We start from the raw sequence: 69,946 nt of genomic DNA, 5'->3' as shown, positions 1-69,946 counted from the left end.
TGTCAAAAGCCTCAGGTCTCAAATCAATTACTTCCTTTCATTTGAAAGATCCAAGAAATTCAACTGCTGACTGTTTTCAAGCGATCCTTTAGGCCTTGTAGCAGCTGCAGTAAAACTCAGGGCCCACGATATATCGTTTGATGGAGTTGCCATCTCGTGGCCATTGCCTTCGAGTTCGTAGGTGTCTCCAAAGCCAAAGCCATGACTGTCATAGTACGGGCTCCACCTCAGGTTACCTGGAATTATGCTTTGCATGATGTTGACCGCATCTGATTGAGATAAGAAGTTCCCGGAGGAGACGGAAGATCAGGTTTCCGTGATCTTGGTTCTTGTCTTGATCTACGGGGTTTTCCTCAACGCCACGTCGCAGGTCTGTGCCACGTTTGGCTTTTGCACATGCGCTTGTTTTCGTTCAGAATTTGGTAAAGCACTAATGTTCAAGCACTTGTCCTCTTGGTATTGCGCATACTCCTAGGCCATTTCCCCCCTTGGGGCGTTTGGGACCGCTGGTTCCCGCGCTAAAAGTCAGTGCTTTGAGACGAGCTCACCAGTGACTGTAGAGGTTTCTCTAGCCCAGACCATCCTGGCCCTCGAACATTTCCCCGTGAGAGTCATACGGCAGTCAGCAAGGTGCGCCTCCAGGCGGCAAACTGCGAAGAAGAAAACTTAGAAGGGAAGAAAGATTGCCACTATCTCGTCGAGAATAGCACCACTCTTGGTCTGTTGGATGAACTCAATTGACCTGGAAGTCTCAATCGTCGGTCCTACTTCCGAGGACGACGATAGTCTGCTTGGTGTATGAGGCTCGACAGGTGACCGTCTATGAACGAGACGATACCATTCATCTAGAACCAGCGACGTCTATAGTGGGCGTATATCATTTAAGGCTTGATCTTGCTCAGCAAGCAGGGCTCCGCCGTGTCGCAGCCAAAAGGATCCGAGACCCAAGACTATGACCGTGGAGCCAATCATTTACAAAGGTCTTATACTTTCTACAGAGGCGTGATGAGCCAAGTTCTAGCCGGCGAATTTTGCATCTGAGATGTGACCACGTCTTGGCCCCAACTCGTTCATCCATTACTGCCGCGAATTGTGGATACTTCTGAAGGGGGGTAGGTGACGCGCAAACCCGGTATATGATCACCCATCCGTCTGTCCTGAAGGCCATGTTTACAGAACGTCAAGGCTAACTTCGGCAGGACGTGAAGCGAATGAGATTCAGACACAAATTTACCATTATACTGGGGCACTGATCTGGAGTCAAATCCCCTACGCTGCAGTCGAGAATCGAGATATTTCCTATCTGTCTATCAGCGTGTGTCCAACCCTTTTCGCCTGAGCTCAAGAGCTGCTGACTTACGTGTTCGTGGCAAAGATCTCTTTTTGCGTCGACCGCTGCTTTTTCTTTTCATGGGAATACTTTTTCTTGAGGCCGTTCATTCATTTATTCTTTTGGCCAGCGAGTCAGTCAGCAGGTCAATCTTGACTTCATCATGTCACGTACGCACTCCTACCTGGGTGGAATCATCGCTCGCAGCAGACATTGTACTTCTGTTCATGAATATCGGCGGCTTAGCCATCTCTGCGAGCCTGTACTTGTTCCGTTTGACCAATGCCGTAACAGATCATCTCAATTAAAGGTACTATTTGTATGTGGACTGGACGTGTGAAACGCTTGAGCCTAGCCTAGCCTCTTGAATATCACAGTGGACCCAGAGACAACGCAGATAGATACGTCACCTTCTCAAGACTGAGAAGTTCAGGCCTGCTCTATTCCCCTCGGGAGCCCCTGGGAAGTGGCTCAATTGACAATATGAATTCTACGTCTCCGCGACCAAAGCGCTTTGCTTAAAGGAAAACGTCATGTCGCGATTTAACAATCAAGGCTCTTCAAAGATACTTGGACACAGTGGACAAGTGCAGATTGGCGGTCATCTTTCCACAGGTCCGCAATTCCAACGCTAGTACTTGTGTCAGCTTGGCGGTAGACGAACAGGGGATTATCGGCAGCCTCACGGGTAGCAAGAACGTTGTTTAAGAGGCTCTGTCTCATTGAAAAGAATCAAAAGCCCCAGTAACACATCCCACTGCGCATTGAATGACTGTGAAGGCTCTGGTCTATGAAGAATTCATCCCCCACAAGCCAACTCAATGGACGATCTCAGAAATCCAAAGGCTGTCTCCGGAAACCGAAATTTTGACGCCATTTGTTGCGGGGCCTACTGCTGCGATGAAATAGCCATATTCGGCGACAAGCGTTGCAGAGTCAGTGCCCCATAGAAAGCTTTAGCCAAGTGGCACGTAGAACTCCTGTAGCCTACCCAAGCGCGACCGGCATTTCAGTCAACCCGAAGGTGGCTTTTCAGCTCATGCTCAGCACATTCTACATGTACATACTTCCTCATATCTCTGCCCGCTCGCTATCATTATAGTTTGGCTAAAGCCTGAGGCCATTAGACCGTTTGGGATTACCACTCTATGGTCATCGATGAAAGATTCGGATGCTGGAACTATGCGGACATGAAAAGTCTCATAATCAGCATCATTGACGACTTCAAATAGAGCATGCGAGACTTCTCCGTTCTTACTAAGTTCCAGCGACAGTTCGGTTTGGAGGCGAGACTTTCATGTCGAAACCCATCTCCGACACCCCCTGTTGTACCAAGAATCCAGACGGTGATTTTTGAGGCTGCAAGAACCTCGTGAACATAGCCACTTGCCTCTCAACGTCTGCTGTAATGTCTGGAATCAAATGCGGAATGGGCAGCAGCTTCTGCGTCTTGGCCCTCGAACATGGGCGCATTTAGCGTGTCACAGCACGAAAAGAACAACTGCATCCCCAGCCTTAGCACGGAGATCATCAATATAGGGCCAGCTTCTACGATATTTTCTCTTGAAATGTTATCATGAACATCAGGAACGTCGGCACCAAGCAGCAAAATCATGTTCACATCAGTGTCCCAAATCTCCCGCCAATTCACTTCAAAATGGACGTAGGCAAGCTCCAGACGCAGCTCGTCCTATTAAAGAAACCAACTGGTATCGAATACATGCCCTCTCCGCTGGCGACAACGGTGTCAAGCCCTCTATGACGTCGTCCTGGCGACTAACCAAGCCATCTTGGCAGCAAATAGAAATCAGTTGGGCAGTAATAACGGGCTCGACGACATCAAATTGAACTTGATTTATGCTGACGCTTATGACTGCAGAACAATCCAATCGCCAATCCCAAAAAGGGCGAAATTTCTCTGGAATTCCAAAAGAACATCAAACGGACACTGAACAACGAGGAGGGCCAGATCACAATACCGGCCTCCTCTAATTGCGTCAGAGGTTACGCCATCAAAAATATGTGCGGTGGATAATCATCTCATCTGCATATCGCACCATCTCGCGGAACAGTGTGATCACGGTCGTGGTCAAAGAGAGATGCTCGTCAAATCACTAGCCACATATGACAACATAGACAATATGTACATCAGAATTTCGCAGTCTGCGCATCGCAAAGAACTCAGTTCAGTAGACCACAACAAAGTTCACCAGTCCCCACAGCGAGACGTACTGAGAATGGCTCAACTTCGGTATCATGGCGGAAGGTGGCTACACTGACGAACTGGCCAGGCCCCTGTTCCCAAATAGATGCCCACCTCGCCATCGCGGGCAAAGAAAGCACCAAGCTCAAGCTGTGGGACCCGGTCGGATACCGCGAAGTTGTTGGCTAGAACACGGGCGTTCTCCAGGGATGATTCAAAATCGGGATTTTCAATGACAGCATAGGTCAGAACAAGATCACTAAAGATTGCACGTTAGACTAAAAGTAGTTGACTGTAATCCTGGGCCTTGTTGCTTGTCCTATCGAACACGGATATCTGTACCTTAAGTTCAATCTTTACTTACTTGAACCGAACAGCATTGTCAAGCAAACTAACAGGGTAGCCTCACTGAGATGCGTGCTGTGGCATTTTGGCACATAGTCCCGGACTTCTGGGACGCCAGCAACGGCCATATGCCCCAGGCGCTTTCATTACCAATGTTCCTGCTGACGAAACCGATCAGGTCTGTGAAGTAGGCCAGAACGAAAACTGCAAGATCTAGCGCCGGAAAAGCCTTGGTTCTTGATATCGCCTTGGCGGTTTAGTTGATCATCCTGTTCGTCGAAGAGCTCGTCGTCATGCCTGCGGATTCATCCACTGTCGCCCGCTTAGACAACTTCAGAGGAAGAATCTGCAGTACGGCTCCCAGAGTCACCGAAATCACCGCCGACCCATGCAGCAAAGACATGGCCATCACGGTGTTATTGAGTGCTGAGTGCAGTAGAAGTCCAACGGGCCTCGTCGACTTGGTTTTCAGCAAAGAGGCGTAGATCACTCATCCATGGATATAAAAGTACGGCATACCAATGTAACCAATGGCGTCTCCGATATCCACCGTGCTGAGCTACTAAGCAAGCCCAAAATATGGACAAGAAAACCTGTCCGACCGTAGGGCCCACTACCAATGTAAAGATCATATTGCCTACGCCAGCAGTCCACTGCCAGAACTGTCAACAGTACAGCTGCTCAACGCGATTGGACGTCAAGTGGACAATGCGCATCCGATGAATTGATACATGGACGGGGAAGTTTGTCGCAGGCCTGTTGATTGGCAATATGCCAATAGATTCTGTGAGCTTGCCCGCAGACAACAGAGCTCCAAAGTGACAGATGCTCTCAAGCGAGTATTTTATGAAGTGAAGCTAAATCTGTTTTGACGACAGATGGGGAGTGAATGCAAAGTTTCTACACGCCTCAATATGGTCGCATAGACGGACGGTCTGGTTTGGGGAGCATGGTGTGCCGGGTTAACCACAAACCCTAATGTTGTATTTGATTCCGAAAGGCCAATAACTATCTTCGGGTGGGTCGAGAAATTAAACGTTGCGGTCGTCATCAACTACCGCAGTGAGGACATGCACAAAAAAGGCCCACGAGAGCTACGTCGGAGGACTCGCCGGTGCCTGGCTCGTACGTTAGTATCGCTATGTGCGGAACCAAAACCGTTACGAGATCATCATGGACACCGTTATTGTGTCTGACATGACTCATACTTTCAATTGGCTTTGGAGCCTAGGGAATTTCAAACCAATTTAGAAAGGTATCCTTCTTAGTAATGTCACCTGTCTAAGCCCACCAAAGTCACAGCAGAATATTCGCGCCGCGTTGGACCCCAACCCCATCACCCCTCAACCTTTTGACCATGCATTTCGCAAAGGTCCTAGGCCGTTGAGACACGGATGCAAGAGTGGGTGTTTGCACAGAGCTTCGTGTAGTAGCCGCCGATGGACGGGTTCCAAACGATCAACTACTAAACCGCGACGCCGTGGCGCTTGGCAAGTATCTATGGATCTTACATGTGACAGACTTCTTCCAGAAGATCTGCCCGCGGTACTAGGGACTAGGTCTTGACCTAGACCTTAGTAACAACCCCCTCCTCGTAGAGGACCGGAAGACCACAACGGAACTAGGGAACCAGCGGGAACTAGGGACGAATAGAACACATAGTAGCCCACGGGCAAGATTTGGAGGACGTTAGGAAGAGGCGTGTACTGTAGAGTATATAGCTTGAGCCGGCGGCCCTCCACGCCATATACCCCTCGGGAGGTCGGCCGTAAGGGCGGCCGCGCCCTTGCCGCCACGGCGTTAAATATAACAACAACAACAACTTACATGTGTCGCCGGAACCGACAAGCTGGAACTATTTGCAGCCAACAACTGCACTGTACTGTGTGGGATGAGACGTTTCAAAAGCGCCAGAATTGCCAACGAAGTAGAACTTGTCGCAGTTGGCAACGATCCCATGACACGTTGACTGCGGCATTTGGGTGGCCATCTTGGCCTTGTTAGTTGCCGTGGTCCGCAGGACAGTCGAGCAACTGCCAACAAGAACAATGTCAAGATAAAAATGGTAGAATCCAGGGTTAGTGCAACCGCAATATTGTTCCATGTATCATGGCACAATATTGGAGATACGAACACTTTTACTCTCCGTGACAGAGGCGCAGGTGTCGTTATTCTTATTCATGTAAGACATTTTGCCGCCACTGATAGTACCGCTATGAACGGATGGTTTTGGGGTACGAATGAGTTATCTGAGGCAAGTTGACGTGGATTTTCGTCAATACATGTTCAGGATATCAGACGCCTTTCATCTATCACGACGCAAGGGCAGAGAGTCAAGTTGATACCATTTTCTCAACAACTCAGAAGGAGATAAACCATCGCATGCAAAGACTGCTGAAATGACCATCTCATGGTGGTAGCGTTAGTTTGAAGACGTGATCCTTTCACATCACCCACCTGGACACTCGTTTCCGGACAAAGAGATTGAGAAATTGCAGGCTGCCAAGTGAGGGTATAATCTCAAGGAAGTCGGTGGTCATAGAAGAGTCTCACCACTGATCAGATTTCGGGATAACCCTAACCCTAACCCTAAGCCGTACAAAACGGGGCGAAATCCACACAGACCGAAAACTCAGAGGTTCTTTATCATTACAAAGGGGAAATTTTAGCAAGCTTCATACTACGCTTTCTATTTTCCATAGTCATCCCAAGTTACCAACAATCTAACAGACGATTAAAGATGTTCTAACTTCTATCTATTCGCCTTCAGCACTCAGCACTCAGCAGTAAGTTGCTTTTGATGCCTGCGTCGCTAAATGTTTCTTGTTTGACCGACTGACGGATACGCCGTCAAATCATTAAGTGCACTGCATACAAGCATGGATCTTGAACAGGGAGTGGGTGAACGCGGGATTGATTCAGAGCCCAACGTGAGCGATTCAAACGTGAGAGAGGGCTGAAAGATGACACCTTCTTGCCCCAAGGGCAACCTATCTCTCAAGATCCTTGCAGCGCACAAGTCCGCAGTGCTGGGACTTCCGGTGAGGTCCCTTTTGAGATTGACTTGCGAGGGGCGTGCGAACAGATCTATCACCTGTTAGTCCGTAAGAGCAGACGGCTTTGGGGAAATGTCTGCGGGATGCATCACGCCACAGCATAGCCGGACACTATCTTGGCAGTAATCAGCCAAACATGGAACAGCGATGGATAACGACAAACATGCGGATGGGCGAATCCCTGTCACTCACTGCGTTGTGTTGGCTAACCGGACGGGTACCGTGGGTAGGTCAGGTCTGCGCTGGGTCTGGGTAACAGTGGATCTACCTCATGATTTTGACCAACACCAAACATCCTGGTCCTCCGTGGCCCAGACACAGCTTTCATCAAGCCCACCCCGAACCAGCCTACGGCTTTCTGTTTAATCAGGTTCCTGCCAGATTCTCAGTGCCAAATCAGCATGCAACAAGTTTGTCGTCCCGGTTTTGGGGATCGGTGCCTGGAGATGCTGTCCGGTGTTGGCTCGCCGCCGATCTGACAGCACAGATTGAGGTGTGAATGTGATTGGCGGTGGATGCTGTGCGGATCCCGCCGTATGGTGGTTGATTCCAGAAGGGTACCTCTTTACCCCAACGGTGCATTCTTCGGCTTCTATCCGTACAGGTGTAAGCAAACCGTATGCCTCATCGCGGAGAGACACCGACGAATTGGCCAAGCCATCAAGCTGCTTGGGGTAAGGTGAGAGTGGTGCACACACCATGTGACATGTTCACAGCCCCGGCACAAGTACAACCAACCACTGCATCGCTGGGCCTTGAAGCCCTGCCCTCCATGAATATTCTCTGGTAGAACAAAAGTGAAAAGGCTCAAGGGCGTCATTTGCGGGCTGATCCTCTGTACCTTGATGGCAATGAGTCTGATTGCAGGAGTTAACAGAAGTGGGCCATCGTACCAACCGGTTGGTACAATCCACATCTGTCCGGGTGGCACCGCATGCTGAAGTGAATCGACCCACGGCCATGGCTGGGGCCTGCGATGTCGGGCTCACCAACCAAACGGACCAGACCAGACCCCCAAAACCATCAACAGTCCCTGCCTTGATCACCTACCTTGTTGTACCTTACTTGTTGAAGAATGGGCGACGAAACATTCATTGGAAGTTCTTCCACCCTGATCATTGCTGCCCCCCGTTTGCATCGCCCCGACATTCTTCGACTTCAAGATTCCACAACTGGCTTGATCTGCCGACCTTTTTAGTCCAACGGCATTGTTTCCAAGCATCTGCCTCCTCATCCGGCAGCCGATTTTCAACCAGCTCAAACCCATCAACGTCATCGGTACTTCCTTTCCGCCTTGCTAATCTTTTTCATGACCCAGATAAACCCCATTTGACTTGGTGCGCGCAGTGGAGTGGGGAGCTACCTTGGTACCACTGCTGCCTCATTCAGTAACGTCGCGTGAGATGATTTGCTCAGTCATCTGCGCCATCCGATTCTGGCTGCAGCCCCCTGCTGTGGCGTCCGCGCCAAATCCAGCCCTCCCCCAGCATCTGTACCTCGCGTTGCAGCTTGGAGTCAGGTCTCTGAAGGGGTGATGAAGAGGACGCTGGAGCGTTGTAAGAAACAATTGCAATGAGCCTCGGGAGGAGCTTGGAACGAAAGCGCATCTCATCACTGTGCCGTCAGGCGTCGTGCTGAGCGTACCTTGGGCAAGGCAGGTTTAGCCGAGCCAGGGTAATGCATAAATAATGCATAAGTCTGGGTGGCTTTTCTATGCAGTGGATAAAGTGGTGCATAAGATGATGACTGACAAGCCGATCGGAGTCTGTTTGCCGGATAGTCTTCTTCAACTCGGTCGGGACCTCACTCTCGGCCGGATCCATTTGAAAAGCCAGAACCAGGCCTGTATCCTTGCCGTGCCCGTCTGCATTTCCATACTTGCGGTAAGCGAGGCTTCTGCATAGGCACTCACACAAGCGGTCTTGTCATGCTTGTTGGTAGGCATATGTGAAGGGCGAATAATTCGACTTCTAGTCGGTCGTTGTCGTTGCTTTGTCGCTGGAAGGGAAGCCGAAGGGACGTGCATTGCTGGCGGTGTCTACGAGGGCGAGTGCTCGAGGATTATCGTCACCTGCGTTCGGGGCGTTGAAGGACAGGTTAGACATAATATACTTGGGCAATCATGTGGCCCGATTGGTGTAGATTGAGAGGCGACTGATCTCGAGTGCCTCAAACAGGAATGGACGCTACGAGGAAAAAAATTGCGGCAAGTGAACGGAGGAGTTGGGGACCCGTTGAGGGTGTGACGGCAGGCAGTAAAATGCGACTGAGCCACTTGTATTTGAGTGGACTTTGGACAGGCAGCAAATGAGACGCAACATATGCAGGGGCGCATTTTGTCAAAGAGGTCAGTTGGTTCGCACGGAGAAGCGGATGGGAAGACTCGTTCAAACCGCATTCTGAGCCTTAATCTCGGCTCGCTATCATCCGCGTGTGCAACTCACCACCAGTCGATTTAGTGAGTAGCCGTACATCAAAATCTACACTATGCTCTTTGGCATCCTCCGCGATCTCTTCGGAATATGGGACATGCGCGAGCGTCCTACGTTCTTCGCGATCCGCACCCAGCCGTCGTCGTTCGCAGTCGGAATGCAGGATCACACAAGAGCTCCATGCCCATGAACTTGCCAAGGGCCCAGCGCTCCCTTAATGCAATCAAGTGAACGATGAGGGTCAAACCTGGCTTGATTGCCACATCGCGATACCATACATGATTGTTCGCAATTAGTTGCAAGTAACTATCAAATATCCCCACATAGAAGGGGGCCCGGGAGGGGGGCTGACGGGATGGCAGGTTTTCGGGGCGTTTGGGGTCGGCCTTGGGGGCCGGGCTAGACTAACGATCTTCTGGGGTTTCCGGGGCCCTCGGCCCCACTTAGGCCCTAAGGCAACCCTGCTAAAAGATTCAAGGCAATCGATCAAGTTTGAGCCTGAAACTTGACTTGGGTGACTGGCGATGGCTTTATAATTGATTGATTAATTGAACTTGGCAAGTTTACTTGCCTTGCCGGGAGCGCTGCAAGGGTCACTGTTTTGTCCATGATGGCGGAGGCTTCGTACAGGTGAACGGCCGAAATGCGAACAGCGTGGAGGCGGATCGTAGACGAGTCGAGCTGAGCTCGGGCGACGGGGTCGCGTTGTCGGGTAACTTTTAGTCAACGGCGACAGAATTAATCCCAGTCGTGAAAGAAGCCCAACAAACGGTCGAGCGAGAGTGGGGGTATCTTGGACATGGGTGAACTAGTTGATCTGCTGTCGGCGGAGTGTGTGTGCAGGCGCTAAAGAAGCTGCAGTCTACTCCAGGTGAAGATCCCAGCAAAGCCGCCCATGTAGGTATCGAGCACTCACGCGCCGGAAGCCTTCCGCCGGAAGGGAACCCGCCTACGCGCAGCCTCCAGAACTGGTCAGCCGAAGGGAGTAGAAGGTCGCTGCATCAGCATGGTGCTTTCGGGTTGGAGCTTTGCTGGCATCTCCAGACAAAATGGGGGAATGTTGGACCGAAAGATGGCGGTCGAACACGCGTGTATCGCCGAGAGGAACGTTCCTGCTGAGGCCAGCGAGGAGAGCAGCGGGAGTGTGAGAAAAAGAAGCGGCGAATGGCGCTGCATGTTGCTTAAATCGAAACTGGGGCCAGCAAAGCAGAGACCCAGAGAATCGTGCGGGCGGGCGTGGAAGCAATCATGGGAGCAAACGTTATTCCTTTCACGTGAAAGCAGCGAGGTCGGTTGAGGATGAGTGAGAAGAAGTCCAGGATTAATGGATTGCATCAGCAGTGTGTTGGGGCCGGTCGGAGGTGGAGCATGTTCTCGGAGCAGTCGTGAGGATGCGGCAACGGCGAAGATGCTGTCACTCTCATCATCGGGTGGGGGCGGTCTCTTCTGGCGAGGTACGTTCCTGCTGTGGCGGTGGCAAGTACGTATCTCTCAAAAGTCCCCAATCCTTTGGGGACTGTTCACCTAAGGTACCCCACAGTCGGCGACGCCACAACAGGTAGCTGATTACCTCAGATGTCCCCATCGCATTGGGGACTTTCTCGGATTACATAACATTTCCCCAGTCACAACTGGGTGGTACCCCAGGTACCAAGTCGATTGATCCATCACTCACTTATTTAACCAAAGCAAGCAATGCACGCGCTCGTCATTTAAGAGATTTGCGCGTGGGACCTGCTGGCTGAGAGGCAAAAGACTGAAGCTGCTGGTCAAGCTGGTGGAGGAACGGGGCTTGCCTGACGGCGGTTCGCGCAGGGAGCCTGTGGAGCTGTGGCGTGGCTGGCCTTGGACACGTCGCGGAGCGGAGATTATTTCCCGCCGTGTTATTATCTCCTCTTGCGGCCAGTCCATGGCTTTCATCCATGCATCGTCATGGTAGTTGCGTTGCCTCAGCTGAGACCGGAGACTGGACTCCGTTGGAGGCGACTCGTTGAGGAGGATAGCTCCACTCTGAATCCGTAGAAGCCTGCGCAAGTGGGCTAAGCAGTAAAAAAAATGCCTCTGATCAAATAAGCTCCTACTGAGAAAAAAAGAGCTCCTCAGCTCTTATGAGCAGAGCTCTCCTAAGCATTTTTCACCTACTGCTTCATGAGACAACATGTGCTTTGGGAATCAATAAGTAAGGAACGCCACTTTCGAGTGCTGCGTGACCCACCCTAGCCGAGGGGTATGGGCTATGGTGCTGACACATCGCAGGACAAACTGGAAAAACCTAGGTAGAGACTGGAGTTTGGGAGTAGGTTATCTTCAACTTTGTTGCGCTGATTGAGCACATACGACCATACCCATTGGAAAACTCGGGATCCCGTCCGCTCTCCCATAGATAAGCTAATGAGGGCTGGAGTAGTAGTCGGGTCGGTGACGACCGGCGAATGCCTGGTGTTGTATGTGACTTTGGTTTCTTTTTAGCATTTTCGAGGAATCATCTGTGTAGTAGATATCTTGCATGATACAGCGCAGGAACAAAGTCCGTTGAGCTCATTTGCACTTGGTTATGCGATTCCAGGTGCGACGGCTCTGGTATGGTATGTAAGGTCTGAGAGCGACAAGCGATCTTGCTTGTCCTACGCACTTCTCACACACACATCCCGAAACCAAGCCGGAACCATTCCCACCGTCTCCTCCGCAACGAAACACTGGCCCAATTTCTTTAACCGCCACTGACCTGCATTCGACCTCACATCTCCCTAATGGCTAAACGAACCACCACCCAGCAATGAAACTTTGGCAGTTCGACTTGACTTGCGGCCGTGCGCATCTTGTCTAACCTTCTCAACAAGTACGGCGCCATCAGAAGAATCTCCGTACCCTGCAGAGCTGTCGCGGTTCAAGCGCCATGGACTTCTGAAGGTCGGAAACACTGGCTAGCCATCATGTTCGAAGTGCTCCTTCGCGAGCTGGAACCGAGGAAAGGACGCCTAGCCCAGCGCCTTACTCATAGGCGGAGTGTGATCGCTGAGCCTCAGACTGCTGGGCCCGTCGGATGCTTCGAACGACTCGATGAACGTACTGGACAAGTAGACTGACGCCTTGGTTCCTTGTTTATCATGCCGATTTAGGGCGGCTGCAAGAATGCTGTACTGTCTGGGGCAGTGCTACAAGGCAGTGGTTGACGGTTTGATAGATATGTGGGCAAGCAGCTATTCGCCTTACCTGTGCCCTTGCACACAATTGTATCGAGGCGAGCTCACGTATGATGGGGCTGGAGGAGCAGCGATAGAAATGCCGCGTTTCGGGTATCTTCTATTAAGTTGTGCCTGTTGACACGGTGTGTGCGATTGCCGCGTGAGGGTTGGTACCATCTTCTGAGGATGGTACAGATCTCTGGTTGGCCGGTACCATCTTCTGAGGATGGTACAGCTCTCTGGTTGGTCGGCACCATCTTCTGAGGATGGTACAGCTTTCTGGTAGGCCGCAGCACCCCAGGCAGGTCGGCCAAACACGGCGAGACATACAGGTCGTGACCGTCTCAATCCCATGGTCGGTGCCAGGTCGTATCCCAGGCCAACTTACGGATGCCTGTTAAGAACGCCATTACGAACTTCGTGTCATGTCCCCCAGTCCCACACAAGTGTCCAAGACCTTGCCCAACCTGCCTTTCATATACCTAACATGGAACTCTATCGCGGGGCCAAGACACTGAGGACGACACAACTGTCGCCTCTCAAGTTACGTCAGCAAGGCCATCAAAGGCCCATCATCGTTACTGCTGTCCTGGAATGGACCGCAGAAAACACCATCTAAATCCAGCCATTAACCCAACTTCTCTCGACGAACTTTTCTTATTGCTGCCGCGCTCACAACGACCAGCCCTGGCGCGACATGCGCTGCGATATCAAGATTGTTTCCTGCTCCTGGAGTGTCATCGTTTCGTCGGTTGTGGTCGCTTATTAGCCTGGGTACTGGATCCGGCACTCGCAATACCGTCTCAAGGAACCGTATGTAACAGACGTGGGAAGGGGAACCAAAGGGGAAGGGTCAAGCAGTCCAAAATAGGCTGGCGATTGCAGGAGGCAGCAATTTCCAACTTGCTTCTTTCCCGTTCTAAGCCCCTGTCATTTCCATGTGAGGAACGTGCCTTGGGCATTCTTTTGGCTTACTGACCCCATCAACCTCGTTGCAACGTCGCTCGGTGCCGAGATGTATCTCTTTCTTGGATAGAATACGACAAGACCTGCATGTTCTCATCGATTGCTTCCCACGCTGCTGGACTCCATCCGCTAACGTTTCCAACTTCACCCCTCCATCCCGTGCCGCCAACCTTTCACTCCCCGAGCCGACCATCGTTCTGCTGAGTGCGAACACAACCACGCCATAATTAATAACAATCCAATCACGTCACAAAATGCAATAATACCCAGTCTACTTCCGTTGCCGTGAAGAATCTCAAGCAATAAGACCAAGGTCACAGCCACATCCAACATCGGTCATGCTCGGGAACGCTCGCTGGGCACAATCAGTACGAACCACGGGATCAGGAGTCATGGCGGTGGCAAGGGTATCGTAGAGGCCCATTAATTCAAGTGAGTCGGAATAGGATACCATCAAGGTTGACAGTTGCCGACAGGTACTCGGTGACCCAATACGATATAGTAATTTCACCCGCCCAGGCCAGCCCGTTCGAGCCCACCTGTCGGTAAAATCGAGTACGGCAACAAGACCACAGGTACTCGCGGAAAGAGAGCCGATAAGGGTTTTGGTGCTTGATGGCTCAGTCGCGCCGTGGATGCTTCACACAGCCCTTCATGCTAGAAGCCGAAACAGCTTCAGCAGATAAGAAACACCATGCCAAATGACGACGCATATCAACCAACTTGGTGATGGTTCCACGACCCAAAGCCGATGGCTCCGTGCCGCAATACCCCAATGCTTACCATGTTCTTGTGCGAAAGCGCGAGGCGTCAAAGTCCAGTCTGAACTCGGGTGTGAAGTTGGGTGGACGCGAGGCTGCCGTGGAAGAGCCGACTGAACGGCTCATCGAAGGCTCCAAGCAATCGTCCTGCCTCAAGCAACCCGACTTTGATCTCACACCACACTGTCACCCGTACGCTGCTGTCCACGGTGGTCCATGTCGATTTCTCATGACATCGCGGTTGACAGTCTCCCGCTTTCGGGTCTCGAAAGACATGCGTTCGCGCTGTTTGCCTGTATGCCCCTTCTTGCAGCGCTCATTATCGTCATCTGCCCTGAGAATTATGTGGAATGGTGTGACTTAACGAACCCTTTAGGGGCCCATACAATGTCTCCGCGAGAGCAAAGGTGCTGGGACTCCCGTGTGGTTGTCCGACACGTTTGAAACGGCAGAAGCTCAAACCTCGAGAGCTGAAATATCAACATCTACGAACGGAAGACCAGGTGTCTGAAAACGGTCCAGTACTCTACCATCCGCCCGAAAGATGTCAATATGTTCTCGAACGACATGAACAGCACAACGGGTAGTATTTAGAGGTTTCATGGCACTGTCCAGCTGACCCTACCTTATGTAGGGCCATACTCTTGGACGACAGCAACCCGTATCAAGTCAACCACTACAAACCTCATGCCCTTTAAGCCCCCAGCCGCCGCCATCATAGCGCTCGGAGCCCTATTGTCCCCACAAAGAGTGACAGCGGCCGCATCCTGAAATCTAAAGTCCTACTGGTGAGTGGGATGCGCATCGCAGATCATCATCACTAACAAGTTACTGCTGCTGTTTGTCGTCACCTACACGAGAGGGACGTCGCAAGCTGCCCTCGAAAGCCCCCAACTATTGAGCTTCACACTCATTCCCCAAAAGACCTGCCGAAGCGGAGGGGCGACTGAGATGATTAAGCGAAATTCCAATGACTTAAACACAACTATCTTTATCGACTTTCCTATCCGCACGAGTGTTGTAGAACTACGAGTTTCAGAAGGCTTCAAGCCCTAACATTGGTGCAACGTCAGAGACTATAGAACCATCGACAACATTTAACGACTACTTTAAGTTGTCGGGCTCATTTTGTCGTCAATGGCTCCGGCTGCATAGACACGAAGGATGCGTCTTTTGAAACAAGCAGCCCGAACGGAGGTATTGGATTCCGGGTAAACAAAGGACAAGCTTTTATATATAGCTGACGGCTTTGGGTCAGATGTTGTACACCCAGCCATCTGGGAAACATTTGAGATAATGCTGCAGACGCGGCCGTCCCATTATAATCAAGGGCGCATTTCGGTTACCTCCTATTCGCTGGCATATTTGCTGAACCCGCAAAATTCCGCAAATGGAACTGAAGCTTTCCAAAGAACCCACCATGCAGACGACATCTCCGGTCTTCTTCTGACCATAGTTGCAAAATCCAAAGCCCGTGTTGTCCCTATGAATGACGTCGAACTTGCAAACGATCAGTTTATCGTCGAGGTGCCACAAATTCAACAAAAGAAGCGAAAATAAGAATATTTGGGAGACGCATGCTTCCTCCCATGCTCTCTAACCAAGCATCATCGAGAAAATCTCCTCTCTTCTCCTGCGTGCGGAACATACCGCAGAAATCGTTCGAAGCACACTCAGCATGAAGAAGACCACCATTCAACCCAAGCTTTTGCTAGCTCCAACGACCTGAACAGCCAGCAGTCTTCATTCTTGCGGTCTTATTGTCTATAATCAAATCAAAATACTTTGTACACGCGTTCATAACAGCCATATGTGTGGATGTATTTAGTTCCTGAATGTTACATTTACTCATCCTTGCCTTGAAATCCGTCTCCATGCGACAGCTATAATTACTACCCCTGATTCAGGGAGTGATCTCAGTCTAGCAAGTCTTTAAATCTGCAAGTTTCCAAACCCCTCCGCTGGAGATGACTACAAATGCAGGCCCACGCTCGGGTGGTCTTTGCGGCGAATACCTTTTGAGCCAACGAAGGCAACCCGCCGCATCTCTACTTCTTTCTTCACAGATTGAAACCATACAATGTGTGGTATCGAGACACAAATTAGGGTCAGAACAGCCTCTCATTTTCTTCGCCGGCACCGAAAATGAACAAACAGTTTGGTACGTCTATCTTTCGGGCAATGAGCACCCGCGAGTGCACATTTTATTTCCCCTGGAGCACTCCAGACAGCTTTCTCTGCGCAAGACCACAGAATCTAAACAGAAATACGCTGACCAGAAAAGATGGAACCAGTTTCAAACATATTCTTGACTCAGGGTCATATTGAACCTCTCTGCACATGTCACGCCTGCTTTCCTCAACAGCCGACTTCATTCCAGATCTCTCATCTTGACGAGAGCCAAGTCCATCCTAAGCCCTCGCGTACCCCACGTTCAGCTCACCTTTGCTTGGGACCAATGACTGACAATGGCTCCGCGGGTCTACCACCACCAAATCATTTAAGTCGAGTCTCAGCTAATCGGCGTTGTTTGGAAGATATGACAAGTGCCAATCAACACCTATTGATTGCTGAATACCTCGGCAACGCACGATCTTGGATGAGCACGTCTATGAATTGTCCAAATGAATTCTGCGACTTTTTGCTGGTGCTCATGAAGAAGGCTGGCACAGGACCTTTCATACGCCAGCTACTGAGATGTACAAAGCAAGGTCCCTCATAAAACAACTTGCACCAAGATAAGCGTAGAAATCTCCCTCATCATGATCCTCAGCTTCTTCGTACACCACATCTATCTTCATTAATACTTTGTCAACAAGCTAAGAAACCAAAACAGAATCCGCATCTTCAAGCCTGCTCTCCGGAAAGGGCCTTTAGGAGCAAATGTCACCATCTTGTCACACCATGAACTTTTACTACGAAGGAAAGCATCATGGTATCATACTCTGATTCCATGCAAAACCGCCCTCCCTCTTTCTGAGAGATCAGTTGACGCACCTATGTAGTCAAGCATCGAGGGTGGCTGGAAACGAGACTGAATGGCTTGCTCGTCATTTCACCCCACCACAAGAAGGCTGAAACCATCTGCTGATGTGTCACGGAGCAAGTGATTTTGCGAATGCGGAATCATTCTGATCCAGCGCCATGGCTCTGCATAGCCCAAGGGATTGACATGCACAAATGGCACTTCATGATGTTTGACTACGACTCCCACAGTATCCCATGATTGTCGGCATGATCGGAGGCGTGATCTTTCAGAACAGTGAACTGCTTCAGGTCGATTGCTAGACGGTCAGGGGCTCACGAAAACTGGGAGGTTCTTAAACACTATGGAAACTAAGCAATGACTCGTAGACAAGTCAAAACCTTGTCTGCGCGAATGTAACGCATAATCATCAGCAAAAGAAAAATGGCGGCCTCGCATGTGATGACGAGCGCACAATATCTCTCGTCGGTATCATCACAGAGGCCGTGGTGCTTGTCAATCACTCATATGCCGCCGTTGAGAACCGTTCTTGGCCTCGCACGACGGCGTGGTATTCATTTTGCTAATCTTGGAACAGCGCTGACTGGAGAATCAGCAGAAACCGCCATTCTAGAGGCAGTCATCGACCTTCTATCTTGTATTCAAGGAGATGGCAAGCCCACGCATCTCAATCGTCGCAAAAGCTGTTTGGTGTCTTCGCATTTGACATCGTGGACGTTTCGGTGGGCTCTGTGGGTGAGTTAACGCCGATCCCCTGTAGCTGTCTCCGTTGTGCTGAATCCTGTCTGTGAGACAGCAGTTGTATCAGAGGCGATTCCTGGTAATAATGCTCATCATCAGTCGCAGCATGTGTGTACCCAGCCAGCTTCCCTCTCTAGACCATATTTGACACTAACATCCTCTACATTGGCCACATATGCCTCCAATTGGAGCCTAATATGTTTGCGGGATGTGTATGAAAAGGACTTGGGAGCTGGGCTTATCAGACTCAGACCGCCTTTAATGCGGGAAAGGCAGTGTCTGTGTCCGTACGAAGGCTCCTAGGCTTGGAAAAGGGGCGATCGAGCACGGCTTTCAATTGAAAGAGTTGGAATTTGCATTGATTTCCTAGCATGTTCCATATTCACACGTCCCAATCTTTACAACTTTACTTCTATCTTCATCAGCCTCGGTTCATGTCACCTTGTTTCATAGATCCTTTGACTGCCCACACCAGGTTCTGATCCCACTCCCTCGCTTATATGGTCAAGACCCAAATGTCAGCTCTTCATAGACTCTCTTCACTCCACAATCCCGCCGATCCCATCCCCGAGTCCGGCTCCATGTCCAGGTCCAGGGTCAGGTCCGGTTGAGAGCCGTAGCCAAGTTCCAGGAGAAGAGGGGCCGGGGAAACGCAAACGTGCTGCTCAATGGATCCAAGTCTCAGAGATATGGAGTCCCATTGCGGTGCATCATTCCAGTTCCAGTGATTTGACGTAGGGCAGGAAGCGAAGGGTTTGTCTGGAGCAGGTTGTCAGTCGGGCGAGGTTGTAGAAGTCAGTCAATCTAAGCAGCAAAAGTCAAGCATCTCTGAAAAGGTCTGCTATCCAACCACGTCATGATCCATCTCAGTCCGAAGCCGATGCCCCAACGATTCTCCCGTAGTACGCTGGGGCGTGGCAGAACCACCCGTCCCTTCTTTTGAAAAGATGAGCGTGCATGGGCGTGTCAGTATGCAAGACAACAACCACAAATGGTTTTTGGCGAGGAAGTCAAAAAGTACCGACAGTAAGAAACAGCAGACCGGAGTGACCTTTGTTGTGAAATACGACAGTCGTCTGGCGAGAGTGAGCGTATAATACTAATAGCATACAAGCGGTGTCCGGAAATTGTCATGAAGAATGAGTCTGTGGTTGAACAGCGAAGCCTCAATCATTTGTAGAAGTTGAGAGTGCCTGATGAGCTGCTCAACATGATGAAGGAATTGGGACGCAGTCAATCAACAATGATTCGAGCAAAGGGAGTTGTCTGACGACTGACCGACAGTTGACTGATTGCTGCAAAGGTCAGAAGATCCTGTCCAAGCCAAACGATGGCGAAGGAGAAGATTGAGGACAGTCCCTCACGAGCAGACCAACAACCATATCGCAGGAGGCACCAGGACACCGTAAGCAACATGGGACTTGTAGACAAAAACAGACGAGCCTTTCCACAAGCTATGCGTGAACTTGCCAAGAACGGTGTTCTCTCGACGCAGGCTCATGTAAGGAGCAAGGAGGGAGTGTCAAGAGTATCAGTTCGGGTTGTCGATGGTATTCGCGAGGAGACATAGGTTCTCAACCCGTTCTTGTGTGTGAGGGAGTGTCGTGTGTATTTGGGTATCTATTCGGGTCGTCGGCGCTCGATAAGGGGACGTCAGGTCTCGGCCCATTCTCGTGCAGGGGAGCAATGGGAGGGAGCTAATGTCGAAACCTTTCATCGAACTGTCGAGAATATTGCAACGGACCGTAGAGTCGTTCGATGGGGAGACATCAGGTCTCAACGCAGCTCGGTTCGGGGGGAAGGAAGGATTTTTGAAAGTATTGAGTCGGGTCATTGAGGGTATGGCATCGGGCTGTCCACTCTCTCGATGAGGAGCATCGGCCTTGAACCTGTACTCGAATGGGGAGGGATTGTCGGAAGTATTGAATCGGGTTGTCGAAAGTATTGCATCGGGTTGTCGAAGGTATTGAATCGGGTTGTCGGTGTTCTTGGTGGGGCAACGTCGGTATCGGCCAGTGCTCGGCTGGAACGAGGGAGGAGGATTCTCGAAGGTATTGAATCGGGTTGTCGGTGTACTTGATGGCCGGTTGGAGGAGGAGGAGCTGTCGAGGGTATTGAATCGGGTTGTCGATGTATTGAATCGGGTTGGAGGAGGAGGACGGGAGCTGTCGAGGGTATCAAATCGCGGTGTCGAACTGCCTGTCTGTGAAATGACTGCTCACAGTAGCAGGGTCAGCAGAGGGACAAAACCCAAGAGTGAGCAGAAGAAAAGTACGTTGGAGCATGGCCATGCTATCGGCAGCGCGGTCTTGGTAGCGGGGACGTGGTGGGTTTTGTCGTGTATTGAATGAAGAGAAGAAGAGTAGACGTTGGAATTGGGAGAAAGACGACGGGCTGCGAGGGCCACCGATTGATACCTCCCGTCCCCAGCTATCGGAATATGACGGGAAGTCAGGTAGGCCCATGGGCGGGGCACCTATCCTGCAGCCTCCGATCGTCATCCCAGGAAGGAGAAATAGCATGTGTGGCGAAGCAAAATGCGCCCCAGAAATGATTTGGGAAGGCATGAACGGAAACGAAGGCAAGTGCTGGCGGAATGATACCTGTGCGGAAGGAGGGGGGAGAACATTGGCAGTCGCGATAGCGACCCCGCGTTGCAGCTGACTGAAACTATTCTTGGTTATTTCGCGACAAAAAGGCAGCAATGGGACAGCTACAGCAGCCTTCAGTGGCAGTAAGTCGATCGAGGCAAGTCACTTCGGCTGGCAAAGTGCGGCGAAGGCGCTGGTGAAAGCCATCTTTACTTATTATAGTTATAATACTTAAGGCTTTAAAGTCTTTTATTATTAAACTTAGTTATTATACTAAGATCTATAGGTTTACTATATTATCTATAAATAATATTTTAATAAGTATTATTTTAGTTATTATTCTATTAATAATTAAACTTATTTTATAGCTATTATTAATATTTATATTGAGTATTAACTAAGTCTTTATTTTTTTTATTTTTCTCTTTATATTATTTAAATAGTTAGCTATTAATTTTAATAATAAAGTTAATGTATTATAAAAAGTTATTAAGATAGTTAATTTTAATAATTTTATTTTTAATTTTATTTTTAAGTTTTCAGTAAAATATTAAGAATTTAGCTTTTTTAATAAAATTAAGTTAGATATTAAGTTATTAGAATACAATAGTAAAGGTTTTAATAAACTTAATTTATTTAAGTTATAATAGTTTATACTTAGTTTATTACGTTTTATTAAAGTCTTAAAAAAAGAAATAAAAAGTATTTTTAAATCCTTAGAAACTACTATAGATATTATAAGTTTCTATAGAGTATTTATTTAATATTTTATATTTAAGGAATTCTTTTTAAATAAGTTTAAACTACTTAAGAGCTTTTTTTTAGAAATAAGTAGCTATATAAACTATTTTCTCTATTTAGTTAATAAAGTTATTATAATAGAAGTTTTAATAGTTCTTAATTTAGATTAGAAATCTTTTAAAGTATTTAAAAGTATTATTATACATTATTAAGAAATTAAACTTAAACTTCTATTAACTTCTTATAGGAGTTAAGATAATATTAATAGTAATTTAAAAAGTATTAAATTAACTATTCTTAAAATCTTTAAACTTTTTTAAAATTAATATCTCTTTTAATATCTTTTTTTAGTTTTTTATAAGTTTATTTAGCGTTTTAAAGTTATTTATTAAAGCTATTTACAGTTTATTTATTTTTATTAATAAAGGTTCATATCTCTTTAGATTTATTCTCTTATTTTTAAATAATATATTAAAGTTTCTTATACTTTTCTTTAGTTAAAAATCCCTCTATATTAAAGTTATATTTAAAATCTAATATATTATAGTTTTTAATACTAATAAGTTTTTATATTAAACCTTAAAATTAAGTATATAAAGAAAATAATAATCTTAAAGTAAAAGATTTAGCTAAAATATAAGAAGATATATGTTACGAGCGGGTCAGGGCAACCAACTTGTTACGGTCAGCTATCCGACAGTAGGGTCTGCTAACAGAAGCTGGAGATTGAGACGTAATAACAGTACACTTGGTCGTGGTCTGGGTCATAGGTCGTAGGCTAACAGTAGATCAGATCTTCAGAGGCTAAGGTGATCAGTCTTAGACTCAACAAGTAATTCGCAGTGAAGGTAAGCTGAGAGTATCCTGAGGATGAATACTAAGTTGATTGCTGAAGAGCTATGGAGGTCTGACCATGAGCCAGGCTCAGGGTCATACTATATACAGGTTCCGAACAGTTCCTTACGATGCTGGATAGCTGGGATAGCTCATATCCAACATATCCATCCTTGTCTTGTGTCCGTACTGTTCCCGAAGTCACGTGACCTGTACCATAGTTCTTCCTTTTCCGATGGTTTCTGGTTACACCTGTGTCACTGCTTACATATGTTCCGCGTTAGCCGCCGAGATCCCAGGCGGGGTTGTTCCAACGTGTTTGTTTGTTTGTTTGATATTTAACGCCGTGGCGGCAAGGGCGCAGCCGCCCTTGCGGCAGACCTCCCGAAGGGTATGTGGCGTGGAGGGCCGCAGGCTCTAGCTATATACTCTGTAGTACACGTCTCTTCCTAGCGTCCTCCAGATCTTGCCCGAGGGCCAATATGTGTTCTATCCATCCCTAGTTCCCACTGGTGCCCTAGTTCCGTTATAGCAATCTGCTGTCCTGGTGACTATAGGTAGTCTGTTGTTTTTGAGAGGATAGGTTAAGTCCTATCTCTTAGTAACGCGGGCAGATCTTCTGGAAGAAGTCTGTCACGTCAAGGAAGGCCTGGAAGCCTTCAGAGTCGATAAGTAGACCCTTAAAGTAGCGCTCTAGGGAGCCTATAGGTCCTAGAGGCTCCCTTCGGCTATAAGGGTAGAGGATAGGCCACCGTTGCCTCCTCACTAGGGTCTTACGGCAGTAGACCAGGTGGTCTGCCTCTTTAGCCTCCCCACAGGAGCAGGTGAGCAATGCCTCTGTGTGATTAAAGCGTTGATGATACTGTTCAAAGTCTCCGTGGCCTGATCGTGCTGCCAGGAGATAGTGAAGGGTAGCTCTTGGTAGAGCTAGTTCAGGAGGGCAGCCAAGGGTGGCCTTAAGCCCCAGCTGGGTATAACGGGGGGGTGCTTCTTGCTTCCACCATTTCCTATGCTGGTGTTGTTTGCGTTCTTTGGCCAGTCGCTTAATCCCTGATAGGGTAGCTAGGAGGCCTCTTGGGGCTGGCAGTGTTGTGCCCTCCTTAGCTAGGCTGTCAGCCTCTTCGTTTCCTTTTATCCCTTGGTGCCCTGGGCACCAATGGGTCTGTATGTTCTGTATCCTTGCTATCTCCTGGATCTCCAGGAAGGCCGCTTGTGAGGAGTCTGGAGCTATGCCTCGGATCCCCTGAATGACGCTGGTGTTATCAATGCAGATATGTATAGGCTGGCCTTGGGAAGTAAGGAGGGCCCTTTGGAGCCCTGCCCTCGCCCCCTCTGCCTCGCCGTCAAACACTTCTGCAATGTTAAGGCGGCCGCACCCTTGGGCTATCCGTTTGTTGCTGCGGTAGATAACGAAGCCGAAACCTGTAGCCCCATTAGGGGCTTTAGAGCCGTCTGAGTAGATAATTGTATGGTTGTCTGGCACAGTCTTAATCCAGTCCTGAAACGCTTTAGCTGCTTTCTCTTTATCCTGGCCAGCTGTAGGGTCTTGTGATCCTGAGAGGTGCTGTGGCTGTAGGAGCAACGGCCTTGGGCACTTAGGTAGGAGGGCTGCTGTTCTTTGAAGCCTTGTTTGCCGCCGCCCTAGCTGGGAAAGCCTTGGGACTAGGGGGTGCTGTTGGTCAACCTTCTGTAGGCGTGTAGCGAAGCGTAGGCGTACTGCTTCGAGAGCTACTTTTGCGGTAGGCAGGCCAGAGTCTCGGAGGAGGCTGCTGGTTGGCGTGGTCCTCCAGACAGGTAGGATAGCCCTTGCTGCTACTGTTATAACCTTCTCTACCCTCTTAACCAGGCCCTTTTGCCTTGTGCTGACTGTAGCTATCTGGTTATCAGCGCTACTGCTAGTAGTAGTAGTGCTGCTGTTCCTAGCTGGTCTCTTTAACCCTGCATACCAGGTCTCAGCTCCATATAGGGCTATTGGGAGGACACAGGCAATGACAGCTTGGCGAGCAGCAGCGGCAGGGAGCCCCCCTTTGGTGTTGGATAAGTGCCGCAGGAACTGGGCCACTTTCTTTGCTGCTGCCACCTTTATATCGACGTGGTGCCGGAAGGTGAGTTTCTTATCAAACCAGACCCCTAGCCATCGTATAGGTCTAGTTGAGGCCTTTATAGTCAGGTCCTTTGCCTGTATATCTAGTAGGTCCTTCCTCTGCTTATGTTTCCTACTAAAATGGACCGCCTCGCACTTAGCAGGGTCAAATGCTACCTTATTATCTGTACCCCAGTTGAGGATCTGAGTGACCTCCTGGCTGAGGGCTGTAGCATTTTCCTCTAGAGAGGGGCTAGTCGCTAGGAGGCCGATATCATCTGCATAGCCAAACCGTAGCTTCTGGTTATCCGCCAGGATATCAGCTATATAGAGCAGAAAAAGAATAGGGGATAGCGGAGAGCCCTGAGGGAGCCCACAGGACAGAGGGAAGTCCTCTGTAGTAGTTTCCTCTAGCCTGACTCGGGCGGTCCGGCTGGAGGCGAAGGTAAATATCAGCCTAATCAGACTACTAGGCCAGCCCTGCTGTCGTAGCCTGAGGATAAGCCGGTTTCGTAGCACGGAGTCAAATGCCCCCTTAACGTCCATTGTCGCCAGGGTAGCAGTAAGCCCTAGATCCAGAGCCCTTTCGATCTCGTGGGTTAGGCAGGTTGTCAGATCGACTGCAGCCCTCCCTGGTAATGCCCCAACCTGCTGTGGGCTGGCTATCCCTTCTAGAATAGTAAGATATGCCATCCTCTTTGCTATCAGCCGCTCTAAACCCTTGCCTAAGCAGGATAGGAGGGCTATTGGACGCCAGGATCCAGTCTTTGAGAGGTCTGTTTTCCCTGGCTTCTGGATCATAACCACCTCTGCTTTACGGAAGGTCCTAGGGAAGTAGCCTGTTTGGACACAGGTCTGGAAGAGCTGCTGTATAGGAACACCTATCAGGCCCCAAATGGATTGTAGCAACTTTGTAGTAATCCCGTCAATCCCAGGGGTTGTAGCCTTTGTTTGTTCCAACGTGTTGTGCCTAACGGGTCGTAACACAACTGTGGCACAAAGCAAAAGCTTCGATAATGACAAATCCGTTGTCATTGTCCCCTGTTCTGCACTATATAGTTACGAGCCTACAGTGACCAACTGTAGCGGTCGTAACAATATATTTATTGTTTTACTATTAATTACTATTGATAGTTAACTTACTAGATAGAAGTAATTAAAATATCATAATTAACTATTTAATAATAAGGTCTACTAATAGAAGCTAGATGTAACAGGCTAGGCCTGTCACATGGGATGCTCTCGGCTATGTTCGGCACTGGAGTAAGACATCAAGGGATAGGATATCAAGGGATAGGATATCAAGGGATAGGATATCAAGGGATAGGATATCAAGGGATAGGATATCAAGGGATAGGATATCAAGGGATAGGATATCAGGGTCGAAGATAAAAGGACATGTAGATGCAGCTGAGATGAACAAGAAACCTTCCTTCCTCATCTGAGGATTCTCATTTGAGAAAGGAAGTACGAGTTGCAACATTGCTCCTACTAACCCTTTGCATAATCCTCAGATCCCCTTTTCCAACGTCAAGGTTGTGGTCGAGGGTACAACGTCACAAGGATACAACAAACAACGATATACAAAGCAATGGACACACAAGGAACTCAATGGGGCGCGACGCCTAATGAACGAGAAGCACGACTAGTCAACATGATCGAATCTCTTCAGCAGCAAATTGATGCCTTGAAGGCTGAACGGACCGCTCGACCACGACAAGTACTTCCAACATGTGCGAAGTTCAACGGCCGAAGTAGCGACTGGGACACATGGATATTGGCAATGAAGGCAAAGCTCAAGGTGGACGGCCTAGCAATTGGGAACGACGACTCGCAGCTGTACTACGTTTACAGCTCGCTCGACTCGAACGTCCAGGCTATGGTACTGCCGTTCGTACGCAATGCAGAGAGAAACAATGTGTGGGATGTGGCTGGATTGATACAGCATCTTGAAAGAATTTTCGACGATCCCAACAAGGCAAAGAAGGCTGGGCAACGGCTTAGAGACCTCGAGCAGCGACAGTCGAGTCTGTCAAGATACCTCGCAACGTTCGAACGAACACTCTATGAAGCCAACGCTGATTCTTGGCCTGATGATGCTAAGATCACAGCTCTGACGGGAGGGCTAAACAAGGAGGTAAAACAGAAGCTGAATACGCAGCTTACCCTGCCGACAAAGTATGACGACTTTATCAGGGTTCTCTTAGCCCTAGAAGGTCAGTATGATACAAGGAATGGATATCACCAAGAACAAGGACAACGAATGGAATGGGAACAGACTATGAAAGTTACAAAGGTTGCACCATCAGTTAACCCAGAACAACGACGCAAATGGAGACAACAAGGAAAATGTGTACGATGCGGCTCCTCAAGGCACTGGGTACAGCAATGCAGATTTCAACCAACGCAAAGCCGGTCGCCTTCCCCAGTACAGGTCAAAGCCGCTAGAAGGTTGACAGCAGGACCAACTGGACCATCTGAGTTTGACTGGGATGACTCTGACGATGGTTCTAGCGGCTGAGAAAGGGGGGAAGTGATGTAACAGGCTAGGCCTGTCACATGGGATGCTCTCGGCTATGTTCGGCACTGGAGTAAGACATCAAGGGATAGGATATCAAGGGATAGGATATCAAGGGATAGGATATCAAGGGATAGGATATCAAGGGATAGGATATCAAGGGATAGGATATCAAGGGATAGGATATCAAGGGATAGGATATCAGGGTCGAAGATAAAAGGACATGTAGATGCAGCTGAGATGAACAAGAAACCTTCCTTCCTCATCTGAGGATTCTCATTTGAGAAAGGAAGTACGAGTTGCAACATTGCTCCTACTAACCCTTTGCACTAGAGATTAATATAATATAACAATATATTAAGTTTATAGTTTTAGTTATAAATTATAAACTATAGTAAATTAAGTCTTTAGAAACTAAAACAATTAGTCTTAAACTTAATAAGTAATTTATAGTACAAATAAGCTATAAATATCTTAGAAAATAAATACTAAATTAATTACTAAAAAGCTATAAAAGTTTAACTATAAATTAAGCTTAAGTAATACTCTATATAAGTCCTAAATAATCTCTTTATTTAATTATTAATTCTTAACTAAATATTAGTAAATACTTAGTAATTATTAATAAGTACTTAACGTATATGCATAGCGAGTCGCCCATCATAGCGAGCCGCCCACCTTTCACTACCCTCCAGCCATTTGTGTAAGTCAATTAAGCCACATCGTACGAAATCAATTGAAACTACTCATCAGCCTCTTCTTCAGAGGTCTCCCAAACTACCTGACATGTTCGTACATTATGTCCAGTCTTTCCGCAGTTACCACATCGCCGCCCGCGCGATTCACCCCCCTCCGTACGAGCACCCTCTTGACGCATGTTTTCGCCTCCAGCATCAACAACCCCCTTTTCTACCCGTATTGCCTCAGCTTCAGCTGTATTAAGTGACCCTCCAAGACGTAGTTGGGTTTTCTTAGCTCTCCGGCGCTTACTTAGTATCTCATTTGCCGTACGAAGCCCGCGGCACTCGGCTTCAACAAGAGCTAGTTTGTGTGCTAACTTGCTAATACCTTTAGCTTGCAAATCAACAACCTCGTACAAATGAGTTGGTGAGCTATCTTGATGACTAGTGATTCTTTTCTTAAGTGAAGCAGAGCTTCGTACGGCGTCATGTGCTGTGGTTGGTGTCTTTGGGTCCCAGGAGCCCTGGCTGCTTGGGCATGAGTTGGATGGTGTTGGCGTCTTTGGCTTGAAATCCAGGCGGGAAAGAACTGCTTCTGGGTCGAATGGTACAAGGCCAGCCTGTCTAAAACCAGCTTGTACGTTTTCTTTGCTTATTGAAGTAAAAAAGGCTGCCTTGAAGGCAGGAAAGAAATCATCCTTAGTAATGTGCGTAATCTGCATCCGCATCATCTTCTCGATTTCCTTGCCATATGAAGCCTTCAGCGGACTAAAACAGCCAACATCAAGAGGCTGAAGCTCGTGCGATGAATGCGGAGGCATGCAAAGAGCAATAATGCCATGTTCCTTGCAGTAATCGTCAAACTTGGTGGATTTGTGGCTGTTGTGGCCATCAAGGATTAGGAGCCGTTTAACACCCTTCGTGCGAGACTTTGTGCACTTTTCAAAATGTTTTAGCCAATCTAGGCCAATCTCATTTGTAGTCCATCCATTTTCGCTAGGGTGGACGCGCCATTCGGGTGGGAATTGGCCATTGGTATACCATGAGAGTAGGTGATATTTGCCCTTAACAATGACGTATGGAGGCAGCGCCCAGCCATCTGCACATACGCCCTGAATGACAGAAACCCATTCGCGATTGCCAGGCTGCTTCGTACGAGGCCTTCCACGGCGGTCAGAGGTTGTAATAACCTTTGCGTGCGACAGCATTCCCATCAAGAAGCCCGTCTCATCAAAATTGTAGACATCGTCATCGTGTATTCCGTACTTCGCGATTGTGTTTCGTACGAGGGCAAACCAGGCCTGCACAATTGCAGGATCTTCAGCCAATGCCCTCTGATAGTCGATTCTACGTCGAAAACGCGTCTTTAGTTGTGGTTGGCGTCGTACGAAGTTCTCTGCCCATCGCGGTCCGACACGCGTCGCGTCACGTTCGTCAAGGAGACAATCGGCCATATCTCGTACGTCGTCAAGTCGCGGTGGAAATCCTCGATCGATCAGGTCAATAACTCGTTCAAGAATCACAGTTTCTTCCACCTGAGTCATCTTCATTGAATTCGTACGAGTTTCGCGTCGTGGTAGAAGTCCAGCGCGTCGGTCGCGAAGTGTAGTTCTCGGGACCTTATAGATAGAAGCTGCTTTTCGAACGGATAGTTTTGGGTCCTTTTTAATAGCTTCAATTGCAAGGATAATGCGACTTTCATTTGAAGAAGAACTCATGGTCGTACGTAGAGGAAGGTTGTTGTGAAGGTGAAGAGTGTAGAATTAAGGAAAAGTGGGCGGCTCGCTATGATGGGCGACTCGCTATGCATATACGTTAATAACTCTTATTAAGTACTTAGTAGTCTATACTATTTACTTAGTTTTATTTTATTATTATGTAACTTATACTATAGTTTTTCTATTCTAAGTAAGTTCCTATCATTCTTATCATCTTATAGTATAAATATCCTATTCTAGCCGCCTAACGCCTAAGTAGGTTAGTTAACTATTATCCTTATGTATAGGTTATAACATATTTATTACCTCGTTTATTACTATTATTATCACTCTTTATCGTTATTTGCACTTATCATCACTCTCATCGCTATTCTCATCATCACATTCATTCGTCACTTTCGTTCATCACTCTCATCATGAGCAGTCATACCTATAATCAATTGACAAAGTATCAGACCCATTCAGCAGCAAATCTGCCGACGCTAGTGAAGTCAGCCGCTTCAACGGTCGCATCTAACATCTTTCGTCCTGACATAATAGACAAGACAGGCGGCCCGACCCCGCCCTGAGAGAAGCTAATATAGGCACAAATTACTAGTACTGTTGCGGGGATGCTTGTTCTTTTGCTCGTTGTAGTAGCCCTGGCTTGGGCATGTCTCCAAAGGCTGAGCTACATTTGAAGATAGCGACCTGCTGCCGGCTCCGTCGATGAGCGTCTGATAGCCCTGGGGCTTACTGGGCAGCAAAAAGTTTTGTTACCAATCCAGACCAGTTTAGTTGTTATCGTTCTAGATGTTGATGGATATCGGCAAGCTATTGGCGCGGCATGTGGGTCGGTACAAAACAATTCTTGATTTCTTCCTAGGCTTAGTACAGTATTGCGCTGTAGCTCCCCACAGCATGGCATCATCTAGTGATTTTTGTCTAAACCAGCCTGTGCAACGTGCTCAATCCTGCAAACTCCGCATTCTGGGCGCCAAATCGTCTTAGCAGATGCTGCCGCTGTGTCCACACAGATCGCGGCTGCAGTATGTGTACGCCGTTGGAACCTCGCTGCAGCCGCTCCACATCACGTTGACGGCCTCGGCCAGATTCTCACCCTCATTAACCACCTGGTGGTATGTTCCTGGGAGCGTGACCACCAGCTCTCCTTCTTAACAGGTCGTCTCCGTAAATTTAGGGTTACTAGAAGTATGAAGTTGTTGTTGTTGTCAGCCTTGTCCAGCGCGGGCGTCCGGTGCCTTCATCGTCGTCCTGCACCCTCTCATCAGCATCGTCATCCGCTATCTCTATCTTCCGTCGTCCTTGATCATCGCCGTTGTCGTCCTTGGAGGCCAAGTAAGTGCTATTATGATTGCTATCGTCCGTCCAAATCAACCCCCTTTGTACTACACTGATCAAGCTCTTTTACTGACTTTTTACGTCTGATCTGGCTGGGTAAAGGGCTTTCGCCGTTCCAAAAAGTACAAGAAAAGATGTGGTATTACCTGGTCTGCTGTCTATCTTAAAGCTGGAGCCTCCTATTAAAGCCGCCTGATTAAGGCGAACGGTCGCTGAGTAAGGTACGAAAAGCATGAAAAACAATGTGAAAACGCCTTTGCTGACCACTGCCCTGTTCCAATAGCCCAACGAGCTTTGAGCAAGCCAGATGTCTTCCACGACAGAGACTGCTGCGCGCGCAACGCCCCGCTTCTCCGACTGCTGACTGCCGACTGCTGTTGTCCGAGGGCCCCGGGCCGACGAGTCAGCGGCGCCTGCATTGCCGTTACGGCAGCATTCCCTTACTTGGGATCCCCTCATTTCGGCGCCTCGTACTCTGATGAGACGACTTGAGTGAATGCAACCGGGCTTTCATCTTGGCGACTGTCTGATGCCACCCCCATAGGTGGCTATAGAGGTTTCTCTGTAAAGCCCAGGCCATCCTGGCCCTCGAACATTTCCCCGTGAGAGTAATACTGCCGTCAACAAGGTGCGCCTCCAGGCGGCAAACTGCAAAGAATAAAAGTTAGAAGGGAAGAAAGATTCCATCGCTCCTTTTCTTTCGGAAGCCCCTCCTGGAGATCCCACCTGAAAGCTCCACTTGGCATCAAGTCTTCCGAAGGTTTCGGCTATAGACCGCGTCTACGTAGGGAAAATAACCATCGCGGCGAACTAGGGCTAAATGCAGACCTTGGCGTGGAGGAACGCAGAGTCACATAGACGAATTTCACTGGTTAGGCGCAGCGAAGGCTATGCGTAGAAGGCAAAAATAACTTCAAAATTGCGAGTCACTCTGTGGCTCTGCGGCTGGATGGCCCGGGTCAGGCTAGAGGATACTACTACAGAGGACTTTCCTCTTACCTGCGGGCTGCCACAGGGCTCGCCACTATCCCCTATTCTTTTCCTGCTATATATAGCTGATATCCTAGCTGATGATCAGAAGCTACGGTTTAGCTATGCGGATGATATAGGCTTAGTAGCTACTAGCCCCTCGCTAGAAGCGAACGCTACAGCCCTAGGCCAGGAGATCACCAGTATCCTCAGCTGGGGAACAGAAAATAAGGTCGCCTTTGACCCAGCTAAGTGTGAGGCAATCCACTTCAGCAGAAAACATAAACAGACAACAAACCTACCCGATATCCAAGCGAGAGGCCTGACTATTAAAACCTCAAGAAAGCCTGTAAGATGGTTAGGGGTCTGGTTTGACAGGAGACTCACCTTCCAACACCGTGTAGGAATAAAGGTAGCAGCAGCAAAGAAGGTAGCCTGTTTCCTACAGCACCTTACAAACACAAAAGGGGGGCTCCCAGCAGCTGCAGTTCGAAAAGCAGCTATTGCTTGCGCCCTCCCGATAGCCTTATATGGAGCGGAAACCTGGTATGCAGGCCTGACTAAGCCAGCTCTAAGCAGCAACAACAGTACTAGTAGCAGTACTGCTTCACAGATAGCTACAGTCGGCACAGGGCAGAAGGGTCTAGCCTGTAGAGTCGGAAGAGTTATTACAGCAGCAGCAAGGGCTATCCTACCTGTCTGGAGGACCACACCAACCAGTGCCCTCATCCGAGATGCTGGCCTACCTACAGCAGAGGTAGCCCTCGAGGCAGCGCGACTACGCTTCGCTACACGCCTACAGAAGGTTGACCAACAACATCCCTTGGTCCCAAGGCTTCTACAGCCAGGGCGGCAGCAGACCAGGTGTAACAGGCTAGGCCTGTCACATGGGATGCTCTCGGCTATGTTCGGCACTGGAGTAAGACATCAAGGGATAGGATATCAAGGGATAGGATATCAAGGGATAGGATATCAAGGGATAGGATATCAAGGGATAGGATATCAAGGGATAGGATATCAAGGGATAGGATATCAAGGGATAGGATATCAAGGGATAGGATATCAGGGTCGAAGATAAAAGGACATGTAGATGCAGCTGAGATGAACAAGAAACCTTCCTTCCTCATCTGAGGATTCTCATTTGAGAAAGGAAGTACGAGTTGCAACATTGCTCCTACCAACCCTTTGCACCAGGCTCCAAAGGACAGCTGGCCTCTTACCTAAGTGCCCAAGGCCAGCACTTCTACAGCCGCAATACCTCCCAGGGTCCTATAACCTTATAGTTACACAGACGAAGGAAGTAGCAGCCAGGATCTTCCAGGCCTGGCTCAAGACGGTGCCAAAAGAGCATACTATCATCTACTCAGATGGCTCTAAAGCCCCTGATGGCGCTACAGGATTTGGCTTTGTCATCTACCGTAAGAATAAACGCATAGCCCAGGGCTGCGGACGCCTCGGCATAGCAGAAGTATTTGATGGCGAGGCCGAAGGGGCGAGGGCAGGGCTCCGACGGGCCCTCCTTACCTCCCAGGGCCAGCCTATACATATCTGTATCGACAATACCAGCGTTATCCAGGGGATCCGAGGCATGGCCCCAGACTCCTCACAAGCTGCCTTCCTTGAGATCCAAGAGGCAGTTAGGATATACAACATACAAACCCACTGGTCCCCAGGGCACCAGGGCATCAAAGGAAACGAGGAAGCAGACATCCTAGCTAAGGAGGGCACAACCCTGCCAGCCCCTAGGGGCCAACTAGCTACCCTATCAGGGATCAAACGGCTTGCTAGAGAGCGTATATACCGCCAGCATAGAAGATGGTGGAAGCAAGAGGCAACGTCCTGCCACACCCAACTAGGGCTTAAGGCTTCCCTCGCCTGCCCTCCTGAACTGACCCTGCCACGGGCGATCCTTCACCATCTCCTGGCAGCCCGTTCAGGGCATGGAGACTTCGAGCAATATCACCAACGCTTCAACCATACAGAAGCACTACTTACCTGCTCCTGCGGGGAGGCAAAGGCAGTAGACCACCTAGTCTACTGCCGAAAGACCTTAGTGAGGCGGCTTCAGTGGCCCACCCTCCACCCTTCTAGTTCACAGGAGCCTATAGGGCCTATAGGATCTCTTGAGCAGTACTATAAGGGGCTAATTACTGATCATGAAGGCTTCCAGGCCTTTCTCTCTGTGACAGACTTCTTCCAGAAGATCTGCCCGCGGTACTAGGGACTAGGTCTTGACCTAGACCTTAGTAACAACCCCCTCCTCGTAGAGGACCGGAAGACCACAACGGAACTAGGGAACCAGCGGGAACTAGGGACGAATAGAACACATAGTAGCCCACGGGCAAGATTTGGAGGACGTTAGGAAGAGGCGTGTACTGTAGAGTATATAGCTTGAGCCGGCGGCCCTCCACGCCATATACCCCTCGGGAGGTCGGCCGTAAGGGCGGCCGCGCCCTTGCCGCCACGGCGTTAAATATAACAACAACAACAACAGTCTGTGTAAGAGACACCCCGAACTCGACTGCCACAGGTTGCTAAGACAGAGGTTGGACCCCCATAACGTGCTGAGAAAAGTGTGTGGCAACTCGACAGACATACTAGAACTCATTCATACTGGTCACCTGTATGATTCCCAGTCACCAGCTTGAGCTTGACATCCGTTCCAGCCAGTAGCTTGCGCGTATCCTTTGTCCACTGCCTAGGCTTTCCGTATTTGGCACCCAGAGCGATGACCTTGAGACAAGGTAGCTGGCTCTTGGACGCAGTGCAAGGAGCGGTAATGATCTTCTCGATTCCTTTCTTGTAGAGACCGCCTATTTTTCCTGTGCTAGAGCGCCTACTTTTCCTGTGGCTATACTCTAATTACTCTACCACCGTCGATATCGTTATCGTCGTCGCCGTCGTCGTCGTCGTCGCCGTCGCTTTTATTGTTATCGTCGTTATCGTCGTTATCGTCGTCCTCATCCTCGTCCTCGTCCTTGTCCTCCTCGTCGCTGTCGCTACTATCGCTTTCGATAGTAATAGTCAAGTGCACAGGAAATATAGCCGCGTAGACACAGGAAAATTAGGCGATCTCTTCTTGTAGGCCATGACTTGGAGCTGGCTAGCTGTGATCCGGCCGTGGACCCCCATCGTCGACGAGTTTTTCAACCCTCAAGTAGACTCCCCCCGGGACCGCATCGCTCGAAGGGCCACATTTTTTTGCGGGAGAGGAGAAAGCTCGATGTGCATAATAAGAAGGACCTTAGCCAATAGGGGCATGACAGAGCGCTACTTAGACGTAGGTGTCTTTGGCTTCGAGTCTGTAACAGACGGCGCCGAGGTCTGTAGCCTTGTGAAAACTCAAAGCTACCTGCCCCTATCAGAACCTCTCGTGGATCGCAACTACACCTCTGCTTGTGTAATAACGGGGAGCTGTGCTGTAGAGCTGCGCTCGTACGTAAGCAGGGCGGCTGCCTCGCTTGGGATCGAGTCAACCGACGGAACTACTGACGCAAGAGGAATGGAATGCGGCGATTGCCCCAGAAGACTTGAGGCGATAAAAGGGAGAACGGTGCTCAGGCAAGTGCGAGATGAGGAATCAGTTTTCGTTGACTTCACCTACACAGGCTTGGTCGACCCCCTTCTGGTGCAGGCATACCACAGAGATCTAGTTCTCTCCACTATGTGGGTTGAAGAGTGGAACGACCACGAACACCTCCCTTTGGAAGTAGTAAAGGCTGCTACGCGGTGCGAGCCTGCGGACGTTCAGGATAGTCTTACTTCAGGACTTATGGTCGCAATGCTCAAACGGTTAAGCAAAATACAGGCGTGGCTACATCGTGGCGTTGTGCTAAGCAACGCTGTAGGGCAGAAGCGCGCTCTGCAACTGCGCCTCGCCGGGCTCCCGGCCACGCCGTCCCATCAGTGGATGTCCGTAGAAGACATGTTTGGGCTAGTGTGGACCCTGCACCCCGATCGTGATGCGGATTAAAGTTTCAAAACGTTGCGCGGCTATAGACCGCGCGTGTCACCCCAAAGATGTCCAGATTATCCACTATCCCAAGCGAGCTTGCAGACGAGATAGCAGAGTGCCTCAATATAGGCGACGTGCACAACGGAACGGTGATAGAGTTCATGCCTATCTTGAACATACGTAGAAGGTCCAATGCGTTGAGCGCGTCTGTTTTCTGGACTAGAAAGTGTAACACCTGAGGCGCTACCCAGTTGTCGCTGGGGACATCTTATGCAATCTGAGATAGTCCCCAATGTAATGGGGACATCTGAGGTAATCAGCCACCTGTTGTGGCGTCGCTGACTGTGGGGTAAGTGGAAAGTCCCCAAAGGATTGGGGACTTCTGAGAGATACGTACGTGCTTTTCCGCCACAGACTCGTCCGACCGGACATGGGTCATGGCATACTCTGCAAGAGGTCAGCGTCGAGACCAGCCCGAGTGCGACCTTCGAAGAGCGTGCATCTGTGAGGCCGGTGGGAGACGACGAGTGCTGCTGACTGTACACGAGCGCGCCAAGGACGGGCTCATTCGCTCGTGACTCTAGCGTAAAGGAGTATATCTCAAAGATGATCCACCAAGCATGGTTAGACAGAGGGGACATGTAAACACAGTATAGGTCCCTCTCTCTTATTGTCGCGTCTTCGGACTGCGTGCGTTTGCCTGAGCGCTCTAGAAAGCTCCTCGTTCTAGCTCGCTCTCTGCTGGGGTTCACTATCACGCGATACAACCCTGAAGCCGAGCCTATCGTTCTTCGCCACTTGGGCGGAGGGCGGACGCAGGTCTTAGCGACGTCACACTTCCGCCGCGCGTGGGGGAAACACCCGCCCATCCTCCTGTGTTCTCACTTGAAGTGGAAGTAGCTTTGAGGATGGCAACGTATTTGAACAAAGTGTCTAGATCGCTTACTCTGTCAGACGCTCTCCAAGCAAGCGCTGGTGTACGTGGTTTATTCAGAGGACACGTCGGGGTTTGGAAAAAAGGTCTCTACGTGCTCAGTGTATAACTGCTCGGCGTCGCTTCACGCGGGAAAGTTCGCGCACCGTTTGAACTTGAAGATGATGCGTGAGCTGCAGAGTCTCACCCCCACCCCCCATAGGTGGCCATAGAGGTTTCTCTCCCAGGCCATCCTGGCCCTCGAATATTTCCCCGTGAGAGTCACACGGCAGTCAACAAGGTGCGCCTCCAGGCGGCAAACTGCGAATGAAAAGTTAGAAGGGAAGAAGGACTCAGATGACGCGCGAACGCCACTTCACGTCACACCAGCGTACGACGAAGAACACACTGCGTACTCCCACGAGGCGCACTAGAGGTGGGGGTGTAGGGTACGGAGAAATGGAGGTACAGTCTGCTGTGTCCACCGGACTAACAAGCTGCGTGGACGAAATAGTCAGATGAGGCGACCAGGTCGTAACCAACGTATGCACGGGGTGCCAGCGCCTTCGGCTGCTGTGCTGCTGCACAAGCCTCCACCATAACGTAAGAGTAACCCTCCCGTATGACACCGTCGTTATAGACTGCAGTTCAGCCATCGTGTACAACAGATCGAATGTCTACACGCTTGACGTTGATCAATAATTTAATGGACGACGTGAGCAGGCTCGGCGCGCCCAACACGGCCAGACAACCCCGAAACGGAGTTCGCATAGACGTTAATGAACCTGAAAGGTTCTTTGTAACATGTTCTGTTGCGACGTACACCCCGTGCGGACAGGAACGTGCAGCGCTGCATTTAGAGTGATATATGTTCCGAGAACACGCTGATCTCTCCATTTGGAAAATTGTACTGTAAGTTTGTGTACCTACTCAACGGTATGGCCGAACTGCGATATAACATGTAGATAGGAGCTGTAAGAATAGACGAGGCGCTTGAAGCCGACTATGTGTGGACTCTCCAGCGGGAGGGACGCGACACAGAGTCGCTCGAAGGTCACTGTAGATCATCACTTGCGGAGATCATCCACCCCAAGGCCTGACTGTCAGTAGCATCAACAGGTTCATCATTCGATTTCGAGCTCGCTTCCGAGCTTACACAGACAGATGTTCAGCCGATCGAGCACTCAGGAGCGCAAAAGCTCGAAGGATTCGGTGAGGAAGAGTAGCAGAGGTGACGAGAGGAGCAGCAGGAAAAAAGAACTCAAGACTACCTTCGAAACCTCATAAAGATTTTGTCCAAGAAGGAGTTCGAGCATGTGAATGGAAACTCGATGAAGGACTTTCTAGCTACTCTGTACTACTACACAGCTGGTAGGAGAGACAAGCCCATAAGCCTGCCTCAACCCGTCGGCGCACAGTCAGCGTGCCCATCATGAATGAACCCGGAGGGAATGGTGGTAAAGACACGTGGCACTGAAAATGGAGATAAAACCGCGAAGGCGAAGTACAGAAAGCTCAACATCCCCAAGGACGACGATATCTCCACGGTCTGGTCGTTGAGGGAATTCGGTGAGGAGGACGACGAAGCGCAGCAGAGGAAGCATTCCGTCTCGTCGGCTGGCCCTAGAGCCATGTTCACCTCTCCGAGCGAGATGTGCGAAGACCCAATGGAGTACTCCTTCTCGCAAGACGAACGCAGGGTTCCGATATGCCAAGCGCGAGGGAACTTCCACATGCCCACAAGACCCCAGACCCCGCACGACTCCTATCGTCAGCACTCCGCAGACGCTGCAGCCTCCACCAGACTGTTTACCCCCGGAGTAGTCCCCGCGCCGTTTCCTGCCAGGGTTTTGAGAACAAACGCTCCGGCACAAGCTCGAGATTTCTCCTTCAACGGCCACAACCTCAGGCAGTAGAGCTTACACAGGCGAGAAGTACATCACATGCTTACATATAACCATGAATTTTCTGTCCAGTGTCGACCGCTCTTCTAAAACCTCAGCCGCGCTTTTGACTCCTGTAAACGACTTGTTACTCGAGCTTAACGTCAAAGACTCAGTGTACTCTCCGTCCCCTCCTCATTTCACACTACACTTTCGCTCTCCAATCTTGGACATCACCACCCCGCAAGAATGTATCAAAACTCCGTCTGGCCCGGCCTTGTCGTACACATATCCGCAACCGTACACATGCACTCTTGGCCACTGCCTCATGCAGACGAGATCATGCGCAATAAACTGAATGTTGAACGTCACCCTGACGTCACACGTCACCCTCCTGACCCTGCCGGCGTGGTGAGTGGGCGACGTGTGCGAAGCGCACACGAAGCCTATGTAGCCTTGTTTAAAGCTCTTGAAGTCTATGTTCGGCTCTTTGTCTAGTTCGAACGGAGCTATGTCTATAAGCTGGTTGTTTTGGAGGGTTTCGTACAGTCCCGTCGAGGGAGACGAGTTTCTGGGAAACGCGAAGCAGTTCTTCAGCACATAGCTTGTGTTTTCGTTCCACGACGCCTCCTTTGCAGCGTGAACCGTAGAGTATGACAAGGGCACCAGCTTCAAGGCCCTTACAGACTCGAACACTGTGGTCCCCCCACCCTCCACTTTACCTGCGCTGTTGGACCACGTTCCGTCGGCTGATCTCACGAATACTCTCCCGTTGGCACGCTCCATAGCATGCCGGCGTCTACGCATTCTTGAACAAGGGCGGCGGCGTCTTTGATCATCTCAGCTGTGTTGCTTAGCTCTCTGGCATCCCAGAGCTAAGCGTCCTTATCATGAATATGACTGGTGACGTTGGTTAACCTTACTAGCGAGGGTATATACTGTCCATCCGTGCTTCTGCACATCTCGGGGGGCTCCACGTCGCTTGCCATGCATCCACCCTGAGTGCAGTACTCGAGGTTGATATTGCGGAGCGTAAGGTGCCTCGATACTGCCTCAGTAGAAGCAAACCTCGACTTGCCAGCGAAACAATCCATCTTGACCGTGAGCGACGCAACACCGTTGCGCCACACACTTCAGCCCGAAGAACAGGCTCAGGAAGGAAGGCCAATAGAGCTGATACCGGAGGATGTGCTGGCCTTGGGCAGGTCCACTCTTTACGCGGACGGCTGGGAAACGAGATCCTCATGCTCCCCGTGTAAGAACATGGAAAAGTGTAGTTGTGGGGTCATGGAAACGTGTGAGTCGGAGTGGTTTTATCGTTTCATGTACGAGCCGGGTCAGCCTCAGGCGGAGGGTATGTTCGAAGGTATCTTCGACCACCGCTCCGAGGACGAGGCCGTTGACATGCTTTCCGACGACGACAGTGAAGTGCTCGAACTCGACTTGGACGACCACGAGAAGGAACAAGACGGTTTTGAAGAGGGAGGGGGGGTACACCTAACTTTGGACACAGACGTATCGTGCGAAGAGGTGCCCGTCAGCGAGAGTGTGCTTGGGCCTTCATTCGGCTGCACCCAGTGGGTGTCACTTCTTAACCCTTGTGGGTGCAACCTGATGAGCTTCTGCGACGGAACGTACAAGTCCGCACTCTTCAATCTTCCCGTGAAGGTGTCCGTTGTCCACCTGAAGCCAAGAGCGGAGCCGGTCATGGACATGGTGGTAAAGATAGACTTCGCTTGGTCGCTGGAGTATATTCTGATGGTGCCAGGCGTGATCTTGCAGATAATCACGGGCCTCGTCGTGTCAGCTGGGCTTCTGCCGGTGTCTGCACACACATATGGTATGCTCAGAGTAATCCAGCACACTAACATGGTGCTGCCCCCTAGCGGGGCAGCAGGCCTACCAGAAGAGGCCGCAGAAGACAAGTCAACTGCGATCGCCATCGCCTGTGTTGTAATGTCACCTGTCTCAAAGTTCAACGGATCCTACCCCGACTTTAGAGAGCCCACACTTGAGGTGTACAATGTCAGGCCCCGTGGAATGGGTTTTGGACACCTGTAGAAACTGTTCTGCAGGCGAGGCTTCAGACATCCAGTATGCTGCTGCAGATGCAGCGTACACCTCCCTTTGTTTTCCGTCCGTGACCATTGCGACGCCCAAGTCCTCAGTAGGAGGGTCGCACACCCAGCATCCTCGTCCTTTTGTTTCGCACACAGCTACGCAAAGATCCGTGATCGCAGGCATGTCAGACAGCCTCGACATGGTGATCAATTGTATTGAGTTCTCGCACTGGTATCAAGGGCACATAAAGTCATGGAGCAATGTAATCGATTCGAACGGCAGAGATATCATGGTGATAACGGTCTCTCAGAGTGGATCCGCACGCAACGATTCACTGCAGGTGGACTTGGGGAAAGAGGATGAAACGTGTACACTAGAATTCTGAGTCGTTGGAGTTCGTTTCAAGCGTTTGTTCGTCCTCAAGGTGCATGGTGTGGTACCGGGAGGAGGGAGAGGCACACAATCAGGCGTTCATATCCAACAAAGCAAAGTGCACATGGGCCGCCCCTTGTGCGCGCAGATGTCTTACCACAACCTCATCATCGTCCCATCGATGTTCAGCCGCCCCTCAGCCTACCACGGACTCTATGTGTCGTGGGACCCAGCTTACATTCTACCCATGAATGACGAAGACAAGTCCCTGGATTTTCAGCTAAGGCTAAAGACGCTTTGGAGAGAGGTCCTTGACTCTTCCCTCGCATCAGGGCGCCGCTACGAATGCCAACTTCCCGACTTCTCAACGTGGCGCGCCCCCAGGGGGACAGCGAGAAACCGCACACCGTCACAGTCACACTAGCTTCCAAGTTTGTCTGACCGAGTGCTTAAACTTGCGCCATGGACGAAGCGTGCCTCGGGTATGTTGTTAAAGTATTCTTGCGGAGCCCTCAGGGGAGGCTCATTCACTGTGTTTCGCGTTACATCTTCGGGCTCGAAAGAATGAAGGCGCTGAGGGCTTTGGTGATGGTAGAAAGACCGTATAAGACAGATATACACCCGCCTGTGTTCTCGGCCATGTCATACGGTCCTGGACTGTCGGGGCCCACTCCTACAACGTCTGGGTGCGCCACCCTCTTGTCGGGCTTCTGTAAGGAAACAAACGGGGACGACGTCGAACGCTGGTTCAGGGACGGGTGGAAGCACGCGTCTCACGGGATTGTCTTCTTAAACGTGTGCTTTTCGACAACGTTCATAAGTTCAGACTTAATGCATGAAAGGCTGTTTTGAAGACTATGCCTAACCCTGCTATTCTTTCTCACCACAAGGGCGACCTGAGATCGCGCCGCATCACCAACGAGTACAAAGTAACGCTCGCGTACCTATCCGGCCTTATTGAACACACCTTAGCCTCGCCTTGTTGGTCTATCGACGACTACCCACCCATGGACGGTACATCTGCAGAGATGGCGGCGGCTGACAACAGCCTCGCAGACCGGCTGACGGAGGCGATGAATTTCTACGACTCACCGTCGAAGGTCACTCCTGAGACTGCAAGGGACGTTCTAGAAGGTCTCGTATCAGGTATCAGAACTCACGCAAGGATGGTGACCAAGTACAACACCCAGATGATGGCAGCAGGTACCAGGGGGCCTCAGCGTGCGGCGCGCCCATCGGCGCGCTCTGGTCCTGCTTCTCGTCCTTCTTTGGCTAAGCGAAACATCATGTCAGGCACAGCATCGCAAGTGTCTTCGAAATACAGCTCTCCAGGCGTGTCTATGTGTCTTGGCTCGTTTGCAAGTGACGATGAAGGCGAGCAGCCTGCTACGCCTACGCGCTCATCCGCGGCTACCACTGCAGCCCACACCCCCGCAAGCTCGACCCCTGCGCCTCCTAAGACGCCTGCCAGGTCAGTCAGGATGTCCGGATTCGCAGATGAGGACGATGACGCCCCCGTGTCTGTAGCCAGCTCCGACTCCAGGGGCAGCAAGCCTCCTCCAAGAACAAGCAAGATTGACAAATCGGACATTCCCGCTCTTGTGTGTGCGGACTCCCTATGTAGAGCCAAGGGCTGGACTAGAGGCATAGCCACTGACATAAACGCGGCGGTGCAAGAAAAGCGTGTAAGCTCAAATATGACAAAGTTCGCAGACGAAATAAAGAAGGCCGGCGTCTCTGTGGAAGATGACCTGGGTGGGCTACGGCGACCCTGACGATGCCAAGATGGATGGCAATCTTGTGGGAGTTTTAAAGAGTTTCTCTACGTAGCCTGCTGTTTCATCACCACAGACAAGAACTTCCCCGGTTTGTACCCGTTCTCCAGAATGTTGTTAAAGTATGTCTGTCTGTCCGCATGCTTAAACTTTAAACTTGCTCTACCAGTGACAGCGCGGGCGCTATACGCGCGTCCTGTAGGTTGAACATCAAATCGTCCTTAACATACGGGTAGATCAGCCGCGACAGCTTCACATACCTCTCTCACGACACCACCGCTGGGCATCTCATCAGCCTGCTCACCACCGCAAACATGCATCCGGCGGTGGCGGGACATGACCTCAGAAGTTCGTTTATGTGTCCTGTCTCGCACATGGTGATACTTTTGGGCACAACTGAGAATACAATTGCAGTGGCCTTCCCGAACTCGTGTTCTGAAGGCTTTGGGGGAGCTACCGTGCCGGACGGAGTGACTTTAGAGTCAGACGTACGCATCAGTTTACATGCCGCAGCCCACTGTTTCATGCCCATAAGCACCACGTCAGCGTCCTGACATGTGACATGTGGTTGTGGCGGTCGATACGGAGCACAGCTGGAGCATACACGCGCCCACGAGATGGGCACCACTGGATATTCTCACATTAGCGTGGCAGTACGCACCCTTCTCGGCTCCGTTTTGCTGAAACCCGCTCAAGTACGAGCTTTCTCTGCTTCTGGGCTCTGCGGACATGTTTTTGTTTACGGATATCAACAACGTACACAGCTGCTCGTGTCTTCTGTTATTCTGTTCTCCCGTCTCCTTTGCCAGTCTCACTATGTCTTCCATAGCTGACCTTACGCCTATCAACACTGTCACTGGCGTCTCTATGCCCGCGTGCGCTGATGCATCCCTGATCTTGTTCGCCGTCCTATGCACATGCTCGCCTTCTTTTTTAGACACGTACGGCTTGGCCAGCTAATTGACTTGAGCGTCAAGGTCCGTGAGGCGCAGCGAGTCGGAAGACGAGGACGACATCGCGCTGTGCGACGCTGGCAACAGCGTTGCCGGCTTCCACCACAATGTACTCAACGGGGAACACCACGAAGCAACGGGCGCGAAGCCGGGAGACGTTGCGCATGTTGTCGGACAAGGCGGATGCGTCCCTCCTAGACGACAAGTGCGACAGTATCTATGATACGACCCACCAGACGGCTCTGCCCGCGTCGTCCATCACGATGCTGACACAAGTGCTGACAGGACTGTGTGGTAAGAGAACAGAGCCAGGCACGGACTCGAGGTTGGTGTTCACCATGGCCGTGTAGATTAACGATAGCGGAGGCGTGCTCAGACTGTCCTTCGTGCAGCCTGAGATAGTCACATGCACAGCCCACCTCGACGCTGGCACCTTTTCAAGCTTCTCAAAGAGTATCCTAACGTGGTGAGAGAGAACAACGACGCAAAGATGAGTAAGCCTAGCATGTGCGTGAGGAAATGCAAGGTAGCAGGAAGGATCGTCCCTTACCTTGTTGACCGGTGTGGGTTAACGGAGGAGGCAGCGTGGTCCCACCTCAACGCGATGGGGACATGGTTCGTCTACATTTTAACGAATGACTGCCAGACGAGCTATTTGTCGCACGCAAGAAGATCGTTGGAGATACTCAGGGACCACGTAGGCGAAGACGCCGTGATGACCGACTCCGACTCGATGAGATCGTTCAAGCTCATCCGCGCGCCACGCGCGGGCACTTTTTATGTTACGCCAAACAAAAGCACGTGTGTGCTACCAATGAACAACGGTAAGTTCAGGGTACATGGAAAGCCGTTTGACGTTCAAGCTGTGTGCAGATCGTTCAGAAAAGCTATAGTAAATGTTTCGAAATCAGACATCTGGGAGGCATTCCTTCTCAGTCTCCAAGACATAGGCCCCCAAGCCGCTGCGCCCCCATGACTCGCGTCCTTTCAGAACTGCACTTGCAACTGCGTCCTCCACCCTCAGCTCGCCGTATGTGGAGTGACAAAGCTCAAAGCTGCTGCTACTGAACTTCCACGGGCCGCTTAGACTAGCGCGCCAGGACAAGCGTCTAGGCACGACAGACTGGAGTACTGCTCCACTGTGAGGGTGACGAACTCGAATCCCTCGCGCGACCTGGATCCCATCAGACGCCTCACCAGAGCTGAGTGTGACATAGACGAGCTCACTGACTGTGTATGTATAAAGCTTCATAACTGAGCATCAAGTCCCTGTCAACGTGCTTGAACGTTTCGTGGCTCACTTCGTAGTCCGAGCTGCGGAGAACTGCGAGGACTATAGGTAAATGCATGTGTCTTGCAGTCTTAATGTTCTGCTTCGATATACGCTTGGCTACACATATGGATATCTCGGGCTCTTTGGACAGGGTGGTTCTCAGCAGCTCGGCCATGTCCGCAGTGTTCACGAGGATGCAGTGATCGTTGTCGTGCCTAGCCATGTCTTCCTCGACGCCGACTACAGGCAAAAAGACGGAATAAAGATTGAGATGGCTGATGTGCCTGTCTACTTGGAGATTCGTGTCCGTCGCTATCGTGGTGGGTGAATAAAGCAACGGCGCTGCGAAATTTTAAAACACGATGCTTCACACTGGACACTATCGTATATTTAGAAACCCAACTCTGCGACCTTGACAAGCACCGCGTCTGGGGTCACCTCAATTTTGTAGGGTTTAGTAGCCTCCAGTTCAGAGGTCGTGGACCTGCACTCCGGCATCCTCACGTCTGCAACCACAGTGTTGATGTACGCTCTGACGACGTCTCCCGCGATGACGACGCCGTCGGAGGGTCCTCACGGGGCACGCTCCTCGAGTGGGATCTTCATGTCTTGCTCCCTGCTGGACTTAACGAAGAAGGAGAACTCCCTGTTGACAACTATACCCCTCTCAGTCGCATCCATAAGTACTCTGATGTTATTGGGGTGAAACATGACGTCCCCGCCAAGCACGCCAATGGTCTTATTTGTGGAGTTGACGTTCTGCCACTATTCCTCAGGGGTGGACACGAGGTTGCTACTGGTGGTCTGGAATGTCGTTCGCGGGCAGCTTATGTCTAACCATTCTCGTGATGCCCTCACGGACGTACGGGTCAAATCAAGCGTAGAAATATCAATCGGTTTCTCTTCCATACTTTCCTGCTTAAAGTACGGAATCTTGATGTTGCTGATGTGGAGGCTGTCTGCAACCTTGCCTTTCTTCTTGAACTTCAGCGGTGCCTTCCAGTAACGCGTGATGGCGCTCCGTCTACTTGTGAAGTCGCTTGTGGTCTCCTTCATCGTAATGTCCTCTATATCCATACCTCCAAACGACTTGGGTGAGTTGATCATTATGATCGCACCCTTGCCCACGGTAGGAGGAGCCTTGTCGTCCATCTTAGTGCTAACGACGCTCGAGAAGGTCAACGCGTTGAAATGGGGTGTAAGGTCTGGAAGGAGTACTCCTGACATTAGTACTTGGTGCGCCACTGCAACAGCGTACGCGTTGTTGCTTGGGTCCGGGTCTACCACGGCTACGCCCCGAAGAAACCTGTCGCGTATCACCATCAGGTATGCCGTTAGAACGCCAGAAAATAGAGATGTGGCTAGATACGCGCACCGCGCGCGTCTGTGTAGGCAACAAACATGAAAGATTGGCCTATACCCCGTTGAAAGTAGTAGCACTATTGACGTAAGGTTGGATGAAAACTACAGACACATAGATATAAGTATTGGGCTTATGACGTCGCAGCCTGACCTTTTCTCGCAGCACGCGTCTTCCGTCTGGCTGGAGGCGCTAAGTTTTAATTTCTCCAGGTGCAGTGTAGATGAAAGAAAATGACAGTAGTAGTGAACGACGGTTTTAAACACGCCGTGGGGTGTCCTGAGTGGACATAGGAGATGGATGCATAGACATCTGTACCTGCACGATTCTTCTGGACTAACCGTTACGGTGCTCGAGGCTGCGTCTTGGTCTGAGACCCTTGATATATGTGTGTCCTTCAAGGCCGACTACAGAAGACCAAGATATCGGTGTGCATTTGCGAGCAATCTGTCTTTCTGTGCAGCCTATAGACGAGGTCCTGGCCCCCCATGAAGCACACCAGGCCCGACTCTATAAACGCCTTGTCCAGCTTGCTGTGCTGTTCTGATTCAGCCCCCTAGTGCCGAGGCACGGTCCAGTCTTCGTCTTTGTAGTACATTAGTTCGCCCGAATGAGACATCACAACGTACGGCAACACAACGTGGTTGTTAACCGCACGCCTAGATGGACCTGTCGCGTTTCAAAGAGCTGGTTGAAACGAGAGGGCCGATTACCTGGGTGGGCTCAGTGAAGAATGGCATAGGCGCAAGGCTATCGGCTGAAAAGAAAATAACAGTCATGAGTATGCGTGAGGGCCTCGGAGTGAAGAGAGGCGCGACTGTGGTCTACAACAACGAATCAGACAAGGACGACACAAACACGGGCGAGGTCTCGCCTCGTCAGTATAGCGACATAAGACTGGCGTCGGTCCTCGGGCTTAACATTTGCCGAACGTGCACGCCATGAGGGTTCCAGAAGTACAGGCCTGTCGAGGGAGCTTGCACCATGTCATACGACATCGAAATTGACAACAGTGGCGACTCCACCGGCGAGTTTCCACTGGTCGACAACGCGATACCATCTATAGCGTGTAGCTGCACCTGGGGACTAAAGGTCGTATTTCTCACCATAGACACAGGAGGGGTGACCTCCGTCAACGAAGTCAGGCTGGTGCAGTGTTCGACGTCCGCGGAGGCAGTGCGATGCTTCACAGAGGCTGCGAAAGCCCATATGCCACTGTGGTTGATCGGGTAGAACAACTACGGGTTCGATAATCAGTGCATGTTGTACCATGACTTCGAGATGAGCGAGATGTTTGAGCAGGTTCGCATTGGGAGCTCGAAGATGGTGTCATACGGCAGCATACTCCACATTCGTGGGTGTTACAACATAGACCCACCCCATGGCTTGCTTACATGATGAGAGCCAGGCCAGGCCAGTACTCAGCGATATCTCTGAAGGTTGTCTCGCAGGAGACGGGGTGCTCGCCCAAGCTAGACATACCGGTCATAAGCAAGGACGTGGATCTGGAGTCTCTTGTGAACTACAGCATAAACAACTACAACGTAGCGCTAGAGGTGTGGTTTTAGTCAGGACTGTACACCGAGATACTGTCGCTCGCAGCCTACTCGTCCTCACCCGTGTACGACTGTGCACGATATGTGACTAGAACAATGGCTCCCCTGCTTACATCGTCAGTGGTCTTGTCCTGAGGGATGGTGATAAACTGGCCTACAAGCGACAGAGAGCAGGAATACAGAGGAGGCTCCGTAATAAACCCGAAGAGAGGGCATCACCGGAACGTTGTCGTGTGCGACTAAAGTTCGATGTACCTAACTATAATGTCGTGCTGCAACATCTCGCCTGAGACGGTAGCAGTAGAAAATCTGAAGGACGGCGACTACGAGGACAAGGTAACGTGGGACTCGCAGTACGTCAGAGTGGTCCTTGAAGACAGGGCGGCTCTGTTCCGATACAAGGGAACCTCACTGTTGAAGGAATCACTTAAAGAGATAGTGCGGCTTCGCGGCGCCAGGAAGCGTTCGGACCCACTGTATGCCACATCACTTAACGTCTGCGCCAATAGCGCGTACGGGTGCGTCGGATACCAGGAGTCTGCGATGTACAGTCCGTCGTGTTCTGCATCAGTAACGGCTATTGGAAGGTGGTGCGTCAAGCTGGCGTACAGAGTTCTTGAACGCCACGGTCTTTCCATTCTGTACAACGATACCGATTCGTGTTTTGTGTCCCCGTCTAGTGCAGGTGACAAGTCTGAGGAGGGTGCACGCCGCTGTGTCGCCGAGGCACTCAGCTCTCTGCTAAAGGAATTCGAGGATACCCCCTTACAGGGAATGACAATGGATATGGAGACCTACCACCCTAGAGTTATACTGCTGGACAAGAAAAGGTACTGCAAGATGAACGAAGACGGAACGAAAAAGTACACAGGCGTCTCTGCAGCAAGAAGAAAACACTGCGGGACTGGTCCGTGAAACGTGCGTCCGCGTATGCACATCTACCCTTAGCCACCCCACGGTCGAGCTGCAGCTGAACTCCATATCCAGACACCTTGAGGTGATGCTGACACAGGTTATGAACCGAAACGTTACTGTGAAGGACGTCTCAAGCATTGTGTCCAGAGATGGCATCAAATGCTATGCATACGAGTCAACCACAGGTAGAACTGTAAGAAGCGCACTGTGGGAATCACACCTGAACGCGTCTGATGTCGTAGCGAAGGAGGTTTTGAAAAGTATAAGAGAGGAATGCGATCGAAAGGCTGTTCCGTGTAGCCTCGGTGGGACTGCAGACATATGTCTGAGATCGACGAGGTTTGTGGATTAATCGTGCTTCGACATCAAATTGGAGAGGTTGGAGAGATACATAGAGCACGTGCTAGTCTGAGGCTCCTCATTAAAACTCTCTATGTGGTGACCCAGTTGGCTGTAGTCGGTCATGAAAAGTTTGTCTACCCACCCTGTGTCTCTTGAGAGTGCTTCCTCCCTCGAAGTAATGGGGTAGTCCGATTTTTCCAGCTGGTACGAGAACACATGTGCAAGATCATGCACCTCAGGCTCGGAATAGTCGCAGCCGTAGAACCCCATGACCGATCTGAGCGTCTCCGTGCAAACACGGTGACGTTTGGAAGCGGCCACTTCCTCAAGAATTTGAGGATTGTACGCACCCACAACACTGGCAACTCCAACTCCTGTTACCTTTTGAGGGCTTATAAGACACATCAGGGTGCCGTCCACGTTCGCGCATCACGACGACGCCGCCTACGCGCCGTGTGAAATGCTCTGGGTCCATCGTGGTAGCACAACGCAACGACGTTGCGTTTTTCACCGAGGTAACGCCAACTTGGAACAACCCAGGCTTTTACTGTTTTTCCTGTCTACGGACCCGCAAGAGCGGAAACTCCTCGAACAGTCTGGATCGTTCATGACACTGCACGACGGGTGCGGAACGAAGCTCGTGCCTTTGCCCCAGCTTCATGTCAGGCGCCCGAACTCAACGCGACTAAAGGCGGACATAATGGCGCTGTGTGTAGAGAGAATAATAGAGTCGAACGAAGCGTATCGTGGGCTACAGGAGCTGAGGGTTGGGGTGGTGTGTTCCGAAGCAAGCGAGGCTACAGTTGTGGGAAAGTATTTGTATAGGCATACATCTGTATGTGTCGTCACGCCGAGCGGGGATCTTAGGCAAATAGTGGTTCAGCCCGGGCTACCTGTGCCTGTGCTGGAGACGGCGTAGTACACACGTACATGGTTCGAAGGAAGGGGTCTGCGGGGAGACAAGGCGGAGCGCCCGTCCGGGCGGGCGCCAGGGCAGCGGCGCTGCGCCCTCCACACCAACCAACCATGAACGCCGTCTATGCAGAACTTCAAACACAGTGGTGCAACGTTTGGCTAAGGCGCGCGGTAGAAACACTCGACTGTCATCTTGTTTTACACTACGGCCTGGATACAGAGGTAAAGGGAAGGATCCATTCGTTTGTTACCGTTCCCCATGGGCTAGGCCCCCAGGACACTGAGGTCGTGCAGGCTCGCTCTCAACTGTGGCCCAAATCTCTGAACCAATATCCGCATCAACCCATACACGCTCGACTGCCCCGCCGATCGCCAGCCTTCTGAGAGATCGAAAAGCCGACCCAACAGGGGAAATACTCCAAGCCGTGGCCGTAAGTCAAGATGTCTGAGCCGACTACCGACATGGACTTTTCGCAATGGAGCCAGCCTAGCCAGTTGTCAGTTTTCTTTTCGATGACCTTTTGTTTTTGCCACTTACTTCAGAATGTAGAAAATGTCCTCGAACTCAACGATCGTGTGCTTGAACTCGGCCGCATCTTGGTAGATTTTCGTTCCAGCAGTCAACAAGGTGCGCCTCCAGGCGGCAAACAGCGAAGAAGAAAACTTAGAAGGGAAGAAAGATTTCGTTGAAGGTGAGCTGGAGGTATTCGTACTCGTCCATGTTTGCTTGGAGCTGTCTGTTGTTGGATGGAGAGAAAGGAAGAAAAGAAGCAATCAGACGTTATACCCAAGCAAGGAGAGACTGTGGTGAGATCCGTGCGAGTGAGACACTTTGCGACGGTGATGTCAAAGGCAGCTGTCGTTGTTTGCTCTCTCGACTGTGGAACCCTGAAGGAAAGGGTAAGCAGGCTTCCAACCTGGGTGCCATGGACTGAGGGGTTCCTGTCCGGGGACGCTTCGGATTTGAACTTCTCTTTGCTGTCCCGAACTCGACTATCGTGTGCTTGAACTCAGCCTTGCTTGAACTCGGCCTTTCCATTTTGGTAGATTTCGTTAAAGGTGATAGTTTTAGGGGCCATAGACTGGAAGTACCTGTCCGGGGACGCTTCGGATCCATTTCCTGGTAAGAAGAAATCTCGCTGGCGTCTGTCTTACGCTTGAGTTGTCGGTGAGGATCCGCCTGGAGCTGTCTAGCAAATTCTTCTTGTCGTCCCGGAGAGAGAGTCATGTTTGGCATGGTAATAGGCAGTTTGTGCAGCATCCCAGGACTTTCGGATCCATTTCCTGGTAAGAAGAAATCTCACTGGCGTCTGTCTTACGCTTGAGTTGTCGGTGAGGATCCGCCTGGAGCTGTCTGGCAAATTCGTCTTGTCGTCCCGGAGAGAGATGCATTGTCGAAGAGGAAGACTTGACGTTGGCAGAGTCAACAAGGTGCGCCTCCAGGCGGCAAACAGCGAAGAAGAAAAGTTAGAAGGGAAGAAAGACTTGACGTTGGCTGACGCCTCGGCCGCTGTTGGAAGATTTGTGTAGTCGAAGAAGAAGATTTGGAAGGGAGGAAAGAGTTGATTGTTGGTGATTGGGATGTTGGGGTGTTGGTGAAGTCGGGACGTTGGTGAAGTTGGGACGTGGATTAGGGCAGATTCCATGGAATCATGATTGTGGGCAGAGACAGCAGGGGCTGGGGGGGAGCGCCATCTATATTGGTTCTGAGGACAGGGACACCCTATCGGTACCTACCTTGCGGTGCACCATCAGGGTCATCATTAGGGTAGGTGCGGCGCATGGGATACCCGGACGTCTTTCGGAGGCAGGGACGTGTCTCCAGCAGGGCCCTGCTGCTGCGTTCTTCCTTCCAGATTCCGTCTCCGTCCAGTAAGGTACCTGCTCCGTGCCTACCTTACCCACACACGCCAAAGTAGATGCCTGGGGGCACGCTGATCTTGGGCCGCTCCTTCCTGCCCTCAACTTGAGATTTTCAAGAGCACCCGACAAAAATCACAGTCGTGACGTCGAGATGGACCGGTCCCACACCACTGCACAGGTGCAGCCGCCATCCTCCCCTCCAATCCACATCCATCTGGAGGCGGATGACGATGACCGTGACGATAGCATGATGCTTCCGACTCTCGACCACTTCTCCAAGCTTGTTGAAGACAACGAGGACCACGACGCCCAATCTCTTGTCGAATTTGTTGTGGCCAATGACCTTCTCGAGCCCGACGATCCTTTGCTCGATTCGGCAACCCCCGGCCTTCCCATCGTCGCCAGTCACCCCGGCGAGAACAACAACCAGGGAGATGAGTCCGAGCGCGAGTCTCGTGTCAGCACCCCACAGCCAGATCCCGTAAGCAAGCGACATGTCATCCTCTCCAAGCAACCCCGCTGACTAAATTCCATCCTTCCAGATCCCGTTGTGGACCGAGAATGAGGCGCATGCCCTGGCTTTGTTTCTGCAGACCACATACGGTCCTCTGACCGTTGGCCAAGTTGCGGAGCAGATGGACCGCAGCGCCACGGAGGCCACAGCCATGATCGTCTGTACTTGGCTTTCAGCCATTCGCGTGTAGGAGGGACGGGCCGTTCCCTGGTGGGTCGGACGCCCCGTCGTCGACAGCATCGGCTTGGGCCGAGTCGCCGTCTTCATGCGGAACGGAATGCAAGTCGTGTTGCGGCTGTATGACACACAGTGCGAGCTTGATCTCGAGGTTCCTATCGACAATCCGAGTCAAGTCTACGACTACGAACCCCATATTTTCTGAGACGCGTCGCTGCCGTTTGTAGGGCTTCTTTGTTTGTCGTTTCCGAGGTTAGCTTGCATCCAGGAGTCGCAGATACACCCGACGTCATTTCCAAGACTCAAAACTTCACCAGCAGCCCTCCCTTAGCTAGCAGCCTCTCGAAGAATACAATCTGTGAAAACCGCCTCCATCATTCCGCCTGAATTGTCGTGCAACCCATCTCGTTGAGTGACCTTGGAAGCGGAGTGTTGTGCAATTTTGGACGACAAACAGTCGCGAGCCACGCATGTGTTTGATTGCAAGGGTCAAAGTGGCGCCGCGGGGCTCAGTGTGACGGGACGGGAGGCGGGGGACACTGACGCTGTAGAATATCACAGCAGATACTCCGCCCGAGAGATCTCCTGCCGACGGGAGTCCAGTGCAGGCCGCACAAGACGCGCGCATCCTCCGGGCGATGGCAGCGACTGGGACAACTCCGTCTTCTTTCTTGTTCCTGCCCGTCCTCTTTCTTCCCTTGCTCATACTTTTAGGCCTGAAAAGTATGAGCATGGCTCTGTCTGCCTGGGGCAGCAACTCCACCCTGCACACTTGTTCCCCCGGGTGGCAGCGACTGCCATTGACCGTTGACCACCAAAAGTATGACCATGCCCTCAAGGTATCCACCTGGAAGGTACCTTGTGACGCGGTCAGACTTTGCCCGGTAAGGCGGGTGGGTACCTACCTTTGCTGCCTATGTGACTGCGCGTGCCCCGCCATCTGCTCCAGAACAAGTGTCAGGTGTCCATCCAGGTCCTGATGGAGCAGTTACTGCCTGGGTGCCGCCTAAGATCCAGACGGGCAGGAGGCAGCATAGTTTCCCGCCTTCCTTGGGTCTTGCCCAAGGTCTGTGCAGGTCGTAAAATTGTATGACCTACACCGCTGATTGGCTAAGAGAGGATCAGGGTACTCCACTCCTGGGAGGTGGCCGGCACAATGCACCGCAACTGCCTCCCATTCTGATCCTTTCCACCCACTCCTGCTTTGCATTTGTCGTTTCCCCCTGCTTTTCGCAGTGCTTTTCGCAGGGGTTTGCATCCACCCACTCAAACCACTCACGGTCATAAATCTCCGGGAGGAAATTCTCCGATCGGGCGGCCATCTCCACTGGCAAGCCTGGCCGTAATCAATCGAAGGCCTGCCCGCGCATTCGATCGAACGATACGAACATTCGCCAGTGTGGTTGCATGCGGCGAAGGGCTGCAGGTCCCGGCCCGGCCCCCGCGGCGGCGACAACCAAGTCAGACGCAGTCCCATACGACATCTGGCTGTGACCATGGCTTGCCGGCGTCATCCTCTCCTCGTCTTTGTCAACTTCGCCCGCCCCAGTCCAACGTTGTCGAGCAGGACAAACCTTGTCATCGACCTGCACGGTTGAAGCAGCATCTTCCGGCATTTTTCCCGCCGTCCGTCTCCCCTCGCTCGACTCGAGCACCAGATTTTGCTTCGCCCTCCCCCAGGTAAGCAACTACCCTCGCTGCATCATCAATCAGACTTCAACTCGGGCCAGCTAACATGGAATGAAGTACCAAGACGAACCCCACGGGACAGACCTCGACCATACCATAATAACGAACCGAGAGAGAACAAACATGGGCTTTCCCTTGCCGACCACAACTTCCTGCCGAGGGCTACAACTTGCCCATCCCTGACAACGACCCGAAGCCGACGTCGGCAGCGGTCGCGCTCATGGTCGGTGCTATCGAGGCTGTGGCGGACCTCCTCGCCCGCGACACCCTCAAACCCTATGCTAACCGGTCGGCCCAGCATGCATTCGCTAGTCGGCAATGAGGTGTCGCCGCACAACGCCGTCGTTCTTGTCGCAGATGAGGGTCCCTACGCGTGCGGAATCCGGCGGGTCAAAGGAGGGGCGCACTATCATCAGCACCGATCGCTGGAACGTCGACTTGGTCCACGACGAGTGGTTCATCGAGTGTGCGCCCCGTCCGTGTAGGCCGAATGAGCCGAGAGACTACAGGAGACCATTAGAGAAGGAAGCGGCGGGAGGAGAAGCAGAGTCTGGAAACATAGCTAGGTGCCCATCATCTCTGACGCAAACGATCAACCAGGGAGAGGTCGTGCTGGAGGCCGGCTGCAGTGCGTTTCAGTGTAGCTCACACGTTCGATTCCTTCTGGTGAACAACGGCCCTCGGTCGGCGAGACCGCATTCGGATTCAGGTCATTCGATAGGGAAGCGCCGTCTAGCAATCGAGCCAATTTCCATCCCAGGAAAAGTCCAATACAGCGCCTGCGAACACTTGAAGTATGGTGGCGGCGATGCTCGCAAGGCAATTTTGGCCGAGCCTGCGACTCCAACTGGCAGCGACTCCAACATCGGGCAACTCCAAGGCACGCACTGGCGCTGAGAGCCCCGTAGCTTTACCGCACCTTTAGCGCGTTGCTGTGAAAAATCACAGCACCTGCGGCCCTGAGTGGTACGTGCAGGCACTTGTGCCAGCGCCTTGTCTGACATAAGCAGGCGGCGTAGCAGGTCGACTGGAGCCGTCAAGAATTAATGTGGGTCATTGTACACTCCATAGTGTACATTGGTCCACTTCTTTCTTTGGCTGGGGAGATAACACCCATTCTCCAGCTACCACCGCGTCGGTCGGGCCGCCAAAGCCACCCCATGGTCGAACTGTGACAGCGACCGCGGGTGTTGTGCGCGAGAGTTGTGGATTTGGGGGGGTGTCTCTTCCCGTAGTTCTAGAAGCTATCACGAATGTGCATCTTGGCCTGTGGGAACGCTGCGACAACATCAGGTGCTAGTACACTGATCACTGACGGCCTATCAAGTATCGAAAGCTGCACTCGTAGCTAGCAATGGACTCACATCGTTTCTCTGTGAGCCATCCCGGCCCTCGAATATTTCCCCACGAGAGTCATACGGCAGTCAACAAGGTGCGCCTCTAGACGGCAAACTGCGAAGAAGAAAACTTAGAAGGGAAGAAAGATGGACTCACATCGACGTGGAAGGGGAGAGAGGATTCAAACGTTGGTCTAGCCACGACATTCGCTAGAATCAGACAATCACACAGTCTTCAATTGACATGCCTTGTGCCGCCTCGGGCCAGGCAAGCTCTATAACGAACGAATTGAGCCCCCTCAATGTTACTGGTGCTCTGAGTGTGGACTTCAGGGTAGAGCAGACATCGCCGCTCTGGCTTTACCGGTTCGTGGATCTGACAAGACTGCTTCCAGCTCTTTCTCCCACAGCTTTTCTGTGTAGCTGGCTCGAATCTAGTCGCTCCACAAACGCCAGACGGCATTGCAGTGCCGAAACAGTCTTTGCTATCAACCCCAGGGACGCCTTTAGAGCATTCACCCAGAATGCCGACCTGCAGGGCCATCTCCGCGCCCTTTGCAAACACGCCAAGTTTCTTCGACGTAGGAATGTCATCTGTTTCAACAAACAAAGACATCAAGCCAGCCACAGGCTGTCTCCATAGCCACCGACGTAGCAGACAGAGCTCTATTCCGTTCAACAGTAGGATGAATCTCCCATCCTGAAACGTTGCATACCGGTCAAATACGCCCTGAAGAATTAAGATCATCAATTTTAAGCATCAAGCTATCGCAGGATCCGCTATATTTACTTCATCCAACACATCAATACCGTCCAGCAAGCTCGTCGTCAACGTCTGCATACGAGACCCACCACAGCCACAGAGGCAGCAGTAAATTCGCTGCATGTGAGCTCGGCCGTGGTTGGATTGAAGAAGGTTAGGGTGACAGACAGTTTCGAGGAACAGCAGTACAGTCGTCCTTAGTGTATGAAGGTTAATTGCATCGTCTCCAGTGATCCTGCCAATGTGTGCTAATCCAATATTCTCGTCGGATAGATCACGCGCTAGCTCTCATATATATCTGTCGTGAGGCGTATCCAGAATTATAATAGACGACAACCGAAGTTTCTCTGAGGGGGAATGAAAAGGATGAGGATACAGCTGTCTTCAGGTAGGACGATCCCTAGATAGGCTTTCCATAGCGACGAGGACGGGAGGGAATAACAGGGCACTATCAGAGAGGGAAAGAGGCAAGCTGAAGCTTATACATACTTCGTCAAGCCAGTCAGCTTCCATTATAACCTTACTATGCAAGCGTGACTTCGTAGATTCAGTGTGTGCTGTGATTAGTAGTGACCATATGCTACATGTATAGATGTATAGGGCCACATCTATGCAGGAAACATACAGATAGTTATATAGCTACGCAGGTCTTACAACGCAGCTTACTTTAGAACGTTTTATCCCTCATATCTTGCTTACACACCCTCCACTAAGAACCAAGACCAATCCGCCAAGGCCTGTCGACACTCCTGCGTCCACTCCTTAACACCGCCAGAGTAGATCATTAGCTCTTGCGTTTGCTTGGTATGTTAGCCCCCATCCACCACGCACAGCTTTCCTTCATCAAGCTCTTCTCAAATTCAGACTTAACCTACTCCTTCCACGTTCAACATACATCAACAGATACCTCAGACGATTTGAGACCTTCTGTGCAAAGCTTTTAAACAACCGCCGCAATCCAGTCCACCTGCAACTCAATTAACGGCGGCGCATTCGCCTAGTTAGTAGGCGCTTGCTGTTACGACCCGACAGGCATGACACGTTGGAACAGCCCCGCCTGGCATCTCGGCGGCTAACGCAGAACATATGTAAGCAGTAACACAGGTGTAACCAGGAACCATCGGGAAAGGAAGAACTATGGTACAGGTCACGTGACTTCGGGAACAGCACGGATACAGGGCAAAGATGGATATGTTGGATATGTCCGCTATCCCAGCTATCCATGGATATGTTGGATAGCACGGATATCCTACATAGCCACCACAGGAGATACTGTGCAGAACTTGTATATAGTATGACCTGAGCCTGGCTCATGGTCAGACTTCCATAGCTCTTCAGCAATCAACTTAGTATTCATCCTTACGGATACTCTCAGCTTACCTTCACTGCGAATTACTTGTTGAGTCTAAGACTGATCACCTTAGCCTCTGAAGATCGATCTACTACCAGCCTACGACCCACGACTAGACCACGACCTCAGTGTACTGTTATAACGTGTCAATCCCCAGCTTCTGTTAGCAGACCCTACTGTCGGATAGCTGACCGTAACAACACAATGACGGCTGCGAAGATGCTTAAAGCAAGGTTCTCAGCTATCGACGTCTACGCTCTTCCCATCAGGGTGGACACTTCTGCCTAATACCAGTATGGTCGTCTGCGCGATCACATGAAGTGAGAGTCAGATTTCGTTCGCAGACATAGGATCACAAATAGTCTCCTCCAATATTCACCACTCTGCTACAGTGGCTGAATCTGCGTATACCTCGTACATGAATAGCCAACCGTTCGATATTGTGCGGGCGATGAGAGCGCGCAACCCGGTGCCGCGTAAGATGCAACATTCAATAGAACGCTTCATTCGCAGGTTTGCCAAAGAAGAAGCCGCACTCGCCACGTTTATGCCGCCTCACGTTGCTTCCGCCATAATACTGGACGCCTTCCCTCCAGGAATACTTAGTTTATCACTTCCATCTCCTATTGTCTACGCTCAAACACATGCTAGCCTTCCAGAGTTCGCACCCGAACAGGTATCCGCTCAGTATACAAGACCATTTTCATGGGAGCTCTAGGGGCGTTAGGTAAGCCAAAGAAGTACAAGGCCATTTTGCGGGGCATAATTGCACGAAGCCCACAGCGCACATGGACCGATGGCGGACGGGTCGAAAGCCAGCACAAATTCATGCGGGCGTATACGCGCCGGTGTAGAAACATATACAGTGATCGAGACTGCTTGGTCTGTCTCTACAGAGAGCCCGAATACGCGTTGGCGTGCGGGCATGCTGTCTGTGCCGTTGACGCCCGACGCGTTGGTGAGAAAACTGTACCTGACTTGTTCGTTATCAACGCCTGTCCTCTCTGCTTCAGATCAGTCAGGACGTTGCAATACAGAGTCAAGTCAAAACCCAAGGGCATCAACGTCCTAAGCATTAATAGAGGCAGGGTTCAAGGCATCATTCCACTACAGATCCTACAGCTACTCGAGAAGAGGTTGTCATCCTTTATGCCCAATTTCCCAGTCCAAAACCACTTCAATCTAATAGTAAGTACAAGCTCTAGTAAGCCGCTAGCCATCAGCGCATGCTGTTACCCCCTCTTATTGCCTGCATTCTTGCATCTTTACATCGTGTCATATTCGTCCTGCGCCTGCCACCACACGTGATGCTAACACACATCATTCCTAGGCGGCCTCATTGCTTTAGGTGCAGTAATGAAAGTCTTTTCGGTGTCCTGCTGCATGAACATGCTTCGCAACATGTTGGTCAGCGATTTTTGTCCTCGACTACCGTTACCAGTATGGCTGCAGGGACGGGCTCTACAGTTGCTGACGATGGCGGACTCGTGCATTGCAGGGTCTTCTGGCCCCACTCTGACCCCCGTATGGGTAAGCTACAGGACGGCGCGATTTGCAGGGAAAACTGCCCAAAGCGGACGGCCTTATGCCAGAGCCGTTCTCTGTGGCCCGGCGCCCGCTGGGGTGTGGCCCCCTCTCTCAGGACCAGGTACACGGACGCCCGGCCGACGTCTCCCGTTTCTCCAACGACCTCACAGGCTCCCAAACGGGCGGGTAGGCCCTCAGGCGTCTTCAACACACTACGTGGCTATGTCTCGAGCCTGTTCCATGCGGTCGATTCTTTCATGGACGGCGAGGCTGCTTATGACCGATGTACGCTCACGGGTGGACCTGCGTTGATGGACGGAAAGAAAGACTTCCCCTGTAATCTTAAGCTAGAAGGTCCCGTGCCCGCCTTGGACGATCTGGGCGCCATTGAAGGTCTAAGTTCGCAAACTTCAGCAGCGTTTCAGGGCGGCGAGCAGATTGACGCGGTCACCAGGGCGCTGCTATCGACGCTCTTCTATTTCGAGCTGACGGCCCGGCCGATGAAAAACCAGTCTAGTACGATGTGTGTGGATCGCATCGTCTGCAACCTCGATCCAGGCACTGACCTACATCACCTCATCATGTCCCTCGCTGGTGGCGAAGCTGAGTTCTTCGTCCAAGGCGTGGTGGTGCCCTTGCAGAGAAAGAGCGTTAATTATAGAAGCAAACGTTTCCAGCAGTCCATCCAGCGGAATGTACGTGATCTCGATTCCGAGTTTCCCATCGCCTTGCGGGTTAGCGGCCTCGGTTTTGAGTAGGAGTCGGTCTCTATCAGTTCGTCACCCTTCACTCCACGTGGTCTCTTGGACAGCCAGGGGTGGAACAACCATTTTGGCAATGCAAATAATACCCCGACGAGTCCGACGCGAAGTCGTAAGCGCGTTCTGAACGTAGAAGGAAAGCGGATAGGCAAGAAGCGGCGTCTGTAGCTACGCCCGATCTTCGCTTTGGCGAGGAGGGCCTCGGCGGGATAGTCCGCTCGGTCATCGAATGACTCCATCATGGGTGCAGCCGGGGTGTTGCGTTTTTGAGGCGTCGTGAGCTCTCGAAGAAAGACAGGTTGCTTCGAAGCGCGGCTTCTTGTGATGGGCCCCCGCCCAGCCGCCCCGTTGCCCCCAGCATCATCCTTTCCATCGAGCAGATCCATCACCGATGCAACTAGACTGGGGAGGTCATCATCATCCACCGCTTGTGGCCTAGGCTCTACTGGCACTTGAACAGGCGTTGTGTGGCTTTTATGCCTCTTTCTGTCGCTGGCGCCATGTTTGCTGTCCCGCTTTCGTTTCCGCTGATTGTGAAGACACTCTTCTTCCGAATCGATATGGTATTACACGTCTGGCTCATTTTGCACTGTTTCGTCACGGAACACAGATGGCTGAACCTCGGGGTTTCTTGAGTCGAGGGATCATACCCTCATGTTCTTGCTGCTGTCCTAACCCTGCATGTTAGCGATGGGGGCCCTGAAGCAGTAATGAGAAACTGACCAGACAAGGTCTGACGTCGGCAGGTTTTGCGGTCCTATTTCGAAAGAACGACGGACAAAGTCATATAGACGTGTCTGCACGGACAGGCCATGAGAAAGCGTACAAATTTAAGCTGGCACCAAGCATCTATCCCCTTAAAGCCACTTCAATAGTACGACCCACAAAAACACACTGCCAGGCCGTCAGGTGAGGGCCCCAAGGCAAACGACACGGCAGTGGGAGTAAGCAGCAGCTATCTCTGCAGCGCTGCAAATAAACACATCATGATCGCCGAGATGATAATCACAGTCACAAAGACATACGTGGATTGCAACGGAATGAGACTAGTGTGTTCTGCTGTTTTCTCAGAGAAATAGGGTGATGTTGGTCAAGTCGGCTATTCAGTAGGTGTGCAAGGTACGGTATCATCATCTCTGCGAAGTAATCCACATCCATCCTGTTTGCCACAGTGCTCGACGTGATGTTCAAGAGAACATCTTTCTACCACATGTGTACGCCCGCTTTCTTCCCAGTCTTCATTGGTTAGATTCCCTCATTTTTGGTTTCCTGTTCCTCACAGTCTTGGTCCAGCCGTACGGCCGGACAATGCTCAATGGGCCAACGCCCGGGGAGCATGTTCGAGCTCCCACAGCTTGCGACGACCCTGCTGACCGATGTCACCCACTACACCCTTCGGGGCAAGCCCCCCGCTGGGGTGGACGAAAACAGCCGCGCAGCGATCATTACAACAGCCCAGTCTGTCGTTAACCTTGTGCGGTGTGATACGCACTGGGAACCCATGGACGACTGCGTCAAAATCGGGGAAATGGTTGCGAACTAGATGTTTGCTGCTTTTGGAGCTTTCCAGCTAATCCCACCGGAGGGGTCGGTAATATACGCTGAGCTAGCGACTAGCGTATGATACGACGTGCGTCTTCTAAGTAGGGTCTTCCTTTGTCCAGAACTTGCTCGTGGCTTTGATTCTGCTAGCCAGCTGGAGGGAAGGTCTCTCAAGCGGACAGCGTGCAGTGTACAACGGACGCAACTGAAGACAATACTTACATCGACTGACATGAACTAGCTCACCTCGCGTGAATGCTACTGTCCACCGGCATTATACGGCAGGACGGTCGAGACAGGATTGCGCACACTGACAGGTCAATGGTCTTCCTGAACTGTCATCCGACTAGAGACCTCACTAAAGTCATATAAGTCAAGGCTAGTGGCTGACGGACCGTTGTGCATCCCGACTAGCTCATCTTACCCCCACAGGTTCACGCGCGGACTGGTTTCCTACGCTAAGCTGTCCGATTATTTGCGTCAGTATGGTCGTTCGGAGCCCCGAGGACCAACGCCTGTGCCTTTCTCCTTCGCGTATGGCCAGCCGGAGAAGACGATTTGGGATGTCGCTTACCAGGATCCGGAGACGAAGCGGGTGTTCATGCGAGCGATGACGGCCATGGGAGCGTTCTCTCCTGCTTAAGGCTTGTACGACTTTTCCTGGGTCTTGGAGGTGTCCAAGGTGGATGATGGCCGTCGAATGCTGCTGGCCGACGTTGGCAGGGGAAACAGCCACGCGACGCGTTCCATCGCGAGAAGTGGTCTGCCGTTGCAGCGGTGCGTCCTGCAGGATATGGAGAGATGGGTGGGGTAAAACTGATAGCCATCGACATGCACGAAGAGCAGCCAGTTAAAGTTCCGCCCGGCCCGGCCTCCATCGAGATCAGCTGACTGAGACATATGCAGTTGCCTACGTCTACTACATTCGATATTGCTTGCACGATTACAGCAATGAGGCCGCGATTGCCATCTTGGGGGTCATCGCAGACCCAATGGCTGGCGATAATAGGCTGCTGATTGCAGAGCAGGTGCTCGACGATCCACCTTCTGCGCCCACTGCGTCGCTCGATCTGCTGATACTGACTGTGAGCGGAAAGGAGAGGACGGAGGAGATGTGGAGAGATGTAATTGCAGCTGCTGGGCTAGAGTTGGCTGACGTCTTCTCAGCAGAAGGTAATCCACCCGCTGTACTAGAATGTGTCAAACCAGGCGGTGGAACCAACGGACACTTGGGAGTGCGCAGGTCCGTAAGCATGTGGTGTAGCATCTCTTGCATCTAGACGACTGATTCGCTTTTGATTACAGTACATGTTATTCTTTCCCCCTCTTCTTTCTTCTTCCGCGTCCTCTCCTAAGTATGGATGGACGACTGCACGGCAAGTATGGGTACGGAAACACGGACTCTCAGACGAAGCCATGGATGCGGCGTTCCTCTGGCAGGGGGGGTGGCCTGGCCACAGCGAATAAAAAGAAGACCAAACCCAACCGCTATACTGTTCCCCTGTGCTGGAGGCTTTGTCTGGGACCAACACAACCAACCATTAATTGTTCCCTCCCCTCCCTAAGCTCCAAATGCTAGCGCCTGTCACTCTTCACCTCGAGCAAAAGCGTATTCGTAGCATGGTCAGGATAGATGACAGGCGAGTGCACATGAGCCCCGAACGTCTTACGCGTCTTCTTAGAGACTAGGAGTATCAGAGATGTGCACTGGAGACACGTGAAATGCGCCGACGATTACAGACGGGCGAAACACAGGCCGAGATTTGAGAGCGCATTGCAGCTCGAGAGCCAAGTACTCGCCAGCCTCGCCGCAGAACATAATGCATTAGTGGAGAGACATGCCAGCCGAGATCCTGTATCTTTGTAGCCGGTCGTGTTCAGTATCTCTTCTACCCATGACATGTCCTTGAAAATCAAGTTCTATAGCTTGCTGGGATGGTCGATCCGTTTCGAAGGGCAACCGGCGGAAGTGTTAAAATCTTCTACACTGGCAAACTCAGACGAAGCTATCTCAAATGTATCGCGATGCGGAGTCTCTATTACAGTATTGAGGATGGACCAAAGAGGCGGAGAATCCCAGAATGTATTATAATAACTGGCCTGCCTCAGATTGTTCGGTTCGCTTACCCCCCTCGTACTAGTGTTGGCATGGTCTGCCGGTCCTATTGTGCCATGCACTTGGCTCTGCTCACCGTGCGCTAGATCTGTGTTGCAGTACCGTGCATAGATCACGAGAATCGCCAGTGGCGAACTCGAATTAGTCCATTTGGAAATTAGAGGCGTACTATTTCGCACTCACAGTCAATATAATCACCAGAACAGAACAAGCAGCATTAGCACTGCACTATAGCGTAGGCTTCTCAGAACAGACGGAGTCATCAATCAGTCGCGTGTAAAGCCGTTTCATTAGTAGAATTCGTAAGCCCACGCAGAATAGAGCGTGTAGCGATATCACATCTGGCGTTACAAATTCGATGGCATCCTGACCTCAGCCTCACGTATAACGCCTCAAGGCCTAGCATAAGCAGACACGGAGCGTGAATAATTTTGAATTCGAAGGAATTGATGAACCTACTATGCAGTGTCCATGACTGACTGATCCCTTATGGACGGAATCCTCGGATCTCAAACTGAGCTTGACAGACACCATGACGTGCAGCGTGCGAATGGCATTGTTCAACGTTTTGGCGCCCGGCGTCGCGGGTGCTCATTCCCCAGAGGATCCCGCCTGGAAGATCGATAATCTATAATATACTACCATGTGGGGACGAGGAGACGCATCACACAGCATCTCATACACCGCTTAATGCATTATTGCTTCCTCAGGTCGAAATTGCATGGTAATCACCTACCTCGGCGCCGCGGCCGTGGCGACTTGGCCGAACTGTTGACAGGGGAACGATACGGAACGTACCTTTTGGTGATGTTCTTACCGTCAGAGCCTGAGGCCGTACAAAGTACAGGGCAACGCAGACCTGATTACTACCCTCCGCGCTGGTACTGTGAAGCGCCCCAAAAACGAAGTCTACCCATGAAAATATTAAGCAGGACAAATCCACCTAGAGCCCTAAGCTTGAGCGTATCCATACGGTGGGAGTACTCTGTATCACGCTTACGACCTTTCTGGGGTGATATTCCACGTACTGCGTACATACGCACGCAGACCTCTGAAGATGACATCACGCAGTACCCATCCCTAGCAGCTAGCGAGCACGAGCCCCTGTCAGTAACACCATACGCCGCACCTGGCCTGATTGCGGAAGCGAGCAGAGAAGACCACGCCGTCCGTCTCGCGGCATTGAAGATCACATCAATCGCGTGCTGTCTGTTTCCCTTAGCTTTAGGCCCAGTATCAAGCGATGAGCAACAGACCACCGCCTAGCCAGAAAAGATCCCGTCTGGCGTCGGCCCATACACGCAGATTACTGTACCCTTGCATCAGCCCACGCAAAATTGCTTATTGCAGCGTTGATCGGCAATGCAAGAGAGCGAAGCTTCAAAGCACGCATATATCCAGTCAAGAAGCTGAAGCTTGAGCACAGAGCGTCACATTTCGCACTACATGTCGTTCTTAAGAACTTCCGACTTAGATACAAGATTGACTAGGCACGCGACAGCGCCATTTAGACTCAGGCCCTGGAGTGGACTAATAGTGAAGAACCAAGGCAAGCGCCAAAGGTATCACAAGTACCATAAGCTGCTTACTGCGTGTATAGAATTGCGGCTTAGGTGGAGGGACATCTCACCAACAATGGATGAATGCGAGAGGCAATTGTCTTTTGCTTACGCTGATAGTGATCAGCCCACGCCATTAGCCACTTTGGGCTCCCATCATATCAGAGCTGTGACCAATCTGGTCAGTAAGCCATTCCATGTTGCCACACCTTTGAACGCCAGTGTCTCCGTTTTCTCCCTTACTTTTCCTCCATTTTCCTCAGTGGAAGACACAACCGACTATTCTGTACGTTCTCGGTGGCCAGACATCCCCATTCTGGGAAACTTTTATTGATCATCGGAAACGGCGGTAAATCACACATCTTGCGTTCACGGGAATAAAAAGATGCGGCGTGATCTCTGGCGAGGCACCCCTGCCTATGAACCTGATCAATACAAGATCTGTGCTCAACCGAACACCAGCTTTGCGATCCTCTGTGCATACGTTCTTATGTCAATATTCTCAATGTTGGTGAAGTCGCGTACCATGTGTACTACATATGTATATAGTAATGTCAGTCCATCCAGCAAGGAAGGAGGTCAAGAGAGCTCCAACAGAGCAACGAAATGCCGCTGAGGCAAATGAAGCTTCGTCTTACAGACAGGAGAAATCGAAGCTCGTGGAGCGTTCTATGTGCGTGTTCCAAGGTGTCACTATTGCAAATCTTACAGACACATTCATCATCTCAACAACATGACAACTCAGCTGTTGAAGCCCGACAGACCGAGATCAGTACATGCTTAGGACACCTTGTAACATTACAAAAGGAGCACCTCAAAATGCATTCCAAAATTGTGCGTCAGAAATTCCCAAACATGACCGTATATTGCGTTTTACTGAAGACACTGCAGCACGAACAGTCACTCCGGGAAGATGTGGATGAGTATGACGCTCAACATGACGGTTGAACTGTTGAAGAACGAGGTGGGAGAAAGAGAAAAGGTCTTGCAGAAGATGTAAACCGTCATTAGAAGCGCCTATGCCATTGATATCGAGGTCAGCTAACACAAGGAATTCTAAATTCCGTGCAACGTATTGCTCGAGGGCTGGGTTTGAGGGTTGAAACCCCGTGAAGGCCTGTGGATTCGAGATTCTGCCCTCTTTGAGAGCCTTTCGTGATGCTGTATGAAGATACACTTACAATAGCTGTTCATAACCTATCAGGGCTAAACAAACGAGCTCTCGTAGTATCATATGAGATTGCTGACCTCCAGAGAGCTGAGGCACCTGCATTAGTAGGGTGACATTTCGATAACACTATTATAGCTTGATGAGTGGCCGTCGCAACCGGAGATGTGGGCGTGCAATTCTTTCGTTTAAGCTAGCGGCATGCTTTGGCTCCTTATACTCGTCAAGCACAACTACATCGGGGATTCCCAGAACACATACGTTTAACCAAATCAGGAGAGTTGAGAAACACATTTTTAGCTCCGTTAATGCAGATAGTAGGACTACAGGTGAATCAACCCTCAACCAGCCCACGGGCTTAGCATTAAGCATCGGATGAGGAGACGCATCTTCCGTCGAGTCGGGGAAAGACACCGTTTATCGCTCGAATCTCATCCGGCGATCCACGGGCGTCCGGCACTCTGCACGTCGCCACACTATCCGTTCTCATCGTTACCCAAAAATAGGGACCAACAACATACTTGATTGTCCTAGGCCAGGACATGTTCATACTACATACGATGATATCAGTTAGACAACTTCACCAGCAATATCTACGCATCCAAGAACTCAACCAGACATCTCCAACGACAGCACTTTTACTACACAGGGTTTCTAACAAAACACTTCATCACAAGACGCAACCTCAGAATCAAACTATTGAAATTTAGGACATCAGTCAGGAGACCCATAACACCGGGAACATAGCTATAGAGAAGATAACGCTAAGTCTTTTGTGGATAGCAGTGAGGATATAAAACGTGGGTAGATATGTGCGCACTTGCCTAGACAAGGACACGCGAGGTTGTAGGTATGCGAATACAAATCATAACTCTCTGAAATGTAGTTGATTACAGCTATGCAATCCCACCCCCACTGGAATGAATTCAAGGGATGGACGTAGCTGAGCGAGCACTTCTTAGCTATCTATGACGAGATTCCGAATTTAGCCTCAAACACCATTATTAGAGTTGCAGGTCTGTTGAGGTACTCTCTCAAGTAGTAGATCAGACCAAGATATCATGCCCATCTAAGTATAGGCTTAGTTCCAGGCGAACTCCGTTTCCTCTGCGGACAAATCAAAACAGCGCATGTCTTCGCGCATGTACGTAGCCCTTCAACGATTGGTGAACGTAACGTCAGAAGAGCAGAGGGCAGAAAGAAAGTAGGCGCAGAAGGTGGCGACAGTGACAGCCCCAGCCCCAGCCCAGCCTCCAGGCTTTCGCTCCGAGAGTTACGTTAATAACTTCAATTTCTATGCCATCTGGAAAATCGTTCAGACAGCCAGAGTCTTGATAATCAACGATCGTTTGCTCTCAACTAAGCACCACAATACTTTCGCAATACTTCCAGTAGCAAATTGCAGCCAGCTAGTACCCCTTCAAGGCCAAGACGGCGAATTTCAGTGCCAGTTTCAGCCAATACCACCACGCATAGCACGCAGTCTTACAGTAGCCCATCTTTCAGTCTCAGTGAGGCTCTTATCCAGTCCTAGATCGAGGAGATGCTGCACGCTAGACGATTCGCCCTTTGCCACGTCATAGGTGAGTACAGTCCGCCAACCTCTACGATCGCACACCAATTGCACCAGGCCAAGCGAAAGGACAGAATTATAGTGAGAGCACGTCTCAATCTCTAACTGAGAGGCTAAGTAGATAAAGGGTCTATATTCAAAATTAATATTTATTCAGAACCCAAAAGAGCAAAGGGTTCCAAGTAAATACCAAGCTACCATTTAAAATCAATATCGCCCACGTTCATCCTCACTATAGGATCTTTGTCATACAGTATCTCAATATCAAGTTCCCATAAGTTCGTCCAATCTAATAATCTATATATGCTAGACGCAATATCTCCCATCATTTGCCGCTTCATCTCGCGAAACTCATCTTCTCCTTCACGCCCCACCTCATACCGAAAATTGCGTTAGATCCGCGGACGGCGAAACGCCAGCTCTCGATACAACACGCCTCATCATATAGGGGAATTCTATCTGCCAGCTCTTGCTCCAGCTCTTCCGCCACCATGGAGAGCGACTTTTCTACGAATGAACCTCTAAGTTTCCAAGTCTTCCTCAAATGCTTTAGATAATGCACTAAAACACTATATTTAAAGCAGACTTCCACCTTAGATTCTGATTATGGTTGAAGTACACCATCTAATCCAGTTCCACTTCGTGTCAGCTCAGCACCAACTAATCTACCACCTACAGTTAGCAGGTGCGCAGGACTTAGAGTTTTCTGCGCCTCTATGACTAAAGATCAGATGTTCCTAACAGTCCCCAGGTCCACATCCATGTTCGCGAACGGTGCGCCTATGAACACGCGAACAGTATCAGCTACCAATATCGATGACTAGTTCCGGACAGCTGATCCTCCAGCTTCAAAGCTTGGCAAGAATACATGCCCATTTACGTTGCCGGAGTCGACCTCGATGGAAGAATTGACTGAGTATTGATCGGCAGCTGTCGACATTAGGACGCCAACGGTTTCGCTATTATGCTCTTGCGTTCGAGTGTATGGATATTAGGGTAAACCGACGACAGCTATAGCCTCAGAATCATCCCACTCAGCGCATCTTCTGGATGATTTCTGGCTTGTTTCCTCCGCCGCGTAGAGCCGCATCCGTTTTGCAGACGACAAGATGCAGACAGAGAGTATACCTCACCTTATAGTCAACTTCATCACAGTTTCCATTCCAGAACAAGAGATAAAGATATCATCGCGTGTACTAGCAACGTGTATTGTGTCGGACGGCTCAGCTCCAATGTCGCTATCTTCTCAGGCCCTCTTTCGCCCCAACTTAAGGCAATATTTTCAGTTCCAATACACTTGCAAATTCATCCGATAAAGCAACTATATTATCAAGCTGATAGTCCTTTACAATGCTTAGCATATTTGTTACGGTCAGCTATCCGACAGTAGGGTCTGCTAACAGAAGCTGGGGATTGAGACGTAATAACAGTACACTTAGGTCGTGGTCTGGGTAGTAGGTCGTAGGCTGATAGTAGATCGATCGTCAGAGGCTAAGGTGATCAGTCTTAGGCTCAACAAGTAATTCGCAGTGAAGGTAAGCTGAGAGTATCCGTGAGGATGAATACTAAGTTGATTGCTGAAGAGCTATGGAAGTCTGACCATGAGCCAGGCTCAGGTCATACTATATACAAGTTCTGCACAGTATCTCTTGTGGTGGCTATGTAGGATATCCGTGCTATCCAACATATCCATGGATAGCTGGGATAGCGGACATATCCAACATATCCATCTTTGCCCTGTATCCGTGCTGTTCCCGAAGTCACGTGACCTGTACCATAGTTCTTCCTTTCCCGATGGTTCCTGGTTACACCTGTGTTACTGCGTACATATGTTCTGCGTTAGCCGCCGAGATGCCAGGCGGGGCTGTTCCAACGTATCATGCCTGTCGGGTCGTAACACCACCGCCAACCGATTTCAGGCCTCTAACAGCCGACGAATACGCCCATAATTGCATTAAGCCGTCTCAGCAGTAGAAAAACCCATATATGCTCAACCACACTCATTCAGAAGCTTTCAGTTCAGCGCCCCAACGAGTCTCAGACATGAATCCAGGTTCGACCGCCAGTCTACAACACCTAGTGACAGTCTTGCGACAGATCCTCAAGAGAAATCCCAAGAATAAAGCCAAAGGATTCAAGTGCTTTTTCTTCGATTCCAAAACGATAGACGAACTAGAGAAGTGCAAGGTGCTCAGAGCGATGCACCTAGAAGCCTTAGCGAAGCATAAGAAGGAAAGGCGTAGGTATTAGGCG

At 50.7% G+C, this 69,946-nt stretch overlaps 12 protein-coding genes across 12 annotated transcripts; 7 read left to right on the top strand and 5 right to left on the bottom strand.

The window, feature by feature from the left end:
- Window positions 1–18,531: 18,531 nt before the first annotated feature.
- On the bottom strand, window positions 18,532–19,506 carry CGGC5_v017313 (uncharacterized protein; the record flags this gene model as incomplete). Its single annotated transcript, XM_066153892.1, has 3 exons — window positions 18,532–18,764; window positions 19,284–19,300; window positions 19,370–19,506. The coding sequence occupies 3 exons, from the start codon at window positions 19,504–19,506 to the stop codon at window positions 18,532–18,534; spliced, it is 387 nt and encodes a 128-aa protein (XP_066006744.1).
- A 30-nt stretch (window positions 19,507–19,536) lies between these two features.
- CGGC5_v017312 (uncharacterized protein) lies at window positions 19,537–20,296 on the bottom strand (the record flags this gene model as incomplete). Its single annotated transcript, XM_032026761.1, has 2 exons — window positions 19,537–20,219; window positions 20,281–20,296. 2 exons carry the CDS (start codon window positions 20,294–20,296, stop codon window positions 19,537–19,539), a joined length of 699 nt encoding a protein of 232 aa, XP_031876778.1.
- A 5,612-nt stretch (window positions 20,297–25,908) lies between these two features.
- CGGC5_v017311 (uncharacterized protein) lies at window positions 25,909–26,791 on the top strand (the record flags this gene model as incomplete). Its single annotated transcript, XM_066153891.1, has 2 exons — window positions 25,909–26,470; window positions 26,769–26,791. The coding sequence occupies 2 exons, from the start codon at window positions 25,909–25,911 to the stop codon at window positions 26,789–26,791; spliced, it is 585 nt and encodes a 194-aa protein (XP_066006745.1).
- Window positions 26,792–27,558: 767 nt separating this feature from the next.
- CGGC5_v017310 (uncharacterized protein) lies at window positions 27,559–28,991 on the top strand (the record flags this gene model as incomplete). The annotated part of the gene is made up of 6 exons (XM_066153890.1): window positions 27,559–27,626; window positions 27,767–27,779; window positions 27,847–27,879; window positions 27,925–27,930; window positions 28,823–28,911; window positions 28,970–28,991. The coding sequence occupies 6 exons, from the start codon at window positions 27,559–27,561 to the stop codon at window positions 28,989–28,991; spliced, it is 231 nt and encodes a 76-aa protein (XP_066006746.1).
- Window positions 28,992–34,084: 5,093 nt separating this feature from the next.
- On the bottom strand, window positions 34,085–34,612 carry CGGC5_v017309 (uncharacterized protein; the record flags this gene model as incomplete). The annotated part of the gene is made up of 3 exons (XM_066153889.1): window positions 34,085–34,279; window positions 34,347–34,482; window positions 34,536–34,612. 3 exons carry the CDS (start codon window positions 34,610–34,612, stop codon window positions 34,085–34,087), a joined length of 408 nt encoding a protein of 135 aa, XP_066006752.1.
- Window positions 34,613–37,784: 3,172 nt separating this feature from the next.
- On the top strand, window positions 37,785–38,264 carry CGGC5_v017308 (uncharacterized protein; the record flags this gene model as incomplete). Its single annotated transcript, XM_032027683.1, has 1 exon — window positions 37,785–38,264. One exon carries the CDS (start codon window positions 37,785–37,787, stop codon window positions 38,262–38,264), a length of 480 nt encoding a protein of 159 aa, XP_031875969.1.
- A 1,290-nt stretch (window positions 38,265–39,554) lies between these two features.
- On the top strand, window positions 39,555–40,292 carry CGGC5_v017307 (uncharacterized protein; the record flags this gene model as incomplete). Its single annotated transcript, XM_032027682.1, has 1 exon — window positions 39,555–40,292. One exon carries the CDS (start codon window positions 39,555–39,557, stop codon window positions 40,290–40,292), a length of 738 nt encoding a protein of 245 aa, XP_031875970.1.
- A 1,229-nt stretch (window positions 40,293–41,521) lies between these two features.
- On the top strand, window positions 41,522–42,439 carry CGGC5_v017306 (uncharacterized protein; the record flags this gene model as incomplete). Its single annotated transcript, XM_032027681.1, has 1 exon — window positions 41,522–42,439. The coding sequence occupies one exon, from the start codon at window positions 41,522–41,524 to the stop codon at window positions 42,437–42,439; it is 918 nt and encodes a 305-aa protein (XP_031875967.1).
- A 2,036-nt stretch (window positions 42,440–44,475) lies between these two features.
- CGGC5_v017305 (uncharacterized protein) lies at window positions 44,476–45,817 on the bottom strand (the record flags this gene model as incomplete). Its single annotated transcript, XM_066153888.1, has 3 exons — window positions 44,476–44,566; window positions 44,620–44,905; window positions 45,532–45,817. The coding sequence occupies 3 exons, from the start codon at window positions 45,815–45,817 to the stop codon at window positions 44,476–44,478; spliced, it is 663 nt and encodes a 220-aa protein (XP_066006716.1).
- A 4,200-nt stretch (window positions 45,818–50,017) lies between these two features.
- CGGC5_v017304 (uncharacterized protein) lies at window positions 50,018–50,474 on the bottom strand (the record flags this gene model as incomplete). Its single annotated transcript, XM_066153887.1, has 3 exons — window positions 50,018–50,240; window positions 50,292–50,387; window positions 50,467–50,474. 3 exons carry the CDS (start codon window positions 50,472–50,474, stop codon window positions 50,018–50,020), a joined length of 327 nt encoding a protein of 108 aa, XP_066006742.1.
- Window positions 50,475–51,767: 1,293 nt separating this feature from the next.
- CGGC5_v017303 (uncharacterized protein) lies at window positions 51,768–52,320 on the top strand (the record flags this gene model as incomplete). Its single annotated transcript, XM_032027675.1, has 2 exons — window positions 51,768–52,097; window positions 52,159–52,320. The coding sequence occupies 2 exons, from the start codon at window positions 51,768–51,770 to the stop codon at window positions 52,318–52,320; spliced, it is 492 nt and encodes a 163-aa protein (XP_031875976.1).
- A 6,911-nt stretch (window positions 52,321–59,231) lies between these two features.
- Window positions 59,232–59,732, top strand: CGGC5_v017302 (uncharacterized protein; the record flags this gene model as incomplete). The annotated part of the gene is made up of 1 exon (XM_032027674.1): window positions 59,232–59,732. The coding sequence occupies one exon, from the start codon at window positions 59,232–59,234 to the stop codon at window positions 59,730–59,732; it is 501 nt and encodes a 166-aa protein (XP_031875974.1).
- Window positions 59,733–69,946: the final 10,214 nt, after the last annotated feature.

The sequence above is a fragment of the Colletotrichum fructicola genome (assembly GCF_000319635.2).
Source record: "Colletotrichum fructicola Nara gc5 chromosome Unknown KSG_Nara_v1_contig12, whole genome shotgun sequence".
NCBI lineage: Eukaryota > Fungi > Ascomycota > Sordariomycetes > Glomerellales > Glomerellaceae > Colletotrichum > Colletotrichum fructicola.
This window is presented reverse-complemented; position numbering and strand designations above follow the sequence as displayed.